Source organism: Chenopodium album, chromosome 11, assembly GCF_948465745.1.
Source record: "Chenopodium album chromosome 11, dcCheAlbu1.1, whole genome shotgun sequence".
NCBI classification, from domain to species: Eukaryota; Viridiplantae; Streptophyta; class Magnoliopsida; order Caryophyllales; family Amaranthaceae; genus Chenopodium; species Chenopodium album.
The window spans coordinates 37,971,891-38,043,979 of NC_137844.1; the positions used below are offsets into that span (position 1 = coordinate 37,971,891).

A 72,089-nucleotide genomic window follows, 5' to 3' on the forward strand; every position below is an offset into this window, starting at 1 on the left:
GAGTATTAAAGTACTACCTCCGCTTCGGATTACTCGCAACAAAGGACAATGTTGCGAACTCCTAGGTAAAAGATTGAAATCATGATTATTGAAACATAAGGGTATATGCTTAACTATTAATCGAACAAAAAAAAAAACAAATTCAACCTTAATTAAATTAAATAACCCACGACCACCCACACCACCAAGTAGCACCGAAACAAACCACCACCACCACCCAACATCACCGAAACCACCCACCACCACCCAGCATCGAACCCAGCACCACCGACGCACCCAACACCACCCAGCTGCAGCAACCCACCGTACCTAACACAATCAAAACCCCAAAACCTGGATAGGAAATGGAAAAGAGATCCAAAATACTTTGATTTATTACACTTAATGAAAGTATATCTTAAGGTACAAGATCTGTACCCCGTAATAACCCACTGTACATAGCACAATTAAAACCCCAAAACCAAACCCACGAACCCTCCATCAAAACCTAGATTCAGCAATCAAACCCAGAACTCTCCATCAAAACCCACGAACCCTCCATCAAAACCAAACACATGAACCTAACAACCATGAACAACCCTTCGACGAACCCACACACCCTTCTCTATCTAGATCTAGAGTTTTGATGGTTAAATTCGACAATAAAACCTTTGAATTTGGGTTTCATCGCCAATGAGGGAAAAAAAAGCAAAGGAAGAGAGAGAAAACGAGGCGGCGATGTAGGTGGTGGTTGCCATTGAAGATGGTGGTGGTGGTGGTCGGTGGTAGTGGCGGTGGTGATGGTGATGGTGGTGGTTACCATTGAAGGTGTGGTTGCCATTGAAGGTGGTGGATTATGAAGGAAGAGAGAGAAACTTATGAAGGAAGATGTTGAATGTAGATGGAGGAGGGGAATGAATTAGGATGAATGTGGTGGTGTGGTAAAATTAATTAACCATAGGGATTAATGTAATAAGATTAGATTTATAATTTAATTAAGATGTTTTAAAAAAAAGTAAGGGTAAAATTGTCATTTTGTAGTCAAAAACTTACTAAATAAGGAAAGTAAAATATTTATTACGAGTAATGTGAAGCGGCTATTTTAGGGAATTGTTGCGAGTAATATGAAGCGGAGGTAGTATAATTTTCCTATTAAAAAAAAAAGTTTTAAGGGGGCGTTTGGTTCAAACAATGGTATGAGTTTAAAATGAGGAATGAAACCTGGGTGGTATGAGGTTGGAATTTGATATTTGATTTCATGGGTTTGGTTTTTATCTAGGAATGACAGATTCCTTTTTAATTTTAAACCTAAAGGTATGGGTATGAGGCATACCCATCTCCCCCCTTGGGTTTCAAAAACCCTTATATTGGGGATTTCAGGTGTGGGTTTGAAAAATGAAATTTCTAAAAACAAACAAAAGTATGAGTTTTGATCGTTACAATGCTTGAACCAAACACCCCCTAAAAAGACTTGTTTGCGTGTGCTGACAAGGCGAAGAAGAGGGTGTTCTTAACTCTTAAGCACGATCTGATCTGGTCGACGCGACTCACGGCCGTGGCCAGTGCTTCATTTCACGGACATTGGGTTTGCACTTTGCACCTTCACAAAATCAATTCATAGTTCATACCATCATCAATTACATTTGTGAATTGTGATTCCAATTCTTAGGAGAGAGACAAAAATGGCGGATCCTGCTAACACAACGCTTGGTAAGATGTTAATGGACCACATAACTCCCGTTGTTATGGTGCTTTCTACTCCTCTTGTTGAAGATTCTTGTCACAAGAATGGTCTTAGCTTTGTTGATCTGCTCTCCCCTTTCTCTTCTTTCGACAACGTCGACGGTACATCTTTTTTCTCTTGAATTTTTCATTGAATCGTTGATTTGGTTAGTGGGATGTTGTTTTAGCTTGAGTGATTTTCTGGGACTGGTTTGGATTTTGCTGTTTGTGATTTGAAATGCCGTTGCGAATGGGTGTGTAATGTTTGGTTCGAGTATTTTGATTGCGCGATTGTGATGTTTTAACTTTTAATTGATCTTGTGCAACTAAATTATTTGTTGGGGGTTTAATATTTTTGAACAATCTTAACTGTAACTGAGATGGTGGATTATTGTGAATTAAGTGAATGCTGGAAGTGTAGACTGAGTGTTGCTTGATTCTCCAATACATGATTGCCGGGTATTAATTAGGCCCAATTGTACTACATTCGTGTATTAATTCATCGTCTATGGTTTGCGGGGATCAGGTGATTATGCCAACATCGACGACATGTATTTATCTTTCTAGCATTTGTGAAATCGTTCGGCGAATTCCGGTTTTCTTATATTTGTTTTTAGTTTTTCCACAAGATACAGGGAGCAGTGTGTAAAAAGTCTCTTGCTTTGGGCGACATCTTGAGAGGAACCTTATGGATAGTGGGTTTAGATGAATTGTTGTAGATTGGGTTGGCAGTGGTTTTGGATAACCATACACTGTTTGTAATCTGTATGCAATTGAAGGAAACGTGGGTCTTGTCTATTACACGTTTCAGCTGTTTGTTAGATTTTAAAACTTGTGGTTCGCTTGCCTATCCAATGTTTCCGGATGAATTGCTGCAATGCACTCACCATATGTGGGTTAGAGCAGTGATCTTTAGTGGTGTAGGGATGGCAACGGGTCGGAGTCGGAGCGGATTATGCTAAATCTGACTCCGACCCGACAGGAAGTCGGAGGCTAAATCCGACTCCGAGACTTTGACTCCTACTCCGACTCCGACTTCAATATCCGATCTCCGACTCCAACTCCGATCCGACCCGAGTTTTTTTTCGTTATTCAATATAGTTTGAGAAATTGGGCTATTTGGGCCTTTACAACCCACACCCAATGCCACCATGACCCACACAAAAATCCACTATCTACTGGAGTCGGAGTCGGATAATCCGTTAGAATCGGACATTTGTCGGAGTCGGATTTTTTGTAGGATCCGACTCCGACCCTCCTCGGAGTCGGATTATTATAACGGAGTCGAAGTCGGATTACTTTTTTCTCGGACTCAGAGCAGATTTTTTTACCTCGGATCGGGGCGGAGTAGGGTCGGATCCGGATTGGATTGCCATCACTACAGTGGTCACAAACCTGAAAATTCTTAAGATTTTTCAGCAGAAATAATTAGTTGATACCTCATACCCGGTGAATCTAGGTACTTTTGTTGTCTTACTTCCAATAGTCTGATCCACAGTTAGGTGTTACTCTTGTTAGTCAATCACATGTGGTATGAGTTGAGTGTTAATGAGGATGCTTAAGGTTGTGAATGGTTTTGTACTCAAGTGGGTCTTATGGGTGATATGAGTGATGGAGAACCTCTCCAATCATCAAATAAAATTCAATTCAATTCAGAGTATTGTAATTGACACAAAATAAAGTGAATGATTATAATTATATGGCTACATGTAAATTGTATTAGAATTATTGTGGCCTAACGTCATGGCTTCAGGTGTTTTAATGTGATGTTCCTGTGGAAAAAATGAAGGATATTATGATAAGTTAAAAATGTGATGTATGTTGTATCAGTTTCAACCCCACCAGACCCGGGTATGGACACAGAAGGTAGGATGGGGGCCTGGGGGGAAATCGGACGTAGCTATCAATCATCAAGATTAATCAGATTGGCCTTTTCTTCCTTTTTCCCAAAAAAGTCTCAAAGACCTACTAGGTTGACTGAAAGTGTAGGGCTTCCAGTCATTGTAGTGAGATGATTCCCTTGCTTGCACTTATGTCATTGGTAGCTGCCAGCATTAATCTGCATGTTATTGTGGGAAAGAGACGGAGTTGAGGGAGGTGGACTATTGGTCAATCTGTCCATTTTTTAACTTTCACGTGCGTCTGTTCTTACCTCTCTGTTTTGCCCCTTGGATGCAACTATCTTTTTTTTTTTTTATTATTTTTTTCCGGGTCTTTTTCTTTTGTATTTAAGATGAATCCATTGCCATTATATGCTTCCTATGTTCTTTTAGTTATCTATATCTTTTATACTCCCTCCGTCCCTTATTAATAGTCCCTTATGGACAATTTTCACGGGAATTAATAAACATAAATAAGTCGTAAAGTACATGGAAAGGTAAATTTACAGTGGATATGCAAAGAAATAGAGAGAGAAAGTAATAAAAGTATATGGAAAAGTAAAATTTACATGGGAAAGTTAAATTTGCACAAATATTGTTGCAAATTGGAGCAAATTTTGGTAAAAAATTAATATTAATGGTACTTGAAAAAAGCAAATGAGACTATCATTTTGGATTTAAAATTAGCCATAAAGGACTATCAATAAGGGATGGAGGGAGTATTTTTTATAACTTGTGGCAATTGCCTTTTTTTTTTTTATTTTTTTTTTTATAGAATTTAGGACACTTGCATGATTTTTTGATTTTCCCTATTCTTGTATGATTTTAGATTATAAGAGATAGAATACCTTGTAATTCGGGAAAGAAGAATTCTATGTCTCAAAACAAGGGGTTGCGGGTCATTAACTCCTCTACAATGGTGACGATTCAGTTAGAGACTTATGACATTCTTAGAAAGCTTGTTAACATTTATGAGAAAAAGGGTTTATATGACGCAATCTAGACAGGTTGTGATGGTAGAGTGATTTTGTTGATGGCACTAATTGCATAGGAAATTAGGAATCTAAAGATTTTTCCTCTACTTGTTAGTGAGGGGTTTTTCGAGTATATTGTTTGTGTTCCATTTAAATCTTGTTTCTTGACTTAGATCTTTCCTATTTGTGCTCGCCCTTAGCAAGCATGACAATTACCACTATAGAGATAAAAAGTACCTCCTTTGTTTCTCATTGCCTTTGACTTTTATGGTATTTATGATGCTAATTTAAACCATGTTATTACTAATATGTAAAGACAAATTTAATTTTAATTGCTGTTGGGCTAAGCTTAAAGTATGTCTTTCAGATAGTTCAATAACTTCTCTACGCACAATCTTTAGTTGATAAGTTGTTGATATAATTAAAAGGTTTTTAATAGAAAAGTGAATGTGATTGGAGAAAGTGGCTATTATTTCATTGAAAAAGGGAATGGGATAGAATATAGTGGGTTTTTTTTTTTTTTTAATTATATGTGAGCAAGAGTGGGGTCCTAATACAAAACTTTTTACTTATATTTTTTTTTTATGTTGTGTTTTACTGTGCTGCAGTGCCTGTACGGACAGCAAGTGACCAGCCTTACAGGATTAGGAAGTTCAGATTGCGATTATTCTATGCTTCTGATATTCGAAAACCAGAAGTTGAGGTATATTTTCATTTTAGTCTACGGGTTTACTGAATGGAAATTTCAAAGATGGAGAAAAGTTAACTTTTATGTTGTGGGACAACTTTATCTTATATATTGTTTTGCAATTTCTGTTGGAACACTTATTCGTTCTATTTAATTTTAATAACTATGAAACATTTTCTGCAATGAAACATTTTCTGCAAAAACAAGAAATGATTAGGGTCTTTAGGAGGATTTATGTCTTGTGTTTTCATTGCACTTTCAATATAAATTGTCTAAATGCCTATTAATTTCCTCTTTTCATTGGAGAGCATCAATGCAAAGAAATTGGAAAAAGGTTTCGTTGCTTAAATTTAAATTTTCAAAAGAGGGGGTAACTTATTTGGTTTCATGGGCATGAATGCTTAATTTGTTGTTGTTCATCTAGACAGCAAAAGCGTGGTTGAAGAAAGTTGTTACTGACGCTGGGGAAAAGGATAATTATCACGAATCTTCAGTGCTACATAGGAATGAAAGTATCCTCCCACGTGAGTGTACTTCTCGTATCTATTAATTAGTTATCTGATTTATAAAGATAAGGCTGTCACCTGTGTATTCTGCTGATCCTGATTGTGAAGGCAAGCAGCATGTTCTTTATCTTTCTGTAACATGCAGTGTGTGTGTGTGCTCTTGATTGGGAAATCTGGCTGGAGAATAATTCTTCTGCTTGTATTTCCTGTTGCGCAGTCAATGGCATTATTACATACTATCTATGAAAGTTTGAGTTGACCTTCAATATTTTTGTATGCCATGCATGGGGGCTAGGGTTGAGCAAGAGAATATTCTTTTCTGCTTGTTGTATATCCTATTTTGCACTTTATGGTCCCATTGCTTGTCTTTCTATGATTTTGAATTTTTGATGATCCATAATCTTTGGCATTAAATTTACAGTTGTTTAATGAAGGCAATTGGAATCTGGGTCTTAAAAACTAATATCTTTCTGCAATATTTGCAGTTCCGGAGTCAAAGGCATTGCCATCTTGGTTCCAGATTTTCAACCAAGAGCTAATACAAACCTCATCGTTTTCTGATCATGAAGCATTTGACCATCCTGTTGCTTGTGAGTATCTTGTTAAAATTTCTCCTGTGCAGGTCCCAGATGGGCACTTGTCTGTTTGTGCATCCTTTTAAGCACTTGCTAATTAGTATTTAGTATCATACTATCATACTTTTTACAGACTGAAGAATTGTGAGAAAAGAAATGGAAAGCATTTTCTAAAGTGACGCTTTAACTCCTGTTTAAATCTTGTGCAGGCCTTTTGGTTGTTTCATCGAAGGATGAAAAACCAATAAATAAATTTGTTGACCTTTTCAACAATACCAAGTTGCCCTCTCTTCTGAATGATGGTGCAATGGATCCTAAAATTCTAAAACACTATATTGTTTTGCATGACAATCTAGATGGTCCTCTGGAAAAGTGAGTAGTATTTCCTTAAGGCATGTTTCTCTGATGTGAGCAATTTGTTAATTTATTTAAATATATGGTTGAAGATGTGCCTCTTAGTCAGGATGACATGCTGAGTTTGCTAATTTGTTTCTTGTTGTCATAGGTTAAATCCATGGTTAAGTTAACAGTTGCTTACCAATTCCATGCCAAAGTCATCTCAAACAAAACAAAAATCCATCTAATCCTGGTAAATTATGGAATTAAAACACGGCCAAGTCAAGCGCATAACTTCTGTTTTGTAATGGATTGTGGAGTTGCTGTTTGGCGAAACCTTTTCATAAAAAACCACACCTTTTCATTGAGTCGTCCGTTATGTAACGGTGACTCGCTGTGTTAGAGCTTCTTTTTTTCCCTACACGTCTATTATTTTGTCAAAACTGGCTAAAATATATGTATGTAGCTAATGAAACTTATTTATCTCAGCAATCATTCATTTACCATATATATAACCCACTTATATGATGATAGGTTTGGTAATATTATGTAAAAAGAATGCGTTTAGACTAAAAAATGTGAATGAGGTTATAATGCATTTATGTGAATCTTTTGAAAAATATATCTATTATTGCAAGCAACAATGCGACCTATATGTAATCTCTTAAGGGAAGCCCACAATTCATCATGGAAGCCAAACAAACTCCACCGATCTAACTTGCTACTCCGATGTGTAAAGAGACGTGTGAACAAGACTCAGTGCTAGCAAAGCAAGCAGAAATTCGGTGACATAAACAAACCCGGCCTTCACACTGAGCAATATTAATTTCTGTTAAACTACTTTTAACCTGTAATCCTGTAACCACCTCATATATCTGCTACATGGTAAGAAGCTAAGGATGTTCTTGAAACTTTCTAAGACAGTAGCCAAAAATAAATTAGTGTTAACCATACTTCTTCCTAACATTCTCCGACGTCAACTATACAACTGAAAATAAAAGGAAAGAGAAAGTGCCTTGCTGTAATCCTTGAGATGATGAAAAAACACTCTTTTGGGGCACACCACAACTAGAAAATTAAGCATTAGACAAACATCCGCAAATTCAATGCCTCCACCCATCGCCAAATCCATTACTCTTAAATACACGAAAGTTCCAACTCATCCTTTCATGAGCCCTCTCAAAGTCCAGCTTAAAGACGATCCCCTTGTCTGACTTTCAATGTGCCTCATCTATTGCTTTATGAGCCACTAAAGCCGTATCCAAGATCTGTCTTTCTTCCTCAGAAGTAGTACATTGAGACTGAGCGATGTTTTAGACAAAATTTCTCCCAACCAGTTTGTGTTAACACCTTGTCACAATATTATAGGCACTAATAAGGAGACTGATGGGATGGTAATCAATCACCTTGATTGATTGGTCTTTTTAAAGAATTAGAGTATTGGACAATAAAGGTGGAATTTATTCTTTTTCCAATAATTTCTTAATCACAAAACTCTAAATAGTAAAGGAAGAAGTAAGAAACTCTTCTTCGATCACATCCCAACAATCCTGGAAAAAAGCCATTGTGAACCCATTTGTTCCCTATACGGCTATACCTTGTCTCCATTGCAAACACCGCTCTTTTAGTTTATTTCTTCCATATACTAATATGTACCATGATTAGGGAGCTCTATTAATCAATTTCCTGTATTATTTCCTCCAAATTGCATCTTACATCATTATTAATTAAGTACTTCTCTATCTGGATTTCTGAGAGGTATATTTGTAACTGTGGCATCACTTACAGTAACACTTTTAGGTCGCTGATCATGAATTTCTCTTTCCTAAGATGCACTTGTATTGTTATGTTTATCTTGAACTCTTGAAGTGTGACATTGAATACTAATTGTGTGCCACCATTTTCTGTTTTAGGGCATCAAAGATCTTGTCAGAGATGAAAAACACATATGGATCAAATGATTGTCAATTGTTGTGCATCAATTCTTCACAGGGTGGATCAGTAGATAGTCAGGCGAACCCTTGGTCTTCTTGTGTAAGTTTATGTGAAATGTCCTGAATGATCTTTCACTTTCTATGTATATTAATACTCTATGCTTTATATCTACATCTAATCTTTCACTTGAGACTTTCTTAGTGATAAAAATACTCATCATGGACTGGAACAGAGTGTGTCTCACCTTGTATTGGTATATATGCATATGTACTTCGTCCTTGGTTTGTATATCCATGCATGGTTTAGATTAAGTCATAGGTACAAAGTGATGTTTATCTATTTTTTAATTTTTTCTGCTTTTTGGTTCTTCATTTTTTCTTTTTTTGCATTCTGGTTGCAGAAACAAATCAAGGAACATTTTCTCGACACTGATAATATTGATCAGGTGATTCTCCGTCATTTTTTACGTCCTTTGATTTAGATCCGTCAGCCTTCTTTTAATATATTTTTGTTGAACTGAGCAGATTAAGGTCCTCATGCAAGACCTAACGACCAAACACGTAATTCCACACATGGAGCAAAAGATACGGGCCTTAAATCAGCAGGTTTCTTTTGTTGTTCTTTGTGTCTATTCTTCTCTCTTGCCTCTCTCTCTCTCTTTCTCTGAATAATTTTTTCTCTTTTCTTTTTTCCATTTTTTTGGCATCTTTTCCTGTAAATAGTCCTGATATTTTCGTTAAATTTTAGCCCTGTTAATTGCCTCTTTGGGTATGTGAATTTGCATCTCTGTGTGTACTTAGGTTTCTGCTACAAGGAAAGGTTTCAAGAACCAAATAAAAAATTTGTGGTGGAGAAAAGGGAAGGAAGATACACAAGATACCCCTGATGGCCCAGCGTATGCTAATCTGTATTCTTTGCTTACTTGCATATATTTATTTATCTTAAATTTTAATCATGCTGTTCTTTTCTCCTTTATTAAAGGTATACTTTCAGCTCCACTGAATCACAAATTAGAGTGTTGGGTGATTATGCCTTCATGCTAAGAGACTATGATCTTGCTTTATCAAATTACCGACTTATTTCCATGGACTATAAGCTTGACAAATCCTGGAAACGTTATGCTGGTGTTCAGGTATCTTTCATTTTCATATATTGCTGTCATTTATAGGGGTCTTTATAATAATTTTCTTACCAGTCATTTGAGCTTCTTGATGTCTATATTAAGGAGGCTCTGACATTAGTCCCAAATTGTAGCCTTTATGTCAAGTATGATCCTTCTCCATTTTACAGCAAAACTTGTTTGATGTTACTGTTGAGTTGTTTGGTTGACAACATAAAATGAGGGAAGTGGAAATTCATGGGAATTGATAAGTTAGATTGTTTTTTGATTGACACAAAAAAACACAATGGGGAAATTTAATTTCCCACAAAACAGGAAAGTAAGTTACCAAGGCCCCCCTTGGTCAATCAAAATTCATGGGAATTTTAAATTCCCATGTTGCCATCCAAACAAATTAAGGAAATCTAATTAATTAGGGAAAAAACTTCTCATGGGAATCTAATCCTCGTGTTAACCAAACAATCACTGTGTTTTTGTGAATCCTCCTTTGTGTATCCATCATTTTTTTCTCTTCTTCCCAGTCCCTTCTTTGTGAAATATTACTAAAGAAGAATTCTGTACACTCTGGACAGCTGTGGCTATAAATGTCTGATACCTTGTCCAATTTTCTTAAACATTAAACATAAAGCAGCAACTATTCCAACAACATTCTAATATGTATCTTGCTATTAGGGCTTGAATAGCTTCATATATGTTAGCTTTACCTGTAACTGGACAAAACTGGTTCGGTATGCCAGGCTACTGTTTGGGTCTTCTGGCTTCAGTGGATTATATATTCTCTTCTATAGATGCATACTGCTTAGGGTGTATTTTTTGTGGGATAGAGGTGTTTACCTAGTTTCCTTTTGGTGCAACTCTCTGGGTTTTCCAGGCCTTAGCTAATTTTATGCATGGATGCACACAGTCTGCTATTTTAATTATGTTCTGAATGTTTACTACTCTGATTTTGTAATGGATTTTTTCTTGGAACTGGTCAAAATCAAGTCTAGTACAGAATAGAGAGGCTGTTACAATTGTCTGAAATTGTTTAAACATGCAGTATAATTATATTCATGATAGGCAATCAAGCTAGCATTGTATTTTTGCTTTTAAGTTTCTTCTTGTGGTTTATATTCAATCTATTGGTTGCAGGAAATGATGGCATTGACATACTTTATGATGGATCAAGCAAGCAAGGAAGCAGAGAGCTGCTTGGATAGTGCCTTCACTACATACTTAGTATGCATCTTTCTTCTCCCTTGCAGCTGTTTTTAGCTTATTATAGTTGAATTTAGATTAAGAAAATCTTACTTCAATGTAAAAGTCTGTTACTGGGTTTATGAAGATGATTTTGTCTATGGATGATGGTGCTGTAGCTAAAGATGGGCACGGGCCGTGCCGGCACGGCACGGCGGCCCACCTGTGGGCCGTGGGCTGTGCCGTGAACAAAAATCTGGAAATTGGCACGGGCACGGCACGAGGCACGGTGGGCGGCACGGTGGCCGGCCCGTGGGTCGGCACGCTGGCACGGCCGGGCACGGCACTCATAATTTCCTTTTTTTTTATTATATGTATTGTTGTTTTTTTGCTAAATTAATAGAATTATTTATATAAATTTAAACATAATTAGATAAATAATTTATATAACCTTGATTAAAATAAAGTTGTTCAAAACAAAATATATTAACATTAACATAAACATAAATTAATAACATTATTTATATAAAATTAAGTTGTACTAAAATATATATATATATATATATATATATATATATATATATATATATATATATATATATATATATATCGTTTTTTATTTACTTTTTTTATAAAAAAAAAAGAAAAAGAAAAGTGGCACAGTCTGGCCCGCGGCCCGGCCCGGCAGGCACGTGGGCCGTGCCGTGCCGTGGGCTGGGGTGTGCCAAATTTAGGCACGGAACGGCACAGCCCGCCGCGGAGCCGGCACGGCACGCCCACCACCGCGGCATGGCCAGGCACGGCCCGCGGCGGCACGGCACGGCCCGTTGCCCATCTTTTCATTTGTGTGACAATGATTCTAAAATGCTGCAGAAACTTGGGCTGCGAGGCCAGCAAAATGCTGTTCGTTGTGGGCTATGGTGGGCTGAGATGTTGAAGGCAAGGGATCAGTATAAAGAGGCAGCCAGTGTTTACTTCCGTGTTTCTGGTGAGGTAATGCTCCTTTTTCACCAACTTGTCTTGTGAACATGGCTTCAAAGTCTTACATTCACCAACTTCTTCAGGAACCATTGCAGTCAGCAGTAATGCTTGAGCAAGCATCTTACTGTTTCTTATTTTCAGTGCCACAAATGTTACGAAAGTATGGATTTCACCTCATTCTTTCGGGTGATTCTTATAAAAAATGTGATCAGGTACATTTACTGAACAACAAGGGCCTTCAAGGTTTCTTATTACTATGTAATTCTTTTTTTTTTTTCCTTTCTTTCTCCCTTTTTCTTTTAAATTTTTTTTTTTTTAATTTTTTTATTTTAAATTTGTATTTATATTTTTTGTTGTTGTTGTTTTGTAAATTTAATGTTAATCATGCGCATCAGATGAAGCACGCTATTCGTACATACAAAACTGCTCTTTCTGTATTCAGTGGGACTTCCTGGGGTCTAATCAAAGATCACATACATTTCCAACTTGGCAAGTAAGATGAATGATATACATGAATTGGTGCACCTTAAATTTGACTTGTTAAAAACTCTTAGTCTTCACATTTTTTCTGGGTCATCAGGTGGTTTGCTTTACTTGGAATGTTTGATGTGGCAATTGAGCATATGCTAGAAATTCTGGCCTGTACCCATCAATCCAAGGCAGCACAGGAGTTATTTCTTGGGGATTTTCTTGAACTTGTTCAGGTAGGTCACTAAAGTAATGATGATTTGTTAAAGTTTGTCCTCATTGTGCTTCATGTACTGTTTCAGTAGTTCAGCAGCCTTCAGCTTTGTCGTCTCCTGATAGTCTACCTTACAAAGACCTGGATTTTAAAATGTTATTGGAACTGTCTCCTAGTCTGGAATTTTTTGTGCACAAATTTCCTTCTGGTTCCACATTAACAAATTGGCTTTCTTCTTGAAGTGGTTGAGGCACTTAAAACTTTAAAGTTAGGGTCGCAGGTTAAATATTGTATGGCTTTGTTGACATTCTGTTTGATACTCTACAGAAAACAGGGAAAACATTTGAAGTTTGCAGACTTCGTTTGCCTGTTGTCAAGCTCCCTTCACTTAGAGTCGTCTTTGAAGATCATCGAACATATGCTTCACCTGCTGCTGTGAGTTAAATTGCTTCTGCAATGAAACCTATGTTCCATATGCTATTTGTTTCCTAAATGTCTCTGATTTAAATAGTTTTTTTTTTGCCTGTTCGGCTGTTTGTCTTGAGAGAAGACAATCCTAACCTAATCGTGTACCTTTGTCTCTCAAAATAAAAATGCAAAAAAAAGAAAGAAAAGAAAAGATAGAACCAAGGGTTTGACAAACCTGTGTTGTTATAATCTAGGTTGGTGTAAGAGAAAGCATGTGGAAGTCATTGGAGGAAGACATGATTCCATCATTATCAAATGCCAAATCTAACTGGTTGGAATTACACACGAAGCTTGTGCCGAAGAAATGTAAGCAATCAAGCATCTGCATTGCTGGAGGTATGAGGATTTCAGATTTTCAGGGTAGTAGAATAGCTGGTGTAATTGCTTCCATCTTTTATATCAAATAGTGATATGTTGAGGATTAGGGGCAGCATATTAGAACTACTTTTTGCAATTTTATGTGGCATTTCTTAACTGACCTAACCAGAAAAGTTGAATGATAGTCTTTGTTGAATTATATTTTAGTTCTGCTTAATTACCACATCCAAACACTATCTTAATTGCAAATATTTATCAATCAGGTATTTCTATAGTCAGCTGCTTTTCTACCTCATTACTCTATGATGTTGAAAATCAATTGTTATATTTCAAAAATTGTGAAAAAAGGTGTTTGAACTCTTGTACCTGGATAAATAAAGTAAGTGACTACATGGTAGGCTGCAGATCAAAAGGCTGGATATTGCTCTTCCTTTAGTTTGCGGGTCTTGTTTAAGAAAAATGGGAGACTAGAATTCCTTTATTCCTAATCTGTGGAATTGCTGCATCTATGTGAATAATTCCTTAATTTCCTTTGGCCTGAGATTTGGTTGGCGGGGGGGGGGGGGGGGGGGGGGGGGGGGGTGTTGGGGTAGGGAAGTAATGTGAAATGGTCTAATGATGACCTTTTTATGTGAACCGTTCTACCTTTGGGAGAGAAAACTTTGATAATTGTTTGACAATGTATCAGTAATATTGTCTAATGATGACCTTTTTCATTTAAATTATGCTACATTTGAGAGAGAAGAACTTGAAAATTGTATGACAGTATGTAGTGAAATTGTCTAATGATGAACATTTTCATGTTAAGTATGCTAGTTTCGAGAGAGAAAAATTTGAATATTGTTTGACAAAGTATTTAATGAAATTGTCTAACAATGAGCTTTTTCATGTAAAGTATGCTAGTTTTGAGAGGGAAAAGCTTGAAAGTTGTTAGACAAAGTATATATCCCACTGGAGTTTGGTGTTTGGGGTTGAAGGGGAACATTTACTTATTATAGGAGTAAGAAGATGGCTCTGAATTATGCTTTGGACATCTGGTATACAGTAATGTTTATAAATTATACCTTCCCTTGGCAAGGTGTAAAGCTGCTGGTATTGAGGATATGGTTTGATTTTGGGAGTTATCCTTGCATCATTTTTTAACCTTGGCTAAGAGGTGCAGTGTTATTGTGATTTTTCATTTAGGGCATGCCTGGCATTCATCAACTTATTAAGGGGGTAAAAATTAAATGTGGTAGATTATATCGGAGGATTATATGAGAGGTTGGTGGGTAAGTTTTTTATATTATTTCTTATATGTTATGTCCATTGTTAGTGCCACTACCACCAAACGAAAAGTTTCATATTAGGTAGTTAAATAAAAAAAAAACATTTATTTATTTACAAGATGTATGTCATAATAAGTTCACAAATTTCCCTTTCATTTGTTGTTATGTACCTCTAAGTCTAATATAGTTCACAATGTTAAGTGGCATATGTTGAACTTCTTATGGTAAATTGTGATTATTTTTTGTAAGGTTAAGAGCTTACCACATACTCCCTCCGTCCCCAAAAGATCGACCGTTATGGACAAATTTCATGGGTATTAAGAAAGTTAAATAAGTAGTAAAATTACATTGGAAAGGTAAGTTTACATGGGGTTTGCAAAAAAGTAGAGAGAGAAAGTAATAAAAGTACATGGAAATGCAAAAACCTACATGGGAAAGCTAATTTTGCACAAATATTGTTGCAAATTGGAGGGTATTTTAATGCAAGTGGGATGATCATTTCTGGGACTAAATTTTGGCCATAAGGGTCGAACTTTTGGGGACGGAGGGAGTAATTTATTGGTGTAAATGGGTATGATGTGAAGTTCTGGGGTACAAGGATGAAGTCATCCCAAGTACATTGTTGAAGTTCAGGGCTATTTTATTAAAATTTCCTAAAGAAATTGATGTCATAAGTGAAAGATAGGTAGTCAACGGAAAATCTAAAGGAGTTGGTTGCTGGAGGACTGAAAGTAAAATGGATAGGCTAGTATTCTAGAAGTGCTCTAGGTAGGCCTGTAAGTATAGTTGGGAAGAATTTCAAAACTTAACTCTGCTGTAATACGCCAAGTTTTTCTCCTGGCAACGGGATCACATGCCTTATTGCTTTTGGCTTTTATGGGAGGTTGTGGCTATGACATAGCTATGCTTCCATCCTACATTAGGGAAGTGCAGGTTAATTTGGTTGTTGTTGTTGGTGCTAAATTAATAGAACGAAAACAGGAGGCTTCAGGGTCATTATTTTTGCTTGTGCTAGAGGTGAATTCTAGTTCTCTTATATTCTCTTTTGTATCCTGCAGAAGCAATAAAGATTGATATAGGGTTTTCAAACCCACTTCAAATCCCAATTCTAATCTCAAATGTTTCTCTGATGTGCAAGTACTTCATTACAAGTGACGAAATGGAAAGAGGTCAGTGTTATACTTCTGATCTTGTGCACATCTACCCTTTATTGTTTATCACAACTTTTTGTATTGCCACAGATGATATTGGGTCTTCCACAAATTTACAAAATGATGAACAGCTGAGGGAGTTAATTGCTGGAGGGTATACTTTCTGAGACTTATTACATAATATTGATTAATGATATTCCTACAAAGATGTCTAGCATTGACTTATCTCTGAATTAACATTTGCTTTCTGTTGCTTTATGGATGCAGTGGTGGAAATGCAGACAAAGATACATTTACATTGTCTGAAGTTGAATTTTCTCTCAATGGGGGTGAAACACTACTTGTAAGCTCTACTCTATAAATAATTTAATACTGTTCTGATGAGCTCTAATAAGGAAGTCTTGTTATTCTCTGTTGGTTAAAGTGTAGCAAGCTACTTGGCAAGGCCTGATTTTGGGATGGATGTGAATTTTGAACTTGGCTTACTCGGTTGTTTGAATTGATGGTGCTGAATTATATTGTATTTTCAACAGATAAATCAAATGTATTGGGGCTGTTGTTGTGTATGCATGTAATAAGGCCATTGATCCCTACATTCAAAATGTTTCATTTCATTTGCATGCATGCTTTCAGGTACATTTAACTGTTACCCCCAAAGTAGAAGGGATACTGAAAGTGGTTGGAGTGAGGTGGAAATTATCAGGCTCAGTTGTCGGATTTCAAATTTTTGAGTCTGATCAAGTAAAGAGGAAAAATGCACATAAGAGGAAATCTAAACAATCTAATGGAAATGAACTGACATTCTTGGTTATAAAGGTGCTTCCTATTGCTACTGTCTTATCTTTCTTTACATTTGTGTGCTTATTGATCTTTTTCATTATGCTTAATTTTCTTTCTTTTTTTTTTTTTCCCCGTTTTTAGTCTTTACCAAGGCTTGAAGGTTCCATCCGATCCTTGCCTAAAAAATCATATCTTGGTGAGGTGCATCGTCTTGTTTTGGAGCTGAAAAACCACTCCAAGGTGCCCATAAAGGTATGTATATACTAGATTTACTGGTGAATTTAATTGGTATATATACTTCTTGCATATTTCCTTTGAAAATCATGCAATATGGAGAGATTTCTTATTTTACATTTTATGATGTTCTTCTATTAATCTCATTTTTTGCTGTGATTGCAATTTAATATGGTGGATAATGTAGAGATGGGATCTGAGTTCCTGGATGATTAGAATTTTTGTGATGTAAAGAGAGTTTTGTTGACTGAAAGTTGTGATAGTCAAATTGTACTTTTAACTGCTATGTTATTAATTAGTTCAATATTGTGTTATTCACAGTATTACTATACCTTTCATATTCTTTGCGGGTTCGTATCCTCAGCATGAGTTTAGCTTTATGATGTGTTCTGAAGCCCTCAACCAAACATATTTCATATAGAGCCGACAAGGAATTCCTTTAATACCATTTTGAATCTGTGGAGCAGCTTGATGAATTCAGGAGATCCTTTTAGGAGGCCCAATGACCATAGATAAACCTATCCAAATTTTTACAATGTGATGGCTGGCTGTAAACTGACTCGCTGTATCTGCTCCTATCTTTTTTTGTGGTCAATATCCACAATGCAGTGTATTACAGACTGTTTGTTCTGAATTACTGATGCATAAAAGATTGTAGTAATGGGAGAGGTTAGATTACTATTAAGACGCATTTGATTCAGTGTGTCCTAGAATGCGTTTGGGGAACAATTATGAGAATAGAGCCCAGGGATCAGTTTTTTTCATGGAATGCAGATTGCTAAGTTAATTTATCGACTTCATATATATGTAAATCCAAATTTTCTGGTGTAATCTACTATCTTCGTCTTGGTATCATATCTCAGCCGCATCACCATATCACGGCTGCATTTTAATGGATTTTGGGATTACTGCAGCCAAAATTTTAGGTCACAACAGCCACATACCACCCGCATTGCCTGCAAAAATGGTATAGTCACTGTTCATGCGATCGTGACTGCATCTCAGATTTCAAACCATGAATTTCATGCGTGTGGTCCTGTACTACAACCACAGCAAAATCAACAAAGCATTGGTCTCAAAATGAATTTGGTAATAAGTAACCATCCATGAAATGTGGAAGGAAAGCAGAGAGATGAGTTAAAGAAATAAAGTAGAGAAAAGTGAGAGTGAAAAAGTGGAAGTAATCGATAGAAAACATATGGAGCAAGTATACGAGGGTGGTGTAAAGCAGAAACCCAAAGGAGGGACGTTTTATCAAAGAGGCTAAGAAGATATGCAAATTGAGGGAAATTAAAATAAAATATCTTATATACTCTTTTTTTCTTAAAAAAAAAAAAAAATTTAAATGAGAAGATCCTTAAAATGAGAACGATGAAAATAATTTTATTTGCATTTTTTTGAATTGAATGTGCATATTTTTTTTAATTGAATTTGCAACTTTTTTTTGACTCAAGTTTAATGTGATTACTTTTCATCCTTCCAGAAATTTGAAAAAGTCACCATCTTGAAAATCAAAATATGCACATTCAGTTGAAAATATAGACACATTCAATGAATATTTTTTTTGCACATTAATCCTTCTCATTGGATCCCAACCATAATATATGAGATGATTCTTTAATTGAGAAGGGTTTAATGGTTAACTTTGCAACTTTTTTGTATTAAATAAAACTCAAATTATTGTAACTTAATGTGCATATATTCAATGTCCTGATGTAAAAATATGCACATTTTGTTTAATGTTCAAATAAATTGCACATGCTCAAAAAGTTGCATAGTTAGTTTAATAAATATGCCCATTTAGTTATGAAAATATGCACAAAAGTGTATTGCATATATTTCATCGTGGTTGTTGATTACAAATGAATGGTTATGATTCCTTCTTAACCTTCACACACTCAAGCACACCGAACAATTTTATGCACATGGCTAGTATAGGCAGCGAGTCAAACCAGCTCAAATAACTAGCTTATAGCTGACCTCTTATTCCTATTTTCCAAATAGGGCTTATATATCTCTCCTTATCTGTTCCCAACTCGTACTTTGTTTAACTATTATATTTTTCCACTCACGTCTCTTGCTTTTGAATAAACTTTTAAGCCACGTTCACTTTTTCATAATATTTAATCCTCCAATAAACCTTTTATGCAATATTTTTGCTCCATTCAACTATCTTCCCTAGCGTACTCATATCACTCTCAATCACCCTCCAAGTTTTCTTAGGTTATTCTCTAACCTTCACAATACATCACTTCGCTACTCTTCAAGCCTCCTAGCCAATGTATCATGCAAGCTCCATCTTACATGGCCAAACCACCTTAATAAATTCTTCTCATCTTATATTCAATAGGTGTACACCCAACGTTCTTCCTAATCATTATGGAATTATTGACACTATATGCCCTTTCCTGTCTGATGAACTGTTCATAAACTATTATAACTCGATTAGATTTAATAAGGTACCTTTCGTTGTAGATTGATCGGATCTAAAATTTGGGTTAATTGATCTTAATTGGGTTTTGCTACTAGAGAATTTGCAACGGTGGTTAAATACAGTGAGGAAAGTCTATATATTTTCGTTGCAAAGAGTTGTAAATTTTACAGTATATGGCTTAATGCCCCACTAAGCTAGAAAATTTCCATTGCGCTTTTTTTTTTTTTTTTCCACTGTTTCAAGGTGTTTCATATTTTAGGAATTGTTTTCTGACAGGAAGCAATTCTAACATTTAGCCAGCCCAGTATCATTCTTCATGATTGACCTTTATTATTGCTGATTTGTTTCTCCAATTGAACATCAATAAGAAAAAAGGATAAGCTGAATTTTGTATGTTTATAGTTATAAACATTTTGCCTATATTTGTGAGCTTTATTTGAGGCGGATGCCTTGCAGAATCTGAAGGTGAGAATCAGTCATCCTAGATTCCTGGCTTTTGGAAGTCGAGAAGCTTTGAATTTGGAGTTTCCTGCTAGTCTTCGAATGGATAATAATGAAAAACTTGGTCATGCTGTTCAGAGTGATGAAACGGCTTCCCTTTTCCAATTTCCTGAGGTCTGTAAAAGCAGTTCTGTATAAGGTAATGCTTGATCAGTAGTTGCTGTGCATTACATTTATTACATGTTGATTGTTTTCCAGGATTTTGTGATTCAAGGAGAAGAACCAGTCTTGTGGCCTATATGGTTTAGAGCTGCTTTACCAGGAATGATTTCTTTGTATTTAACAATTTATTATGAGGTGGGAGATGTATCAAGCGTCATGAGATATCGTACCCTTCGTATGTGTCATATTTGTGAGGTAAACCACTCCCTTCTCTCATGCTGTGTTATGTAGATCTTCTCTAACTAGTGTACTCTTGCTACTTGTAAGAAACTAATGATACTTTTCCATTTTACCAAAATTTGGGAAGTTTAGGCTCAGCTGTCTTTTCTTTTAAGTAAGGCTGTTAATAAAGTGTCATATTTGTTTGGTTAACACATGAGCACCTGTGCCTGGTAACAAATTAGCCAACTAAAAAATCTTTGTACAATAGGTTTTGCCGTCGCTGGATGTGTCTTTCCATGTCAGCCGTTGCCCATCAAGATTGCAGGAATTTCTTGTACACATGGATCTTGTAAACAAAACTAGTTCACAGAGTTTTGAAATTCATCAGTTGTCATGTTTAGGAGACCAGTGGGACATCACAATGCTCCAACCTGTGAACATCCCATCTCCTATAATGGCAGGCCAAGCATTATCTTGCTTTTTCAAGCTGCAGGTCAGTTAAATAGTTTCTGGTACATGCTATGAGATGTCATTGTGACTCTTGTTTCAAAGAGAAAACGTACACCACTCCCCACCCGACCCCAAAAAATAAAAATTATTAACTCCCCTTATCCACCCATGGATTCCACACATCAGAAAATGTAATTATTAGTGGAAGAAAAGTTGAAGGAGGGAAGAAAATACCTAATCATTCGATTTCCTTAAACTGTTTCTTTTCCTTGGTTTTAGAATGGCAGGAAAGCAACTGTCAAAGAAGATGAAACTTCTCATTTTGAAAGCAGAGGAAGCCATGTAAGATTAGGTGCTAAGGCTCACAATGAAGATTTGTTTGATGTATCTGCCTCACCTTTTGCTGATTTCCATAAGCATGAAAGATTTCATGAAGAAAAAGTTGAGCAGGTTAATTTTCTCTCCTTTGGCTCCTTAACAAATTAAACTTGTATGATCCACGTATCTATCTGCGAAAAGGCTGCATCAATGACGATCAACGTGAGCCAATATTTACTGGCTTAACACAATTTTTTTGACTCATACTTAGTTACCTTCTCAATTGTGTGAACTATCTAAGAGGAAACTAACTTGGTTATCGCTGATAACTATTTCTTAAGGCCTTGAGGGTAGTTAGGAACAGCCGAACAAGCATCTGGAGTCTTTAAAAGCTATAGGGAAAAAGAAACTTGGCTATATTATTGGTGGAGTACTTAGCGTATCTAGACATAAAATAGCATCATCTTTTCTTTCAGAGAAACTTAATGATGGCTTTTTTCTGCACAAGAACAAACATCATGGGATAAAAACCTCAAGCCTTCTGAACGTTTTTAGTTTATGTAGTTTTCTCCCTTGTATTCTTTTCTAGGAGCAATGCCATGAAAGTCTTGTTAGATTTAGTGTCTCTTTTAAATTTTGTTGTACCCCCTCAAAGGACATTTTGATTGTAGCTTATTACTAGAGCTGCAGTAGAGGGGAAAGTTTTTGCTTAAGATTCTTAAGAGGAGCTTTAGTCCCATCAGATGGTGCAGTCTTTGCAAACATGAGAAAGAATCACTTAATCACCTCCTACCTTAATGTCCTGTGGCATCTAAGATTATCTTTTTTAGCATTTGTTTTGTTCAATCTGACAATATCAAAGATTTGTTTAAATCGGAACTTAGTTATTAGAGCTACATAAGTGAGTAAAACTTTGGAAAATTGACTTTTTTCATAAGTACTTGGAAAATGAAATAAATTATGGAAATTTTCTTTTATAGCTATGTATCTTTAGTTTTTTATAAGTTTATTAAATGCTGTATACATTAAAAATAAAAAAAAATAAAAAAAACGTGCAAGGAAATATAGAAACCAAGGTAAATATATAGGTCAACAGGTATGTTCCTTTTTAATTGTTTGGTCTGCCTTCAGCGTGACTTGCATGAACCATTGTACAGAGTGCTTGTTATTTCACCATTTCTTGCCTAACACCATTGATGGATAACCCATGCTACAGGCCACTCCAGTAATCTATGATTCTATGTAAGTAATTTGCACCCAAATTCACCATCTTTTGTATATTCTTTTCTACAACTCCAACCCATCAAACCTAGTATGGCTGTATTTTTATGCATTTTCAAATCTTGGCTACAGGTTTGTATGGCTTTTGCCTTGCAAAATTTACCATTATAATTGACTTTTGTACACTAATAGATGTCACCACATGTGATCTGTCACATGTTGAAAATAAATTTGACTAAATTTTAGCTTCACTAGCTCAGTATAACATCTAGGAGATAGTGTCGTTGCCTTAAAAATAAGGATGCATACATCTAGCTTTTGTTGCCCCCTGAGGGCCCTTGCCCTCCTAGATGCAATTTTGTTACTGGTATTGAGGTAATCAAGTTAAATGACCATTGGTCGAACAGGTGCTGAAAACTGACAAGTATTTTTCATCTGCAGAAGTTACCAAACTTGTTAGAATCACTGCATTTGTCAAGTTAAATTGATTATCTTTAAATAAGTAAATTTGGGTCAATCTAGAAGAAAATTTCGTAGATATTGCTCGACTATCACTTTAGTATATTATGCTGTAACATTGCCGTATCATGAACTCGTGACTGTGCTTTGTTGTTAATGTATTGATCTACAAAATAGATATTGGGTTAAGATTTAGAGATTTAGATAAGAACTAAGGATCTTGGAATTTTGTTGCTGTATATGATTTGACTTAGTTTACTTTTGGCTCATCAGCGGAGATATGCTGAAACAGTGGATTTCATCTTAATGTCTCATCCTCATAATATAAGCACTGAGTCTGCAGATCATTCTCGGCTTTTTTCTCATCACATTTGTCTTTCCAGGTTAGATCTGTGTCAAGATTAATTATCCGTTTCGTATAGTATATACTTTTCAATCTTTTGCCTATTGAAACCACTTCCTCCTTTTTCTGGTGCTAACTGCTTCCTTCTTTGTAGTGTTGCAAGTAATGGCCCTCTTTGTTGGATGATGGATGGGCCCAGAATGATTCACCATAATTTTGGTACCTCTTTATGTGAAATAAATTTAAGGATTAGAATCCACAACTCTCTTGACGCTGCAGTGTCTGTGCACATTGATCTGAACGAATCTGGCTCTAGCACCAGCCAGTCAAATAATTCTAGTGCATTCTCTTCTGAAAACCGAGCTGGATGGCATGAAGTTTCCTTGGCTTCTGAAGGTAAGATCACCTCAGATACCCTTGGAAAGACTCGACATGACCAGCAAATGTCTGGAGAGAATGCATCCCCATTTATATGGTGTGGATCAAGCTCTACCAGAGTCAAAGTGGCACCATTGTCCACAACCGAAGTACCAATTCAAATTTGTGTATTTGCACCGGGCACTTATGATATATCTAATTACCAATTGCACTGGGAATTGTTGCAATCGGAAGGTGATGGTTGTGATGCAGACTCTAAGCAGTCTTCTGGGATCTTTCTAGGCCAATCCTTTTATCTCACTGTGCTGCAGTCCACATAATTGAATATGCTGGAACTTGGTTCTGCATCACATTTATGTGTTGTTCTAAGTACTTGGGTTTCCACCAAAAATCAGAAGTTACTCTTTGGCTTGTATATTATTTATAATCATTGATATCAATTTTGGAAATAGAAAATGTTGAAAGGTTCAAGCATTTTTGTTATGTATGGTTGGAAGTTGGAAGATAGTTTCACCTCCTTTTTAGGTGATCCAGTGTTCTAGTCTTAAGTTGGATGTTTAGGTTAGTAGAGTCGCCAACAGTTTATTTGGATTGGCGGCTTATTTGTACAATTTAATAGAGCTATTGTTAGGACAACTTTGATTGATCAGATGTAATTCATTGCTTGTATTTGGTGCACAATAAGAATATCATCCACCCGTACATAAGCTACCCCCTCAATTGAATCGGGTTTTTGGTCAAAGATAGTTTTCGGTCAGAGCTAAAAAAAAAAAAAAAAGATTAGATTTTAATCCAGATTGGATTGAAAACCCAGAATTGCACTTTTCCTAGGACTGGGGATTGATCTTGAATGGATTGATCTAGTCCGGTTTGGTTCCATATATGCACACCCCTAGTTGCTGCAACTTCAAGTGCAATTGTCTCACTCTTCTTCCATCCTTCAATGCCTTAAATCCATCTATTTTGTACACCTTATATGGAATCTATAGTTGTAAGGTCCTGTTCTTAGGGCAGGGCAGAGCAGGGTACGACAGAGCAGGGCAAAGCAGTGCAGATTTCAGCAGAGCAAGTAAGGCATGTCTTCCACACACTGCAGAGCAGGGTAGAGCAGATTTCAGCAGAACACAACATATTTCAGCAGGACACAGCAGAGCAGCTCAAAAGAACAGGGCCTAAGCCAGTTTATCACTCTTATTAAGAACTTAGAAAATGCACCATTGGCACCACGAAGTACAATATGTAGTATCCATGGCAATGCAGGTGTTTTGGGTAAAATTACCCCGCCACGTGGCGCAATGAAAGCAGGACACGTGTCCACCCAGTATTGGTCCAAATTGGGCCACTAACAAGATGACATGCGAAATCCACTGTCAGGAAAAGGAATGGCGGCCTTCAAAGGCCCAATTCCCCAAAAAGCCGCCAAAACGGGGACAGCCCACCAAATCTAAGTCACATGACCTACGTAAGGGCACAATTCCCAATGACCCTATAAATAGGGAGATATTCCCCCATTTTGGGGACACATTCAATCATTTATTACACCTACCCTACATTCTGTCACATAAGAGAAATCTCCTGATCTCGGAATCCGAGAAGATCTCACTTTTACCTTTTCCGCACTTTTTACTTTCTCCAGCACGTTCTAACTTGATCGTCGGAGGCGGAGCTCCAAATCCCCGGAGTCTCCGTTGTTTTGCAGGTACAGGCGCGGTCGGATCAATCCTTGAGCTGTAACTCTCCCGAGGGAACACCCAAAACATTTGGCGCCGTCTATGGGGAGAGTACCTCAAAGATGGTTCAAGAGTTTGTACCGCCTCCTGACCCTAAGGCTAATCAGCTGGAGGTCTTTACAGACCATGAGGATGATGGTCCTCAGGTCGAAACATACATTGCCAAGGATGGCTCTCTCATCAGAAAGCGCATCCGTCCCAGAGGCACTCTGGAACGAGGTGAAAGCCAGACGGGTACAAGTAGGCCCCCTGGTCAGCCGGAAGGAGAAACCCAATCGGCAAGAGGTCAGGCTCCAGTCACCAGGGACGAGCTCATGAAATTCATGACGAGTTTCAAGGGTGAGATTAAGGACTTGATCAAAAAGAAAACGGCTGGCTCTAACAAGGGTCAGCCGACCAAGAACTCTCCTCGAAGTGCGAGGGAGAAGTCAGTGAGAGACAGGCAGCCAACTTCGCATCCAAAGGACAAGGCAGCCGCAACCCTTGACTGGTCCAAGATCATTCTGCCCCAGAAGGGTCCAAGAAAGCCCAGCCGGGAGCAACAACTGGTGGGTAACAAAAATTCTACCCTTAACGCTTGACAAATCATCGAGCGCAGGAGAAGTCAGCAGTTGTCTGATTCAGCCTCTATTTCGAGCTTTCCAGACAGTTTCAAAAACACATCTACAGGGAATATTCAATCCTTGCATGAGAGCCATACAGGTGGTAATATCGTCCATTATGGCCCTCAGATGATCGGGAATGCACCGTACGTACCCCCATAGTCTACGGTCCATATTCTCCTCACTTTATGCAGCCGACCCTCTTTGGGGGTCAGGCGGCATACAATGTCTAACCTTTGGACTGTCAGCTCCGTCTGCGCAAACTTGGTGAACAAACTTCTGCGTTCACCAAGGAGATAACCGAGGCTGTATAGCCGGCCAAGGTTAAGAATGTGTTGGTGGGTGCTTATGACGGTACCACCAACTCGGAGGACCACCTCATGGCCTACTCCAACCTCATGCACATGCAGGGGTTGGAGGATGCTCTGTGGTGCCGGTGCTTCCCGGCTACATTGAAGGGCATTGCCCAACAATGGTTGGACAACTTGCCAGCCGGATGCATTGACAGCTTCAGGAAGCTTGCTTTCCTGTTTGCCTCCAACTTCTCAATGAACATCCCCGTCAAGAAAACAAGTCTCGATTTGAACACCATCCGACAGGGAGATAAAGAGGGACTTCGCTCCTATGTCAGGCGGTTCAACCTGGTGAGAATTCAAATCCAGGGGCTGTCTGACGAGGTAGCTTATACAGACTTCTTCAAGGGTCTGAAGGATGGGTTGACCTTTAAGTTCGACCTTCTCCGAAAGAGGGTTTTCACCCTTCAAGAGGCGTTGATAGAGGCAGAGAGCTTTATTCAAGCTACCGACCTCTACTCGTCCAGCCATCAGTCGGACTCCAGGAAGTCCGACAAGAAAAAAAAGGGTCGGTCTGCTCAGCCGGATCAGAAAGCTGAAGAGAGCAAAAAGAGAAAAGTTTGGGTGGTTGAAGAACTTGACTAGCCATCCAAGAAGAAGAAGAAAGAATTCAAACCGTATGTCTCACGGTATGAATTCAATAGACTGTTACACCATCTTTACAGAGGTGAAGGACCGGCTGACCATTGAGAAGCCGAATCCTATGAAGAGTTCCGTTCAGTCGCGGAACAAGAATAAATTCTGTCACTTCCATCAGGAAGTGGGCCATGAAACCAACAACTGTTATAGTTTCAAGCGGACGTTGGACCGTCTGGCTGACAAGGGCTTGCTGAAATCCTATGTCTTAAAGTCCAAAGCGGCTTCCAAGACGAATCCGGGGCAGTCGTCAAAAACTGTCCAGCCTACTAGTATCTCGGATACCGACAAGGACCCGGTCTACACTATAGCAGGAAGATTCGCATGCGGTGGCCCGACCATTCGGGGCACCAAGGATCATCTGAAGAGGATGATCCATTCAGTGGATGATGGACAGGCGTCCTCTAGTGGAACATTTCCAGACGTCCTCATCACTGAGAAGGACCGAGACAAAGTGCGCCGACCGCATGACGACCTAGTCGTCATTGAATGCAAGGTCGCCAACCAGCTGGTTGGCCGAATCCTAATAGACACGGGTAGCTCCTCTGATCTCATCAGCTACAAGTGTTTGTCCAGGCTTAATTACAAGCTGGACAATCTGCGCGACGTCTCCCATCCATTAGTTGGCTTTGGTGGAGGGGTCGTGCACCCAGTCGAACAGATTGATATACCCATTCGGCTGGGGGAGAAAAGGAAAGGGCGACACATGGTCGTCTGTTTCCTGGTGGTTAAAGAACTGACCGCCTACAACATTATTCTTGGCCGACCCACTCTGAACGAGTGCAAGGCCGTCATCATGTAACTTTCCTGATTGGGTGGCGAATGTTGTGCTTGTAAATAAGCCGAATGGAACATGGCGCATGTGTGTTGATTACACAGATCTCAACAAGGCATGTCCAAAGGACACTTATCCGTTCCCAAAGATCGATAGTGTTGTCGACTCTATAGCCGGCCATGCCTTGATGAGTTTTATGGATGCTTATTTTGGCTTCCATCAGATACCCTTGTGGAAAAAAGATCAAGAGAAGACAGCCTTCGTCACTGATCAAGGGTTATTCTGCTATACTGTGATGCCGTTTGGTTTGAAGAATGCGCCTGCTACTTTCTAACGAATGCTTAATACAATCTTCATTAATCAAATCGGAAGGAACGTAGAGGCGTACATTAATGATATGATAGTCAAATCCAAACTCCAGACGGATCATCTTGCTGATCTCCGAGAAACCTTCGCCACACTTAGGCGGCATAAGGTTATGTTAAATCCCAATAAATGCGTCTTTAGTGTTGAGTCTGGGAAGTTTCTCGGATTCCTGATTGATCAAAGGGGGATAGAGGTTAACCCCGAGAAGATATAGGCGGTAATTGACATGAATTCACCCCACACTGTCAAGGAAGTTTAGAAGCTAACTGATTGCCTGGCGGCATTGGGAAGATTTCTCAGCCGGTCAGGTGACAAATGTCTTTACTTCTTCCAAGCAATCAGGAAGAAGACTAGATTTGAATGGGGGGATGATGCTGAGGCGACCTTTCAAAAATTAAAAGAACACTTGCACTCTTTGCTAAGGCTAGTTAGCCCTCTTCCCAAAGAGACGTTATTCATGTACTTAGCCGTCTCAGACCATGCCCTCAGTGCCGTTCTCCTTGCTGAAAGAGACGACATCCAGCTCCCGGTTTATTTCATTAGCCATGTTCTCAGAAATGCTGAGCTCCGATACCCCATGGTTGAAAAATTTGGCCTCGCCCTTTACATGGCAGTCAAGAAGTTGAAACCATAATTCTTGGCGCATCCGCTTGTGATATACACAGATCAACCTCTCAAGTGGCCTATGTCAACTTTGGAGTCATCCGGTAGGATGCTTAAATGGGCTATTGAAATTTTAAGTCTAGAAATCACTTACGAACCAAGAAAGGCAGTGAAGGGTCAGGCGTTCGCCGACTTCATTCAAAATGACAAGACCGATTCCACCGGACAATACTGATCTGGTTTGGAAAGTGTATGTGGACGGGAGCTCCACTATGAACGGCTGTGGTGCAGGAATTATTTATGAGTTCCCTAAGGGGGGACAAATTTGATTATGCACTGCGATTTAAGTTCCAAGCCTCAAACAATGAGGCGGAATATGAAACCCTGCTAGCCGGCATCCGTATGTGTAAGGCGGCAGGGGCAACCAAAATTGACGCCTACTCTGATTCGCAATTGGTCGTTAGCCAGTACCAAGGTGAGTATGAAGCCACCCATCCAGCTATGATCAAATATCTTCAGGCGGTCAAGGAAGAGACTAGAACACTCGAAGAATTCCATCTAAATCAGGTGCCCAAATTTGAGAACAGTCAGGCGGATGCGTTGTCCAAACTGGCATCCTCCGCCTGCTGTGATACGCCTTGGTCAGTCTTTTGGGAAGTTCTGGAAAAAAGAAGTATACATGAGGAGCCCATTGGAATTCTTGACCGAAGCTCCACCTGGATGGATGACATTTGGGCATATTTGACAGACGACACGCTTCCTGATTCACCACAGGAGGCAGCCGTCATGAAGCGAGCTGCAAACTTTGAGATGAGAAACGGAGAACTCTTCAAAGCAGGTTTCTTGAAGCCTCTATTGAAGTGTGTCACCCCCGAGAAAGGGAGGGAAGTTCTTGAAGATTTGCATATGGGATACTGCGCCTCTCACGCAGGCGGCAGATCCTTAGTCGTCAGAGCCAGGCGGCATTACTTCTAACCTACACTGGAGTCAGACATCATGGAGATGGTTAAAAAATGCGACAAGTGTCAAAAATTTGGCAAGCTAATCCATCGTCCGGTTACTGACCTGACGGCAATCCACAGCCCAGTCCCGTTTGCTAAATGGGGAATGGACATTATGGGACCTTACACGCCTGCTCCAGGCGGAAAGCGCTATATCTTAGTGGTTGTGGATTACTTCACCAAGTGGGTGGAGGCTGAGGCGGTCAAAAACATCAAGACCAAGGATGTCATTTCTTTCATATGGAAGAACATTATCACCCTGTTTGGGGTACCTATGTCTATGGTATTTGATAACGGCCCTCAGTTTGAGACGCCTTAGCTCAAATCTTGGTTGGGAGATTAAGGGATCTCAAATTATTTTGCATCAGTCGGCCGACCCCAAGCAAACGGCCAAGTTGAAGTCTTCAACAAACTTATCTCAGATGGCATTAAAAAGAAAATTGAAAGAGCTGGAGGTTTATTGGCTGAAGAATTAATTCATGTCCTATGGGCCATCCGGACAACTGCAAAGGGGGCAACCGGTGAAACCCCATTTCTCATGGTTTACGGTGCTGAAGCCGTCTTGTCCATCGAGCATTACGAGCCAACTCTACGAGTCATGTTATATGATGAAGAGGCAAAATGGGAGGCCATGCGGCTAGCATTAGACTCACTCCCGGAGCGCAGGGGCAATGTCGGCTTACGTCATGAGATTTATCGTCTGAGAATGACTCGTGCCTACAACAAGAAAGTACACAAGCGCCCTTTGAAAGTTGGGGACTTTGTGTTACGCAAAATGGAGGTAACCGGTAGGGCAAATGAGATTGGAAAGTTGACTCCTAATTGGGAAGGCCCCTACCAGATCCATGAGCAAGTCAGAGATGGCACCTACCGCCTGGAGACACCAGACAGTAGACGGCTTCCCAGAACTTGGAATGTAGACAATCTCAAAAAGTACTGCTTCTAAGTGTTATAATTTTTTGTAAATAGAAAGTTTATCAATGAAAAAGCTGATTTCTGTTTCCAAATTATGTTATCTATTCCTCTATATACATGTGTCCTATCATATGCACCGCCTGTTTGATATATAGACGGTACACCTCCGCCTAATAAATTAAGATTAAAATTGGAAGTTAAACACTAACGTCCAAATAGCGTGAGGCCAATGGCCAGATAATAAACTAAGCACAAAAAGGTTTAGTGGCTATATAACCGTCTTTTGAAAGAGACATGAGGCCAGTGGCCGGATGGTTAGACATTTTATAAATTCGCCTGCTCCAATGTGAAATATGGCGTCCGGCGACGCTCCTCCGGGTGTTATCGTCGCAGAGGGCATTCTATCGTTTGCTCTACCATCACATACAGACGGCAAAAATTGAACGACCTGATTGGCCAACTCATAACCGTCTGACCAGGGTAATCTAAAGATTGACCAAGACAACGAAAGCCGGATGTTCAACACATCAGCCGACAATCGACTGAAGTTCTAACTTAGATTACTTGTCGAAGTTATTCAAGTCTTCCCAACAGGGGCAAACGAACATTGAGTATATTTGGATAATTAAATTATGGCCATCAACCTACACAGACAGTCAATTTTAAAATTGGCCCAAATAGGATAACTAAGCCTCAGAAACCCATTTCAAATGGGGAAGGCACATAAGGCCGCCTGGAAAATATAGGACCGTCTGTTATTGTAATAAAAGAATAGCAGGCGTACCAATGCAAACTTTACATTCTAGTTTATGCAACTTGTAATATTTGTAGCATGAACAATCATCCTATTGTGACAAAGAGGTCAAATGACCGCTTGCATTCGACACCGGTTGCTCAAGTGGCCGGCTGTGCGCTTGGCTTGGGGCAATCACCTTAGTGATTGATTGACTTAGAAATCAGTCATACCCTTTTTAGGTATCACAAAATTTCCAAAGTCAATCAATCAACTTGTAAACCCAAGCGCATAGCCGCCCAGGGGCAAGAACATCCGGTATACCATTCAAAGCTCAAATTTCAAATCTAAAAAATACAAGTATTAAAAACCAACCTAATGGCCGGATGATTCATCATTAAAAACTTGGTCAGGTAAAATTAAAGTTAAATTGTTAACCGGCTAAACAGCTGGTGAGAGAAAGAAAGAAAATTGTTGATTAACCCGATCCACAGTCGGTAAAGTAAAAAGAGATACTCGGCACGCAGGCCGGAAATGTATTAAAAAAGGCCATCCGACCACAGAAAAACTTAAGCTTAATCAGCATTGGGGGAGGACTGTGCTTCAATCTCATCCGCCATATCTTCGTCATTGGTCGGATGGTTCTCAGCCGGTTCATTGTCCTGGCCCCCAGTCTCGTCACCCAAGGCCCCTTCATCCGCCTCCTGCTGCTGATCCAAGGCTTCAGTCGCCTGCTCATAACGATACTCCCAAATGGACTAGTCGTCATTAGGAAAGAGAGCTTTCCATGCCATCTTCATTTGAGTGACACAGTCGTTCTCATTCTCCTGAATGACCTGGCACTTCTCTTCATCAGCACGCGCCTGGTACTTGGACCTTAGCTGCTGCTCTTGGTTAGCAAGCTTTTTCTGTAATTTCTCAACCTGTCGACAGAGACTGTCTGTGTCCCTGTCGATGTCTTGTAGCTTTCCAAGCTCCGCCTGGGTTGTCTGCAGTTTCCCCTTTAGCTCAGTCACCTTTTTCTGGGCCGCCTCCAAATCTTTCTTGACTTGTAAGTTGGCAGCCGCCTGCGAATACAGGATGTCGTGAGTTAGTAAATCAGTTTTATTAACATCATACAGCGCCCGGTCAAAATTGGAAGCGGCCCTAAGGTTGGCAGCCCTTACCTCCTTGGTCTTCTCGTTGAAAGGCTTTTTAAGCCCATTTACTCGCAGCATAGCCTGCATCCGGTCAGAAGAGATGAGGCCGTTAGTCAACAGACGGTCGGGACACAAAATATCAAAAGTTCTAAGTTCTAACTTAGAAATATTTCCACCTCAGCGAGAAGAGCCAGTATGGTATCGAAGTTCATGGTGCTAACCCCCTTTATGGAGTCCCGTTGCTCAACGGTGACGTTCCGGATCATGTATTTGGCAATTTGCCGAAGATCCGGAACTTAGGGGGATTCTGCGTAATGAATAAATTTGGGTGTTAGTGAATACACATCCGGAATCAATGAGTCCAAACCTCTTAAGATATTGGGAGGCCGCATGGAATTTGACCAAGTATCAGATACTTGAGATGACAACCAGGTCCTGGACCTGTTTGTCGCGGGGCTTGCCAGGAGAGTCGGTCCCAACAGCAGGCGTCTCCTTTGAAGACTTGGAATCAACCGCCTGCTTTAGTGCAGCCATAGCAGCCGGCGATTTTCCGCCTGTTGAAGGGTGAGACTCGGAGTTGCTGGCGGATGGCTTGAGCGCAAGAGTCTTCCGGGGCCGCTTAGGCGGGATCTGCCCCTCTTCACCAAGAGGCCGCTTGGGGGGCTTCAGATTTAACCCAGAAAGGATTTGGGGCTTGATTGAACCCTCCTACAAGAAAATCAAACGCTTAGTAAAATGTGTGTTTCAAATTCAAAGGAAAGGAGCCGGATGTATGAGACTTACATGCTCAAGCTGGTCTTTCTTAAAGATTTGACTTTTCTTATTTATCATTTGGCTGTAGATGGAGGCGGAGCCGCCTGGTTTCTTGGTTGGGTTAAGTTGAGACATTGTTTCTTCTCCAAAAGGCCGAATGGGTGGTTAGAAAAGCATGAATAAAAACACTGCACAACAAGGCACTCATCCGGCTACCCACCTCGACCTTTCTCTACGCTAAGGCCACAGGCGGCTAAATAAGTTGGGTCCATAAGCCATTCGTAATTGGGGATATAACTGTTAAAGGTTATCTCTTTCTCGGCACTCCCCTTTATGGTCTTAGTCTCCACCTTAAATAAATCAGGCTTCAGAATCTGATCCCAACCCTCGTCAGATATAGGCGGGAGCATTGCTTTCTGGCCCAGAAGATAGGGATTTTGATTTCAGGAGTTGAACTTTGTGTTCTGGCTGGTATTTGGAGAAGATATTATGTAGAATATGTTTCTCCAGTCTTTCCACCTGGACTCTTTTCCAAGAGTCATCATATACCCCTTATTGCTTGTAAGGGTATACCAGCCGGGACCGGCTGTCTTGGGAGCCTTGCTCAAATAGTTCATGGAGGCAAACGCCTCAAAACTTGGTTCGACGCCTTGCATCCTGCAGCCGGCCACGAACCCCAAAATATTAACCCAAAAATTGGGGGTGAGTTGCCATACCCCCAGGCGATATCCGTCCAAGATCGCCTCAACAGCCGAATCCAAGGGAAATCGCAGGCCCGCTTGTATCACGGCCGCATAACAGCTAAAGCCAGAGTCTTTGTAGCTTTGGTTAAGAGGCCAGACTAATGCGTCCCCTAAAATTGGGACATTGACTTCATATCCGACCCCCATCACATATGAGTCCCGAGAGTCATCCAGACCCTTCTGCATAAGTTTTTGGGTGGAAAATGAGATGTGTGTGAAATAGGGGGTGTACTTGTCCTGAACAGAGGAGGATGCCTTTCCCTGACCTCTCTCAGGAGAGGCGGACTCTTCGTCAGACTCAGCAGGCGACTCTTGTTCAGTTTCGGAGCCGCCTGAAGAAGCGCCTGAATGGGAGGATCCTTGTACTTATTCGGACCCCCCATCGCCCGAATCATCCGACTCCCTTAGAATGGAGTCGCCTGGGGTACTCGGGGCACCAGGTGCATCATATTGAATTTCGCTCCTAGGCACTCTTAGGGAACCCTCATCCTCCTCATCACTAAGCGGCCGTGCTATTCTTTTCGTCCTGGCCATAGTGTCCTGCACAGACACATAGACGGTCGGATTGGGGGACGAAGGAATGGAGCAGACGGCACCCCTAGTCCTAGATTCAGCCGTCCCAGGTGACCGGCTGACAACTATTATAGGCCGTGCCGTGTGTGTTTGTGAAACCATTTATGAAAGTAATGAAAAACAAACACAGGCGGAGATGTAAAGCTTTAAGGAGAAGAGAGTCACGTGGTTACCTTACAGAAGGTACTGGTTGAAGTAAATTGAGTCGGTTGAAGCAGTCGGACTGTAGCAAGCTGTAGATAACACTTTGCAAATTCTCTCAAATTTTCTCAAACTTTTTTCGTAAATATGCGAAAAATGAGGGGTAAACTTTATATTTATAGAGGGGTAATCCTAGGGACACCTTGGTAATTTCCCCAGAAGGTGAACAGTAAAACTGTTCCACCAACTGATGAGTGACAAGTGTCACAGATGTCACGTGACACGCCACATCACATCTGTGATGGGCAAATGTTTTGGGTAAAATTACCTCGCCACGTGGCGCAATGAAAGCAGGATACGTCTCCACCCAGTATTGGTCCAAATTGGGCCACTAACAAGATAACACGTGGAATCCACTGTCAGGAAAAGGAATGGCGGCCTTCAAAGGCCCAATTCCCCAAAAAGCCGCAAAAACGGGGGCAGCCCACCAAATCTAGGTCACATGACCTACGTAAGGGCACAATTCCCAACGACCCTATAAACAGAGAGATATTCCCCCATTTTGGGGACACATTCAATCATTTATTACACCTACCCTACATTCTCTCACATCAGAGAAATCTCCTAATCTCGAAATCCGAGAAGATCTCACTTTTACCTTTTCCGCACTTTTTACTTTCTCCAACACGTTCTAACTTGATCGTCGGAGGCGGAGCTCCAAATACCCGGAGTCTCCGTTGTTTTGCAGGTACAGGCGCAGTCGGATTAGTCCTTGAGCTGTAACTCTCCCGAGGGACAAAAACACCCAAAACAGCAGGTTGTGTTGGTTTTGCTGCGAAGTGGTGGTGGTGGTGGTGTTGGAAGTAAGGTAATTAAATTTAGTGATGGTGAAGTCAGGAGATTCAATTTAGGAGATGAAGGAGAAAGAGTAGAAGATTGAGGACAAGCTAGCTTGATGACTTAACCATAATCAAGTAAAACAAAGATACATATAAAGGGGAGTGTTTTCCTGATTTTATAGATAGCCACGTAGGAGTTAAATTTCTTAGTGCGCCATGTAGGATTATAAATTTTAGTGTTAGCCAATTAAATGAGAGATTATATATTAATTTCTTTTAGAATTATATAATTCAAATGCCACGTAAGCAACATTGGCGAATGAGATTTTTAAGCTTAAATTAATTAAATATAAAATATTATTTTTTGATATTAGGAAAATTATCTAAATATATAAAAATTGTAGCACATAAATAAATAAAAATTGTATTAAAAATTCAAACAAGCCATGCATTGCACGGGTTTCATCTAGTTTAACTAATAAATTCATCATTAATGTCTTGTTTAAGAAACTTTGTAAGGTTCTTTCTTTTTTTTTCATTTTTTTTATTTTATTATTTTTACGAGACTTTATAAGTCCAAAGATACTCATTGAATAAAAATTGGTTATTAAAGAAAATGGTCTAAGGTAAAGGGCTAACAATGAGAATTATTCCAAAAAAAAAAAAAGGAAGCACTAAAGCCATGTTCTTTTCACCGGATACCAATAATATTCAATAAAAGTACTTCGTAAGTTTAGACAAGCAAATATCAATTCTGTTTAGTAAAAATAAAGTTTTAAATTTTTAATTAGTATAAACATTGATAGATTTAATGAACAAATACAATAGAAAATAAGAAAAATTAACTTTTAATTAGTATAAAATTTCAATTACTAATTCACATCACCTTATTCCAACAATTTTTTAATAATTTAAGTTTAGTAAAAAATAATTCAGTTCCACGAAAGTAAGTGCAGTTCAGTATAAATAAGTTGGAATCCTGAAAAAAAGTTCTTCAAGGGATTTAATAGAGAATTGGTAATATGGATCTTGCTAACGAACAACTTGATACATTTAATGACCATTTTAAAATTTCCTTAAAATGGTATTAGTTTGGGAATGTATACCAAATCACATGTGGATCGTATAATTAATGTTCATTTCAATTAAATATTTAAGATTATCTTATCCAATGCGCTTTGGGAAGTTCATTAGCTTTTGAATAGTAATAATAATGCATGGAAAAAAATACTACATTCCTTATGTAAAAAGTGCAACAATTTGACTTTGCATTATTCAAATGTTTACCTTGACTATACTCCCTAGTCCCTCCATCCCCATTTGGTTGTCACTTTTGATAGAAATCACAGGAATTAAGGAGAAATTAAGGAAGTACATAGAAACTAAAACCCAATCATTAAAAAAGAAAGAAAGAGAGAGAGAGAGAGAGAGAGAGAGAGAGAGAGAGAGAGAGAGAGAGAGAGAGAGAGAGAGAGAGAGAGAGAGAGAGAGTAATCCATGTGATTTATTAAACAACCAATGAAAATCAAGGACCACATTTATAATCCATGTGATTTATTTTTAACCAATAACATTACAAGAAATAATTACATCATCCAATAAAATTACATTACACATGTTGATGACTAGAGGAAGTACTAATGTAGTGTTATGCATTTGCAAATGCATAACAAATAACAAAATATTAAAAATCACATGTGTTTAGGGTAAAAATACCCCATATACGTAGTCCAATCCCATAGAGACACGTGGCTTAAAATAAAAAGCAACACGTGTCCCTATAGGAAGATGACACGTGTAAAACTATTACATGAGCACCTGAAAAAGAGAATAAAGGACCTCCTTACATCAAGAGGCCTAAATCCCGAGAAAGCCACAAAATGACGCCCCCTAGGACACGTGTCCTCTTCTGATTGCGCCGCCAATCAAAGTGCAGAATATTAGGGCAGCAACCCTAAGGGACACAATCCCCCACCCCTATAAATACCCTAATCATTTATGATGGGAGGGGTGGATTGTGACATAACATTCAATAGAGCATTGAAACAACTCCAACTTCTCTCTACTTTCTCTCTCTAGCTTTTCCAATTTTCGATTACTAACTTGACCGTCGGAGGCGAATATTCTGGCAACGGGATATTCGAGTTTTGCAGGTGTCCGGGCCATCTATCCGAAGAGCGTGACCAGTGTCCCAGGGGAAATTAAAAAAAAACACCCGAAACATTTGGCGCTGTCTGTGAGAATACTCGTCCGTTATGGCATTAGATGGTCAGACACCTAATACTGGTCCGGGTCCTGGTGAGGACGGACATGTAGAGAATCTGATTGCAACAATTAACTCTAATGATCCTCTGACTGCGCTCATTCCATGAGGCCGAGGATCCTCCGGTGACTGCTAGTTCTTTCTAGGTCGCCTTGAGCAAGCTCCGAAGAGAGCTTGAGAACAAGATGACTTCTTCTTCTAAGCCACCGCCCAGAAGAGGAGGAGAGGGCACTCAGAAGAAAGCTCAAAGAAAGGCGACCAATGCTGTGGATGCCGGGAATACTCCTTTCCGTCGACACAAACGTTCACCGAGGGTGCCACGGACGAACCTATCCAGGCTCCTCGAGAAAACGCAGTCGGCTGGGGGGAAGATTAGGCAGCCTCATACGGAGGCAGTTGAGTCGTCTCGACGCTATAAGGATGCAAGGGAGTACATTCAGCATAAGCAGCGTGAACGAATAGCCTATTCGGACACGGCCTCCACTCCAACTATGCCGGATGATTTCTCAAACAACACCCTCTCCAATTCCAGTTTAACCACTTCAGTATCAAGTGCCCCAAAATTTCAATGCAATTTTGCCGCCTAATCCCCCATGTCTTCGGGCAGTACGGGCATTATGGCCTGCTGTTCCACCAGGCTACTTACCTGGTCGGACCGGCCGCACAACCTTAGCCCATTGATTGGCAAATGCGTCTGTTAAATCTTAGTGACAAGCCGCCTCCGTTTTCTCAGGAAATTCTCAACTCTCCCCAACCAGCAAAGGTGAAGAGTGTACTTATGGGTGCCTATGATGGTACGAGCAACCTAGAAGAGTATGTCACCCCGTACAGGAACTTAATGTATCTTTAAAGCGTGGATGATGCCATATGGTATCGACGCTTCCCGGCCACCCTTAAGGGCGTGGCGTAGGATTGGTTTAACAGCCTTCCGGCCGGGTGCATCAACTGCTTCACTACTCTCAATCTGTTGTTTGGGGGAACTTTTCATACAACATACCTCCTCATAAAACCAGTCTTAACCTGTCAACGATCGTCCAGGGAAAGAACGAAGGATTGCGTTTGTATGTGCGAAGATTTAACTAAGAAAAAGCCTAAATTCATAATCTGCCGAATGAAATGGCATACTCTGAATTTCTCCAGGTATTAAGGAATAATTGTTTTAAGTTTGATCTAGTCAGAAAAAAGGTTCGGATGTACGCAGCCGTGTTGCGGGAGGCCGAAGCTTACATTAAAGCAACTGATTTTTGTTCGCTCACCAAAGCGGAACAACCTGCAAAGGGGGGCTAAGAAGAAGCAACCTTCTCAACAAGACTCGGCCGAGAAGAAAAAAGAAGGAAATAACAAGCGAAAGGAAGGCTGGGTGGCCGACATCCAGCAGACAAATTCAAAGAAGGCCAAGACGTACGAACCACAGTATGAGTTCAACAAGGATTGTTACTCAATCCTAATGGAAATCAAAGAAAAATTTGAATTCGAGAAGCCCTAACCCTTGAGAGGCTTGGCCTAATATCGCGTCATTACCACAAGGACGTGGGGAATGACACGAATGAATGCAACCATTTGAAAAGATTACTGGATAAACTGTTCGAGAAGGGCATGCTGAATTCGTACTTCCTGAAGTCCAAATTACGTAGACTCGGACAGACAACAAATCTGAGAAGAAGATGAATGACCAAGAAAAAGATGATGGAAATAGTACTGACTCAGGGTTCGTGGCCGTAATATCAGGTGGCTTTGCCGCAGGCGGCCCGACCATGAAGGGAATCAAGTAAGTTGCTTGGAAGATGGGGAATGTGATGCATGCCGAGGGGGTGAAGGACTAGCCCTTCTCAGAAATGACGGTTTGTGATAAAAGCCCCCCATAATGACCCTATGGTTTTTATCATGAAAGTTACTAACCTGAAGGTCGGCCGGGTGCTGGTAGATACTAATAGCTCGTCCGACATAATTAGCCTAGGATGTTTGAACAATCTAAAGTTTCCAGAAGACGCCCTCCGGGATATTTCTCATCCGCTCGTAGGATTTGGTGGGAGTATCATCCACCCACCAGGGCGAATAGACTTGCCCGGCTCGTTCGGCTTTGGCCGTCCAACATTAATAGCAGCCAAGGCAGTAATTGTCCCTCATTTGATGCTGATAAAATTCGAGAGGACGGATGGGAAGATTGGAGCCATTCATGGCAATCAGAAGATGGCGAATGAGTGTAATCAGCTGGCCGTGAAGCCAACAACTCGAGGACGACCAAGATCATTCGATCCAAACTCATATGAAGGGTCACTCCAAGCACTTCAAATCGGCCTGAAGCGCCGATCGATAAAAAAAGAGCAGGCATAACAGCTAATGGTCGTCAACCAGCTAGAAGAGTTAAGGCCGCAGCCGGCTGGCGATCATACGGACATAGTCCTTAACCCATACCAACCTGATCGAACGGTCAAGGTGGGTACTAAGGCTATGGGCCTGCTTGGGGATGACCTAGCAAAGTTACTGAGAGAATTTAAGGATGTTTTTGCATTTGAAGTACACGAGATGTCGGGTATAGATCCAACTCTGGCCATCCACAAGTTGGCGGTGAATTTGATGATGAAGCCTGTCCGTCAGAAAAAAATAAAAAGGAATCACGGATGAGAAGAAAGGAATCTGGCGGCCGCAGCAGAAATAAAGAAGCTGCTGGAAGCTGGTTTCATTCGGAAATGTTAATACCTTGATTGGGTAGCGAATGTAGTCTTGGTAAAGAAGCTGAATGGAACATAAAGAATGTGAGTGGACTACACTGACCTCAACAAGGCGTGTCCCAAGGATAGCTTTCCCTTGCCTAAAATCGACCTGTTGGTCGATTCAACAACTGGACACGCCCTTATGAGCTTTATGGACGCATGAAGAAGATCAAGAAAAAACAGCATTTATGATCAAGCAAGGGCTATATTGCTACAAAGTTATGCCGTTCGGCTTGAAGAATGCCCCTGTTACATTTCAGAGACTTGTCAACACTGTCTTTAGAGATCAGATTGGCCGGAATATGGAGGCGTACATTGATGACATGATTGTCAAGTTAAAACAGCCATGTATCTTGCTTGGCTCGTCAGTTCGCTCAAAGATGAAAAGCTATACATGTATCTTGCAATTTCAGGTCACTCTTTAAGTGTCGTCCTCCTTACTGAGAGGGACGGCCATCAAATCCCCGTGTATTTCATAAGCCACGTTCTGCACAATGTCGAGCTGAGATACCCACCCATCGAAAAATTTGGGCTGGCATTGTTCATGGCATCAAAAAAAGCTAAGGTCATACTTCCTTTTTCATTCAATAGTGGTCTACACGGACCAGCAGCTGAAGAAGTCGTTCACAACATTGGAGACTAGTTAAATGGGCCTTGGAGTTAAGAGGTTTTGATATCACGTTCGAGCCCATGAAAGCAATCAAGGGGCAGGCCTTTGCTAATTTTCTAACTGAAAGGACAAGGTCGGACTTACAGCCTTCAAAGAATTAAATTTGGAAAGTTATTGTGGATGGAAGTGCTACAGCGACTGGATGTGGTGCTGGTATCATTTGTCAGTCTCCCGAGGGAGATAAGTTTGAATATGCTATGAGATTCCAGTTTCAAGCCTCTAATAACGAGGCCGAGTATGAAGCCCTTCTGAGCAGCCTTAGAATGTGTAAGGTGGTCGGGGCAACAAAAATTGATGCTAGTTCAGACTCCCAACTGATAGTCAGCTAGGTTAATGGCAACTATGAGGCCAGGGAGCCGGCCATGATGAAATACCTTCAGATGGTGAAAGATGAGTCCGAGGACCTATAGCATTTCACCCTGGAACAAGTTCCCCGTTCGAAAAATCATTAAGTGGATGCGTTCTCCAAGTTAGCATCCTCGGCATCATGCGATACTCCCAGATCAGTATTTTGGGAAGTAAAATAAAAGAGGAGTATTGATGCCGAGCCCATGCAGGTTATTGACAGAAGCTCCACTTGGATGGACGGAGTGATCTCCTATCTAAGGGATGGAACACTCTAGGACGATCTCAAAGAGAGCTGGCTGATGAATAGGAGGGCGGCTTGGTTCGAAATGAAGAATGGGAATTATTCAAAAAAGCATTTGTTAAGCCATATTTGAAGTGCATCACCCTAGTGAAGGGGCATGATGTGATGGATGACCTTCATCTAGGACAATGCGGATCGCACATAGGCGGACGAGCCTTAGCAGAAAAGGTTACCCACCTGGGGTGCTACTGGGCGAGCATGAATTCGAACGCCATGAAAATGGTGAAAAAATGTGACAAGTACCAGAGATTCGCTACCCTTATTCACCGCTCGACAAATAGCTTGTCGGTCATAAGCAGTCCGCTTCCCTTTGCAAAATGGGGCATGGACATCTTGGGGCCGTATACTCCAGCGTCAGGGCAAAGACGGTATGTGTTAGTAGCAGTAGACTACTTCACCAAATGGGTTGAAGCTGAGGCCATCCGAAGAATCAAATGGACATATGTGTCCACCTTTAACTGGAAGAATGTCATCACACGTGATGTGTAGGAGTTTATAGGTACTATAAAGTGGAAAAACATGAATCATATTCATAAAGCACCTAATCCCAAGATCGCATGCATAACACACAAGACACATAATCATACCTTTGAAGCGTGAATTCTACATAGCAATTCGACAGGCAAATTAGGGAGAGAATAGAGCCCTTAGCGTTGCTCCTCTACTTAGTCCACGAGCTTCGAACGAGCCGTCCACCAATACTATATTGGTCGAGTGAAAGAGGAAAACCGCGATCACCACCTTTAATGGACTGAATCGGCCACCACGAACCACCACAACCACGAACCACCACACTGGCGCCGAGGAGGAGAGAGAGAGAGAGAGAGAAAGAGAGAGAAGTTTGAGAGGGGTTGGTTGATAAGTCTATTTTATATATATTTTTATCCCCCGTCCCACGGTCATATTTGTGCTAATTTGAGCTCTGCGGAGCTATTTTTATTACTAATATACATTTTCTAGTGTTTTTGTAGAGTTGGTATTATTTTGTAGGAATTTGCAAAATTATGATAATTCCCGAGCTTATTGAGCCACTACAAAGATATTGGAGTTGGATCGTATTTTTATGACCGAATATTTTAGCCCAAGGTCGAGTTAGAGAAATTCGATTCGGTAATTTAAGGGCTCAATTTGGTGAAGAGCTAGTACTGCAAGTTACGAACTAATTAAAAGTCCAAATGAAGTACATCGGACCGAACTAGAGGCCAAGGCAAGTAAAAGAAGCCCATAAGATCTGATCACTCTTATTGGACCTCTCTCACAGTCGGGCCCGACCGGGCTGAGCATGCTAAGCTGAACGCACTTTTCTCTTTGGGCCATCTGCATTGGGCTTCGTTTGCTGATATTTAAGTCGGTCTTCAAATGTTAGCAGGGACAAAATTATCTTCTTGATTTAGCTTTTAGGATAGGTTTTGGCAGCTTTTGTTTGTTTTATAATAATTTTAGTATGAGTAGGATTGGGTGGATTTGCCTTTTCTTATATAAGGGAGGTAGTAGTAGACTAGTAGTTACGTAGGTAAGTTTTAGATTAGGTAGTTTTAGTTTTCTTTTAGTTTAGTTTTATTTTATTAATTAGTTTTAGTTTTAGTTATTAACTAGGTTAAATCCCGTGCAATGCACGGTTGTTAAATATTTTTGACAATTTTATTATAAATTTTTTGATATAATAACTTGAGTATTAGAAATTATATAGAGTATATTAAAAATAAAAGCATGTAAGAGAAAACATTTAAAATACATGTAATAATTATAATTAAACTGGATAGTTTAATCTTTTAGGAAAAGATTTATATTTTATGCTAAGTATAAAACAAATTATGTCACATTTAGATATAATTTATTTTTCCTTACATAACAATAATTTTTTTAGAAGGTACTTTTGGCGGGAAATTATTTAATAATATATTGACAAGTGTGTCTTTAGATTCGCCTTTAGTAGTATTTAATTGATTTAGTTTTCTTTTCTCTTTCTCTCTCTAACTTTTCTCTCTCTCCTCTTAATTAAACTCTTAGTATTATTTTCTCTCTTGTTTCTCTCTCTACAACTCTTGGTTTAATTTCAGTTATTTATTTTCTTTCTTCTATCATGTCTTCTTTTATTGCTTTGATTAGTTTAGATTTAATTATGCTTGAGTAGTTCTCTTTCTAGGGTTTGTGGGGATCCATGAATAATATGAAGGGGTAATTTATTGTTGTTAATTATCAATGCTTAATTGATTTCCTATTGATTAATTTAATGCTCTGTGACTAGATTAGGCCTGATCTTTTATGCATGAGTTTGACAATATTGATTCGAGATTCGAGAGATGAGAATTGATGTTTAGGTCTAGTTTTAATAGGCAGGTTAATCTATAAATGGTTAAGTCGAGATTCGAGAGATGAGATTTAATACCGGTAAATTAATTCTGTGATTGTAATACGTAGCGAAAGCCCTTTATAATCTGGTTAATTGATGCATTGATGATTGATTATTATGTTTTACCCTGGAATATTGTTTATTGGTGAACCTATGCCCTAGACCTTTTAATATTTAATTTCTCCCTACTTTATTTTCCCTACTCATATTCTCCGTAGTATAGTATTTAATTACAACAACATTGGTTACCTTAATAATTTAGATTAAATTAATTAATTAGGAGTAGAAAGACCAGTTTCCCTGTGGATTCGACCCTACTTCCCTATCTACTTTAGTTAGAGGACTTAGGTAATTACTTTTGATTAGGGGATACGACTTTACCCTGTCAAAATTTGGCGCCGTTGCCGGGGAAACGGTTTTATTTTTATTTCTAGTTGTTATTAGAGTCTAAATTATTTTTTTCCCCCCTTATATTCCTTATGAGTTGAAAATATCCATGCTTATGTCATTACAAGAATTATATGATTTTTATGCAGCACCTGACTACTGTTGTTGTCAACGTCTTTGTCATGAAAATCCTGAATGCCCTTATAGTGAGTTTTTTGTACGTGCTCCTGATGATTTTAGAGTCTTTCCATTAACATATGATCATATTCGAAAACGATTAGTTGCTAATGAAAGTTATTGGAAGGCTCTTGATGAAAAAGTCTATGGACACTATAATAATACGAATGTTATTGAGGATGAAGAACCCGTTATAGACTTGGTGGTTGAAAATTCACTGGTTGACGAATTGGTGATTGAAAAATCATTAGTTGTAGAAACGGTGGTTGAAAATTCCTTTGTTGATGATGAGGTTATTCATGAGGGTAAAATATTCAAATCATTATTGGATGATAAAGACAATGACTACCTCCATGTTTGTTCTATTAATTTTAAATTTTTAGCGGAGGAAGTAGAAGGTTGTGATGTATTTTCATCTCTCTCTTTTGATTTTTCTTTTTATCTTGAGTTCTCTTTATGTGCTCCTAACCTTTTCTTTGTAGGGATTAATGTGCTTGCAATTAAGCCCTATCTAGTGCCCAATGAAATGTTTGCAGAAGCGTTTGATAAGTTACTCAAGGCGTTGAATTCTTCCAATTGAGAGAAATAGTATGGTCGAGCGGGACCTTGATAAACTAGCACTTTGCGGGAGGCAACCCGCATTTTATTGTTTTTTTTTTTAGTTTAGTCTTTTCTTTTTGTTGTGTGTTTTCGTTTTCTGTTTTGGAGAGGTAAGGAGAGTGTATCTTATGCTTGTGGGAGTTTATTTTTGTGTAGATTTTGATCTAGAAGGCTGATTTAAAAGGAGAAGAATAAGCTGAATTGCACTCGTATTCGATCGGGCTGAGCTCGCCCGATCGGGCGCGCGTACGTGTCAGCAAAAGTCGTCAACTTCGACAGGCCATAACTTTTGCGTTTCTTATCCGATTTTGGCGTGTGACCTATAGTTGGAAAGATCTTCAAGTTTACTTTCCAATGCAATTGGAATCACTGTAATATGATTTATAGATAAAAAGTTATGATCAGAATAGTGCACCTGACTCAAATTTAGACTTTTTCCCACTAACACTTTGTTTCATTCTTGCCCAAATTTGTTCCAAAGAGATGCATTGCAATCCTCGAGGCTTTGGTGACATTGATGTGGTAATGATGATGAGTAGTCACCTTGACCACTAGCTTCCCTTTAAGACAATGAGGACATTGTCCAATTTAGCTTGGGGGGAGGTTCTCGTGTTCACATGGTATATCTTTCACTCTCTCTTTTTATTTATTTATTTATTTTTGTTTTCTTTCGGTGTGCTTAGTATAGATTTTATTGCTTTCTTAGGATAGTTTTTTTTTTCAATGAATGAGTGAATCATACTTCCCTGTGCCCCTTGATTAAAATTTTTCGAAATTGTTTTGATTCTTGGTTATTGATGATAAATATTGTGGATTAGTTGATCATGATTTGATATTTGATTGCCTTGAAACCTTAACATGCGTCAATTTTGTCCAACTACTTGTGAATATAGTGCTTGACTAGTTGATTTGGTTAGGAATGTGTGTTTAGTTCCTGGTATGTCAATGAATTTGAGTATTGATTTGCAACGATGAGTAGTGTTTCATAACTCATTATTATGCACATGAGGAGGACGAAGGCATTTGTTCTTTTAGGTAGCCTTCAGATTTATTTAGATACATTTGTTCCCTTCTTGCTACCCATATTGTTGCCTTGACTTTTTATTGTTTTTAGCCACATTACAAGCCATGTTTGCCCCATTGGTTACTAGTCCCAAGCTTGGCTTGGGGGAGCTATTAGTGAGTGAGGTGAGGGAGTTTGTAGTGTGCACATTATTTGCACAATTTGGGTGGGTTTTGAGAAGTTATTTGTTTTTTATCATATTTTTGTTTTGATGGGTTTTATTGTGTATATATTTGAGAAAAAATAAAAGTGTGATGGAAAAAAAAGGAAAAGAAAAGAGAAGTTCAAGAAAAAGAAAAGTGAGAAAATAAAAAAAAAAGAAAGTGAACTTCTAATGAAAAAAAAAGAAAAAAAAAATGAAAAAAAGAGCAAAAAGAAAAAAAGTGTTTCATGTTCAAATTATCTAAGTGAAGGTTTATCAAAAGAAAAGAAAGAAAAAATTGAGTTTCATTGTAAATAATTGAGCTTGAGTTTAGAGTTTGTTTATTCACTCTAGTTTATATTATTATATTTTTTATGAGTGAAATTTTGTAAGTATTGGGTTGGTTTATATTGTTTGGAGTATATTTGGTGGTTTGTGTTGGAGTTAGTTTTGTTGGAGATGATTATGATCATTGTTGGTCATGGGTTTATTAGGATATGACTCCCTTTTTGCAAAGCTTTTCTCTCACATATTTCCCTAAGTTTATCCTACCCTTTACCCTAGCCTTACATTACAAGCTTAAAAGACCTTTTGACCTTGTGCATAGAGTTGTGTAAATGTGAAAGTGTTGTTTATCAATGCAAGTTATGACTTGACATATTCCGAGTCGACTATTAGGTTGAGTGTATGTCTTTTTAAACACACGAGTGTTGTGAGTTTGGGAGGGCATTGTTCACATAAAGGGGTTGGTTGGAGTGCGATCGAGTACATCTTTTACTCGCCACATAAATGAGAGTTGAGTGTGTGAGCACTAGTCTTGAATTCTATATGCTCTTGTGGTTTGCTCTATTTGACAATTGTTAGGGAAGATTAGTAGTTGGATGGATTTGATTGGTTGACTTTGGTACATATTTATCGGATTTGCCTTGAATTATATTTTTTGGTTTTAAATTGTATTTGGGGTGAAGTATTGATTTAATTATTCATTGCTTTGCTTAGGGACAAGCAAAGGTTTGGCTTGGGGGAGTTTGATAAGTCTATTTTATATATATTTTTATCCCCCGTCCCACGGTCATATTTGTGCTAATTTGAGCTCTGCGGAGCTATTTTTATTACTAATATACATTTTCTAGTGTTTTTGTAGAGTTGGTATTATTTTGTAGGAATTTGCAAAATTATGATAATTCCCGAGCTTATTGAGCCACTACAAAGATATTGGAGTTGGATCGTATTTTTATGACCGAATATTTTAGCCCAAGGTCGAGTTAGAGAAATTCGATTCGGTAATTTAAGGGCTCAATTTGGTGAAGAGCTAGTACTGCAAGTTACGAACTAATTAAAAGTCCAAATGAAGTACATCGGACCGAACTAGAGGCCAAGGCAAGTAAAAGAAGCCCATAAGATCTGATCACTCTTATTGGACCTCTCTCACAGTCGGGCCCGACCGGGCTGAGCATGCTAAGCTGAACGCACTTTTCTCTTTGGGCCATCTGCATTGGGCTTCGTTTGCTGATATTTAAGTCGGTCTTCAAATGTTAGCAGGGACAAAATTATCTTCTTGATTTAGCTTTTAGGATAGGTTTTGGCAGCTTTTGTTTGTTTTATAATAATTTTAGTATGAGTAGGATTGGGTGGATTTGCCTTTTCTTATATAAGGGAGGTAGTAGTAGACTAGTAGTTACGTAGGTAAGTTTTAGATTAGGTAGTTTTAGTTTTCTTTTAGTTTAGTTTTATTTTATTAATTAGTTTTAGTTTTAGTTATTAATTTAGTTTTCTTTTCTCTTTCTCTCTCTAACTTTTCTCTCTCTCCTCTTAATTAAACTCTTAGTATTATTTTCTCTCTTGTTTCTCTCTCTACAACTCTTGGTTTAATTTCAGTTATTTATTTTCTTTCTTCTATCATGTCTTCTTTTATTGCTTTGATTAGTTTAGATTTAATTATGCTTGAGTAGTTCTCTTTCTAGGGTTTGTGGGGATCCATGAATAATATGAAGGGGTAATTTATTGTTGTTAATTATCAATGCTTAATTGATTTCCTATTGATTAATTTAATGCTCTGTGACTAGATTAGGCCTGATCTTTTATGCATGAGTTTGACAATATTGATTCGAGATTCGAGAGATGAGAATTGATGTTTAGGTCTAGTTTTAATAGGCAGGTTAATCTATAAATGGTTAAGTCGAGATTCGAGAGATGAGATTTAATACCGGTAAATTAATTCTGTGATTGTAATACGTAGCGAAAGCCCTTTATAATCTGGTTAATTGATGCATTGATGATTGATTATTATGTTTTACCCTGGAATATTGTTTATTGGTGAACCTATGCCCTAGACCTTTTAATATTTAATTTCTCCCTACTTTATTTTCCCTACTCATATTCTCCGTAGTATAGTATTTAATTACAACAACATTGGTTACCTTAATAATTTAGATTAAATTAATTAATTAGGAGTAGAAAGACCAGTTTCCCTGTGGATTCGACCCTACTTCCCTATCTACTTTAGTTAGAGGACTTAGGTAATTACTTTTGATTAGGGGATACGACTTTACCCTGTCATTGGTCTCGTGTTTGCTAATTAGGGTTTGATCAAACTGATCAGTGAATTGCTCTGTTGAAAAGCCTAGGCACTTAGTCTGTTTATAATCCTATTATAATTAGACTAAGTCACGAAGCCCAAAACCCTCCTTATTCCTCCATATGGCCGGCCATGCTAGGGGATGAGGCTCATCATGGGCCTCGTCCTCTCGTGCTCGATCTAGGCCCTTTGTGTGACCTTATAAGATCCGTCCAATCGGGATTTGGCCTATTTTACTATCCCAAAGATCGTTAATACCTCTAGCTATGATATAATGACGACCCAAATGTACGAACTTAATTATCTCCATAATTTGATCCATTTATATATCTAGTAATTGCACATGACAAAGACATAAATCCTTCAATCTCCCACTTGTCTTAGACATGTGTGCAATATTCAAATTCCTTAAGTCAATGTGTGTCGATTTGATAATATGATTGCATCACATGTCGAGATCAAATTAATCCACAAATCGTTTCTTGAAATTTGACTTCAAATTACAAAATCAAATGATTACTGAGTAATGCATTTGAACACGGCCAAGTATTTTTCTGAATTCTCCCTCTTCAAGCGGCCATGACACATTCCCTAATTTAATAGGTAGACTCAATCCAATCTTGTAGCAACAAAGATCCACTTAACTTTTGAAGTAACCAGGAAACATCCTTTATAATGTACCACAGTTAAATCAATCATTGAGTAGAATCACTGTCCCACTCATGTAAAAGGAATCCACTAATATATTTGGAAGCTCTATACTTGAACTTCAAAGTAGATCAATAGTTCGATCATGCATCATTCATGCATATCCAAGTGATTGACCGAGCATCACTATGCCCCTATAGCCCATGAAGCTGTGCTATCCAATCAATCTTACATGCTAGTCCATTTATTGAAATCATTTATGTCCACTTTATTGATTTCGAACTAGAAACTTAAATAATATATGAATTTTGTTCACCTGTTGGGTTTCATTCACCAGGTCATCAACCTAATTCATAATTATTTTGGACATTTTATTTAATTACCAAAACCATAATAAAATAAGAGAAATAAAAATTTCTTGTTAAACATAATTCTGCAAATATATGCATTCCTTATGTAATATGTTTTCTCAAAACATACTCAACTTGAATTACATAACTTGCTACAATCCAAGACTTTAATATGACTCTCATATTTTAGTCTATGGAAGGGGTTTAATGAATGATATTCTCATTCATAATAAAACTCTGCAGATCACCACATCCCGCTTGTCATTAATCTCATAAATGAGGTGATATCTCATATCTGTTTGTTTGGATTTGTGATGTGACCTTGGCTCCTTTGTTTTGGCAAAGGTGTCCTTTTAGTCACAAGACAATTTGATCCAAACTTCCTTCTTAACTACTCTTACTGTAGCTAAAACACATATTGTGACATTAAGTATGCAACAGTGTAGTGCTTTGAACTCTTCAAGCTCACTGTCCCTCTCCATTTAGACACAAAATGTACCTAGATCACCATCTAAAATCATCTTGCATGTTTGGAAAACTTCCATCCGTATAACCTTTTGACAACTTGTTCACTCTTGCCACTATAAACTAGAGACATTCCTTTAGTGCTTCTCAAATACTAAAGGATTTGTTCTTGGTAACTTTCAGTATCTTATCTTGAATTTTCTTGAAACCTGCTACACATGCACAAGTCATATGTAACATCTTGCTTATACATATCATGGCACATATAGTAGACCCTTTTGCAGAAGCATAAGGCACACTATCCATACGACTCAACTCTACTAGCTTTTGAAGGCACTGAGTTTACTGAGCATAATACCATGAGACATGGAAAGACAACCTCTCTTAGAGTCTTGCTTCATGAACTTGTCAAGAGCCTTATCAACATAAGTCTCTCGATGTTTTCCAATCATTCTTCAAAATTCATTTCGTGGATCTTGATTCCTAATATGTACTCAACATCTCCTAAGTCTTTCATACAGAACAACTCCTTAACCACTGCTTGACTTATTCAAGCATTGATATGTTATTTCATATGAACTGCATGTCATATACATACAAGACTAAGAAGACCAATTGCTCCCACTAAACTTCTTGCCTCAGAATTTCAACAAATTATTTGTTTTGATCCTAAGTAACCTACAATAGGTATAAGCAACAATAGAATTATTCTCTTCAACTCTTTGAAGCCTTTCGTTCAAGTGGGACTATAGAAGCCTCACTAGTTGAATTAGCTTGCTTCGACATATGATATATCAAATTAGCTGATTTCATACGCCCTCGTCTCTGATGTAGTGTTATCCACATCCATTTGTTGCTCGTCTCGAATCTCATCGAGATCTAACTTTACTTCCACTTGGCTTTGTATGAAGAGATTTCTTTCTATAAAGACATTATCGCGAGCAACAAACACTTTGTTATCTACGCGATTGTAGGAATAATACCTCTTAGTTTCCGTGACAAAACCCACGAAGAACTATTTACTTGATTTAGGGTGCATTATGTCATCTTTGTAAACATTTTACATCGATTTCATAATTCTTAATCCTATTTGGAAAAGACAATGACAGGCTTTAGTCGTATCACCTAATAAAAAATAATTCCTAAGTCCACTAACTATGCAGATAGGGAAGAAGGGTCGAACCACAGGGAAACAAGTCAATTTATTCCTAATTAATTAAGAGTAATCTAAATTATCAAGTAACCAAAATTGTTGTTAATTAAAGGAATTATACTATGAAGAATAAAAGTAGGGAGAAATAAAAATAGGAGGAAATCAATGAATAAAAGACCAAGGGCATAGGTTCACCAATAAACAATATTTCAGGGTAAAACATAACAATCAATCATCAATGCATCAATTATTCAGATCATAAAGGGCTTTCGCTACGTATTACAATCACAGAGTTACTTTATCGGTATTAAATCTCATCTCTCGAATCTCGACTTAACCATTTATAAATTAGTCCGCCTATTGAAACTAAGCCTAAACATCAATTCTCATCTCTCGAATCTCGAATCAATATTGCTAAACTCATACATAAAAGACTTGCGCAAGTTTAGTTGCATAGCATTAAATCAATCAATAGGAAATTAATTAAGTATTGACAATCAACAACAATAAGTTACCCCCTCATATTATTTATGGATCCCCACAAACCCTAGAAAGAAAACTACTCACGCATAATTAAATCTAAACTAATAAAATCAATTAAACAAGACATGATGAATTAAAGAAATAAAATTACTGAAATTAATAGAAAAGAAATCGTTATCAAAGTTAACGGAAATAATGAGTTGAACCAAGAACAAAGTGTAAAGTTGTAGAGAGAGAAAATAAGAGAGGAAATAAAACTAAGTAGAGAGAGAAAGTCTAAGAGAATAGGTCACTTGTACCAAAAACACTAAATCGTACTTATACAAAGTTCCTAACAAATCCTAATTAGAAACTAAGTAAATCGCCGAAAACGCCCTCTCAGAAACACGCGCCCGATCGGGCGAAAGGCTTTTTCCTTGCCCTATGATTCTGGGCAACAGCCCGATCGAGCCAAAGGTTGCCTGATCGGGCCCGGCTTTTCTTGGACTTTGATTGGGCTTCACTTCTTAGCCCACTCTGGATTTCCACTTTGGGGCTTGAATACTCGGTGTCCAATGCTCGATATTTCATATGTCGAGCCCTTAATCACCGATTCGATGACTTTAACCGGCCTTGGGCTATGAAAAGTGGTCGTGCTCCTCCAATGGTCGTAGTTGCTCCATAAAATCCCGGGGAAATGGTCCAAAAGTGCAATTCCCTACAAAACTCAACTAAAACTACGAAAACACTATAAAACACCAATTAGTAATAAAAGTTGCTCTAAAGAGCCAAAAACACTACCAATTATGACTAAAGGACGGGGGTAAAATACTATATAAAATAGACATATCAGACAACTTTTGGAACATTTCCAATTCATAACTCTTATGACGTCTTCTCAATTGCTTTGGTTTTGTTTTTGTTTAGTATATTCGCAATTGTTGTTCTAATGCATATCCTCAAAACGATATTTGTAAAAAGTTAATCTAAGATTGAACCATGGCAAGCAAAGTTTGATTCCTTCTTGCTAACACACATTTTAATTGTAGTGTTCTTGGAATGTGAATTAATTCAACAATTCCCTTTGGATGATCATTTAATTTTGAGTTAAATACTTATCACAACAATCATACTGTGGTGTTAAATTGTTTATCTCAAACTTATTTTATATTTCATTCTGGAATTCTTGAACTTTTCAATAATTCCAAGCCTTACTTCATTAAGTAATTATCAACATGTTTACTTAAATCGTTAGTAAAAGCAATGAACTAGTTAAATCTCTTGCTAATTTTAAACTTATTGGTCAACACACATCATATGTTTGAGTTCCAAAAAGGTCATTAGCTCCTTCACCCTTTCAACTAAAAGGCGACTTGGTCATCTTACCTTATCAAGCATGACTTTTAATTCTAAAGTGATTCTTAATCAAATAAGAATAAGAGTCATCCAATTGTAATCTTTGGATGTGCAAATGGTTTATGTGACCTAATCTTACTTTATTATAAGTAAGTTTATCTTTAAATCATCTAATTTTGCTTTTGTGATCTACTTATATTCAACGTCATAAAACAAAATTAACTCGTATCTAAGAAAAAATGAAAACAATTTATTACTTTGGTCATGGATCAACATTTGTCCATGCCAAGTAAAACCAAATCAGTATCCAAACAAGAAATCGAAATATTGTCTCATCAAAACTGGAAATATGTCTAAATCATCATAAAAATTCTGAAATAAAACTATGAAGTTTTCTCTGCCCACTCGAACACTTCTAGTGCACCTTCAAGCTTCATTTCCTTGCTAGCTTCACTTCTTTGCAGCTTCTGCACAACATTAATAATGTTAAACACTACAACTTGGTATCACATACCTAATTGAAAGTTAAAATGTTTATAACAAGAATATTAGGTAAATTTTACCTGTCACTTCATCATAGTGAGGACATCCTTGTTCAAGCAATGGCTTATTCTCCTTTTAGGTAATTCTCTGCATGATTCTTGAGTAAATTAACTAGCTTGACCGCAGAATCCTCATCATCTTGAGAAAGTTTCTCGTGGTCAAAACCATTATGTAGAGAATGCAGAATTATGTCACGAACCTCATTGTTCTTGAATGGCCTCCCTAACATACTCATGTGGTTGAATAGTTGAACCATCATAGCCACATGAATTTGTACTAACTGTCCTGGCAAGAGTTTTCTATTGATTATCTCACCAGTAATCCTGTAGGTTTCAAACCTAATATTTCCAGTCCAGGAGTCGTCATTCTTGGGAACCATGTTAATGATTTCCTCGACGTTTTCATCCATTTCCCCATCAACATGGGAATTCAGTAATCCATTGCAAACATCACGTAAGCATTTAAATAAGAGGTAAGGTTCATAGTCCATGAATCTTCTAGCCCAATCCTCTAGAATGCATGACAACATGACATACGTGACTCTCTTAGATTCTTCTGAAACATTTCTCAAATGCTTCTCAAGGATCATGCCTGGACTAAATCTGCCCTCGATTGGTAAGTCTAAACGAAATTCGAGCTTTTCATTCCTTAGAACACTTCTAAGTTCGCTTTCCCTATCGTTAAAGTTGAGAAAATTAAGCCTTGTTTTCATTGTTGGTGGTAAAGTATTATTGTCATCATTGTTACGGCTACCCATCTATGTCAAAATAAGGTAAAGTTTAATAATTATGTTTAATAAAAATTAAAGTACCATAAACGTATTAAATTGGTAACTTTAAAAGCACTTTATTCAATATTAAATGATCCCAATTGAATTTAGTATTAAATGATCACGTAAGCCTTGGCTAGCCACGGTGGCTGGCTGCTTTGCAACAGCCACTGCCGCGCAAGGCAGCAGCTGTGCAACTCTTGCACGCTGCTGTCACAACCACCCGGATCTCCGCCCTCTCCTCCCCTCTATCTTGGACTACCAACTGGTCGCCAGCCGCCGTGGCTACGCTACCCTGCCGCGGCTGCCAGCCTTAAATTTTTTTTCTAATTTAATTAAAATAAATTTTATTAAAATTAAATTAAATCAGTCCACAAATTAAAATTAAATCCCATTCAACTTTAAAATTAGGGTTCATCATAAAATTAATCTCAATTTAATTCTAACTTTTAAAATTAAATCGATGATCATACACAAAACATTTTTATGCATAAATCAATCCAATTAAAATTATGAAACATAAACAAATCAAATAAAATCAAAATCAAGCATAAAAATCATATTTTAGGGCTTGGAATTTTCGAAAATCCGAAAATTAGGGTTTAGGGTTCGAAATTTTCGAATGCTCTAGGGCTTAATTCGAATCACTTCATGGCTATTTTGAGCATAATTAAATCACATTTAATCAATTCCAAAAGTTTAATCACATTAAAAATAATAATTCAACCATAATTAAATTAATTTCTCCCTCTTAATTGATTATAAAATTAAGAACATGGACTTTAAATAATCGTATTATTATCATCAAGTGTGTTCATGCAAGAGGCTAACTGATACCACTGTAGGAGTTTAAAGGTACTATAAAGCGGAAAAACATGAATCATATTCATAAAGCACCTAATCCCAAGATCGTATGCATAACACACAAGACACATAATCATACCTTTGAATCGTGAATTCCACGTAACAATTCGACAGGCAAATCAGGGAGAGAATCGAGCCCCTAATGTTGCTCCTCTACTTAGTCCACGTGCTTCGAACGAGCCGTCCACCAATACTAGATTGGTCGAGGAAAGAGGAAAATCGCGATCACCACCTTTAATGGACTGAATCAGCCACCACGAACCACCACAACCACGAACCACCACACTGGCGTCGAGGAGGAGAGAGAGTGCCGTGAGAGAGAGAGAGCAAAGTTTGAGAGGGGTTGGTCTCGTGTTTGCTAATTAGGGTTTGATCAAACTGATCAGTGAATTGCTCTATTGAAAACCCTAGGCACTTAGTCTATTTATAATCCTATTATAATTACACTAAGTCACGAAGCCCAAAACCCTCCTTATTCCTCCATATGGCCGGCCATGCTAGGGGATGAGGCTCATCATGGGCCTCGTCCTCTCGTGCTCGATCTAGGCCCTTTGTGTGACCTTATAGGATCCGTCTAATTGGGCTTTGGCCTATTTTACTAGCCCAAAGATCGTTAGTTTCTCTAGCTATGATATAACGACGACCCAAATGTACGAACTTAATTATCTCCATAATTTGATCCATTTATATATCTAGTAATTGCACATGACAAAGACATAAATCCTTCATTATGGTGTGCCGCAGTAAGAATGGAAGAAAGTCAGTAAAAGAAAGATTGAAAAATAAACTAAGTGCTGAGTGGGAAAGTGTCAATACCTCCACGCAGCTGTTGATCATAGGGCCGAGGTGCCCATCATGGATGCCCCGGTATTTGTCATGAGCCTCGGCCAGGACGGCCTTCTAAATTGCATACCAGACAGCTTTCTCGACCCTCGTTAAAGAAGAGCCAGGGAGTCGAGCGTCCTCTTCCTCAGAAAAGTCTACAAAAGAAAAACTCAAGTCAGAAAGATGGAACATGAAAGTTAAGTTTATGAGTTCTGAAAATAAAGATCGTATCAGTACCTTCTGAGAAAGAGGCTGGTGCTCGCGGACTGTAAGAAATTTATGGACCTAAATACAATAATAATGTATGTGGACTATAGGGTGATGATTGTCTTTATACGCTGTCATGTAGTTTAGCCCAAAATTCAAGTGATCCATGTAAGTAACTATTATTATCGGGCTTGTTACGTCTTTTATAGAGTATGGGTTTAGCTTTATGTGTAGAGACCGTTTGACCTTTTCTAATGCATGATGGGCGGATTAGGAAAGAGGGTCTATATATAAATAGACATCTAGGGTTATGGTCCCTAGTAGTACACATAATAGACTCTCAGTTATATCTCATCAATAGAGAGAAACTCTAGAGTGTGTATCTGCTAGAAGACACATAATCAAGAAGGGGTTCGATTAATTGACATGGAATCAGGTATGCTTCTGCAATTATGTTTTTACCGATTAATTTGATATGAAAGATTAAATATATTGTAGGAATTAATCCTAACAAGTGGTATCAAGAGCCTCCTTCATATTAGATTAGTCGGTTAATTTATAGTTTTGATTTAATCGTATGATGTTATGCGATTTATATTGAAATCTGTTGCAACTTGTTTAACTATTAAATTCATGTCGCATGTTATCTTATTCTTGAATTTTTGAAGTATGATAATTGAATATGGTTTCGTTTCGGTTAATTCGTCCTATATGAAATATGATTTTGATGAATGATGGCTGATCGTAATAATTGATTATGCGATCTTTGGTTTTCCAGCTATTTTGTCTCATATGCTGATTGATTTCGTTTGAAAGAGTAATTGTTAGTGTTTATTTTCTTACACTTACATTATTCATCAAAGCTTTTATAATCATGTATGTTTTACAAGCTCCTGCTTCCATGACTTGTCATATATATTGTAGTATCAAATTGTATTCTTAAATTGAATGCTAGTACTTGTCGCAACTTTCTTGCTTTCGATATTGATCATGAGTTAATCAAGAATATCAATATAATTGCATGATTAATATGTATTGAGGTTAAATTTGATTATAATATTTGACAATAAGGTAATAAAAATAATAATGTGTCTCATATTTTGGGTTTATTAATTGAAACAATATGTTACCAAAGTAACCTCTTTTGTGTAGATTAATTTATTTGAAATATTGAGATATGTGTGTGTTTGATTTTCATGCGATTAATGGTCGGCCTAAAGGAAGGCTATTATTTGGCCGGAAATTAAACATGCTTGTGGTAATAAATATGTAACAATTATAAGGTTTTCCATGTGAATGTTGAGTCGGTCCAAAGAAAGGCTTAATGTTTGACAGGATTTTATTGTTAATATTTGATTACTACACTAAGAGGACCACTTACAAGTTAATTTTTCTGTCCAAAGACTAAAACATTAATGTTGTGCTAGGTCTCTTGTGATGGGATATGTTGTCAATATTTTAATCTGATTATTAAAGTTGAATTTTGGAATCAATTGTGAGCTTGTTTGGTTTGTTTGTGTTCTTTTCAGTGAATACTTCTGCTAATGTGATATCTGCCAACATTAATACTATACCTATACTTGATGGGACAAACTTTAAGAGTTGGAAAGAGAACGTTATGATCGTTCTTGGTTGCATGGATCTAGACCTTGCTCTTCGGGTTGAGCGTCCCGCTGCTCTTACGGATTCTAGTTCCTCTATAAAAAAGGGGAATATGGAGAAGTGGGAACGCTCAAATCGCATGAGTCTTATGATCATGAAACATGCAATTCCGGAATCATTCAGGGGCACTATGTCCGAAGAGGATAATGCCAAATCGTTCCTTACAGAACTTGAAAAACATTTTGCTAAAAACGAAAAGGCGGAAATAAGCACTCTCTTGAGTAGTCTTGTTTCCCAAAAGTATAAAGAAACAGGGAACATAAGGGAGTACATTATGGAAATGTCTCATATTGCTTCAAAATTAAAGGCACTAAAGTTAGAGCTGTCTGATGACTTGCTTGTGCATTTGGTTTTGATATCTCTTCCTAAAAAGTTCAGTCAGTTTAAAGCCAGTTATAACTGTCAAAAGGAGAAATGGACTCTAAATGAGCTCATTTCTCATTGTGTTCAAGAGGAAGAGAGATTGAAGCCAGAAAAGACAGAAAGTGCTCACTTGGCATCTTCCTCTAAGGATGACAAGAAAAGGAAGAAGGGTAAGGATGCGGTTTCGCAACCACAAAAGAAGCAACATAAGGAAGAGAAGGCTGAATCAAAAGCATCTGGATGCTTCTTCTGTGGTGGGATGACTCACAAGAAGAAACAATGCACTAAGTACCACGCATGGCGTGCGAAAAAGGGTATGTTTCTTTCTTTTGTCTGTTTAGAGGTTAATTTAATTTCGGTACCTAAACACACTTGGTGGCTAGATTCTGGTGCTACTACTCACATAAGTGTGTCCGTGCAGGGTTGCCTGAATTGCCGAAAACCGAGTGATGGTGAAAGATACATCTATGTAGGTGATGGCAAGGCAATTGAAGTTGAAGCTATATGCACTTTTAAGTTGTCATTAAAGACTGGATATTATTTGGATTTAAAAGAGACTTTTGTTGTACTGTCTTTTAGGCGGAATTTAATTTCTGTTTCTACATTGGACAAATCTGGTTATTTTTGTTCTTTTGGAAACAATAAAGTTAGTCTTTTTTATAATTCAAAGTTAGTTGGATCTGGTTCTTTATCTGGATTTGACAACCTATATTTGTTGGATACTATTGCTTCATCTAATGAAAGTTTGCATGTCAGTTCTAGTGGTACCAAAAGAAAATTAGCAAATGAGAATTATTCATCACTTTCGCACAAACGTTTAGGACATATTTCTAAACAAAGAATTCAAAGACTTGTGTCAGATGGAATTCTTGATTCCCTTGATTTTTCAGATTTTGATGTATGCATTAATTGTATCAAAGGGAAACAAACAGACAAAAGGAAAATAGGAGCTGAACGAGCTTTAGATGTCTTAGAACTAATACATACAGACATTTGTGGACCATTTCCTACAGCTTATTAGAATGGTCAACAATACTTTATTACATTCATAGACGATTATTCTCGTTATGGCCACCTATATTTGATTCATGAAAAACCCCAAGCATTGGATGTGTTCAAATCTTATAAAGCTGAAGTTGAAAATCAACTTGGGAAAACAATTAAGAAAGTCAGATCTGACCGTGGTGGTGAATACTATGGCAGAAATGACGGATCTGATGAACAACGTCCAGGGCCATTTGCCAAATTCCTAGAGGAATGTGGAATTGTCCCTCAATACACCATGCTAGGATCACCTCAAATGAATGGTGTAGCTGAGAGGTGCAATAAAACATTACAGGAGATGGTAAGGAGTATGGTTAGTCACTCTACCTTACCAGAATCCCTCTGGGGAGAGGCAATTAAGACCGCAACTTATATTCTCAATAGAGTACCAACTAAGGCAGCTTCTAAAACCCCTTATGAACTATGGACTGGTAAGAAACCCGGTATAAAACATCTACACATTTGGGGTTGTCCAGCTGAGGCAAGACCTTATAGGCCAAATGAAAAGAAACTGGACTTTAGAACTGTCAGTTGTTACTTTGTTGGGTATCCTGAAAGGTCTAAGGGGTATAAATTTTATGATCTCACAACTAGATCAATTTTTGAGACGGGAAATGCTAGATTTTTTGAAGATGTTCAGTTTGGAGGGGAAGATAAGGTTAAAGAGTTTATTTTCGAAGAGGAACAAGTTTCTCTTCCTTCAGTTGTTATCAATCGTGATCAGACATTAATTCCTGGCATGATTGAAGGTACAACTCAAGAAACTCAAAATGATTCCCCCATTCAGAATCAACAGGAAATTCATGATGAACAAACTCAACAACTTCAAGAACCAGTGCCATTAAGGAGATCCACTAGAGAAAGAAGAAGTGCAATTTCAGAGGACTACATTGTTTTTCTCCAAGAACAGGAGGATAACAATGAAATTAGCAAAGAATTTGTTGCACTACTTCAAGAACAAGAGTTGGATAATGAAATGGTGGATGATGATCCAATCACCGTTAGCCAAGCCATTGAAGGCCCTAACTCTCAAGAGTGGATTGATGCCATGAATGAGGAAATTAAGTCCATGATGGACAATGACGTTTGGGACCTTGTTTCATTGCCAGAAGGTGTGAAACCCATTGGTTGTAAATGGATTTTTAAGACCAAAAGGGATTCAAATGGCAATGTGATAAAGCGTAAGGCTCGTCTTGTCGTTAAGGGCTATACTCAAAAGGAAGGCATTGATTATAAGGAGACTTATTCACCAGTTTCTTCTAAAGACTCCTTTAGGATTATGATGGCACTTGTAGCATATTATGATCTTGAGTTACATCAGATGGATGTTAAGACAACATTTCTCAATGGTGACATTGAGGAAACCATCTATATGCAGCAACCAGAAATCTTTGTTTCGGGAGATTCAAAGAAAATGGTTTGCAAATTAAAGAAATCCATCTATGGACTCAAACAAGCTTCTCGTCAATGGTACTTTAAGTTTCATCAAGTCGTTATGTCTCATGGTTTTGAGACAAATGCAGTTGATGATTGTGTGTACCATAAGTTTAGTGGGAGTAAGCATGTTTTCCTGGTTTTATATGTTGATGACATATTGCTTGCCAGCAACGATATAGGCTATTTGCACGAAACCAAGAGATTTCTATCAAATCACTTTGAGATGAAAGATCTTGGGGATGCCTCTTTTGTGTTATGGATACAAATCCATCGAGATAGTCATCTAGGCACTCTTGGATTGTCACAAAAGGGCTATATCGAAAAAGTTTTGAAAAGGTTTGGCATGCAAGACTGTAAACCAGGTGATACCCCTGTGGCCAAGGGAGACAAGTTTAGTCTCACTCAATGCCCAAAGAATGACTTTGAGAATAAAGAAATGAAGAAGATCCCTTATGCATTAGCTGTAGGGAGCCTTATGTATGCTCAAGTTTGTACCCATCCAGATATTGCATACATTGTTGGAATGTTGTGCAGATACCTAAGCAATCCAGGACTTGATCATTGGAAAGCAGTAAAGAGGGTTATGCGGTATTTGCAGAGCACAAAGGATCACATGCTCACTTACAAAAGGTCAGATCAACTTGAGATCGTTGGATACACTGATTCTGACTTTGCTGGATGTCAAGATAGCCTGAAATCCACATCTGGCTACATCTTTGTTATAGCTAGAGGAGTTGTCTCTTGGAAAAGTGTCAAACAAACTCTTACAGCTACTTTCACCATGGAAGCAGAATTCATAGCTTGTTATGAGGCATCCAACCATGCATATGGTTAAGGAATTTTGTCACAGGTCTACGCATAGTGAATGGTATTGATAGACCACTCAAATTGCTATGTGACAACAGGTCAGCAATATTGTATGCCAACAATAACAAAAGCTTGTCAAAATCAAAGCGTATTGATGTCAAGTTTAGAGTTGTGAAGGAAAGAGTGGAGAGTAAACAATTGTCCTTAGAGCATATTAGCACACTCCATGATTGTGGATCCGCTTACTAAGGGTTTACCACCCAAAGTATTTCATGAGCACACAACTCATATGGGTGTCATGCCACCTAAGGATATATAGTTTCGGTGGGAGTTTGTTACCTTGTTGCTTGTATGACATAAACACGTTTTGAATATTGTGGTTTTAAGTATTTCTACAGAAATAAAGTATTCAGTTTGGCTTACTCTCCTATTAGATCATATCGTGATCTTGCTAAAGTTTAAAGTGGACCAGTTGGAAATAGACATTTTGGATCACATTTATGTTATTTCCATGCAACACACCTATGCTTGATTCATGTCGTTGATTGTGTTAACATTTTGGCCATTGATGGGTCTAATTACGTTAATTGTAGCTTAGATTGCTTTGACTCTATGTTAATATAATTGATGGACCGAATTGTTTAAAGACGTTTGGAAATGATAGTATTCTGAGCTCATAAAGTTTTAAAGTATAATGCAATCATCAAGAATCACAAACATGTAATTGTATTTGGTCCAAGTGGGAGATTGTAAGAAATTTATGGACCTAAATACAATAATAATGTATGTGGACTATATGGTGATGATTGTCTTTATACGTTGTCATGTAGTTTAGCCCAAAATTCAAGTGATCCATGTAAGTAACTATTATTATCGGGCTTGTTACGTCTTTTATAGAGTATGGGTTTAACTTTATGTGTAGAGACCGTTGGACCTTTTCTAATGCATGATGGGCGGATTAGGGAAGGGGGTCTATATATAAGTAGACATCTAGGGTTATGGTCCCTAGTAGTACACATAATAGACTCTCAGTTATATTCCATCAATAGAGAGAAACCCTAGAGTGTGTATCTTCTAGAAGACACATAATCAAGAAGGGGTTCGATCAATTGACATGGAATCAGGTATGCTTCCGCAATTATGTTTTACCGATTAATTTAATATGAAAGATTAAGTATATTGTAGGAATTAATCCTAACACGAACACCTCTTTGGGGTTAGAGTAGGCGTAGGCTGCTGCTCATCCGCCTTGGGTGGGGACAGTTAAACAGCTGCCCTTCCTCTGCTTGGGGGTCCGTTGGTCGAAGCCCCAAGAACTCAACATGCGGAGTCGAGTTATCACCGACCGTTTGGTCCAGGGACGGCTCTCCCTCTTCGTCCTTTCGGGCGGACTTGTCTCGGGCCATGTTGGACGATTGTGGCTCCGAGGGCTTGGATCCCCCACTAGGCGTTAGCTGTGATTGTTCTCCTTTAGGCTCCTCCTTAGCAGCCCGCGACCTTGACCTGGCCTCCTGTGCCCCTAAGGGGGTCTTAGACGCAGAGATTTTGCAAGACTTGGATGACCCCTCGTCCTTTGAAGCCGATGTCGTCCGCTTCCTCGCTGGCTTTGGGTGGCCGACTGAGAAAAGAAAAACAAAAGGTAGTTTTACCTGCCGAGTAATAAATCACTGAACCACCCTGAAATGCAAGATGGTTTGGTCAGAAGAAGTTGGATTATCATGTCCGGGTAGAATTGAAGGGAAAGCCCCTCCAAAATTCATCCACTCAGCCAGACTAAAGTATGATAACGTTGTCCGGATGAAAATGAAAAGCAGTCTAGCCAAAGTATAGCAGATCAAACGCAATAAATAAATAAATAAATAAATATATCTTACCCCCTTAGCCGCCTCGTACTCCTGCCTCAAGAGCCAGTAGCGCTCCATTCGTTCATGTCAATCTCTCCCTTCTGTGCTAGGTCAAGATGAGACATGGCTCGTTCTGCCAAAAAGAAAACACAAGTGTTAGAAAGCATTTCATGACAAATTATGTTCGGATAGGCAAGACACAAAATTCCACCTGGAGTATAGTTTCGGAGCAGGCCGAATGAGGACATAAAGGCCAGATCCCTCAGCCAGTCTACTTAGGGAATCCATTTGGGAAGGATGAATACTCGCCGACCTCCCCGATACTATTTCTTGACTTTGAAATAGTCAAGCTGATGCGCATGGTCCGGATGTACTGGGGGGCGGTACGACCGATGGTCCCCTCGTCCAAGCTGAACAGGAGAAGAGTTAAAATAGTTCATCTTCCTGTTAAAGTTCCGATCTTTGCATCGGACGAGGTAGAACCTTTGCTTCCAGTCTCGCCATTTCAAAGGCTTGTGCAGGACGACCATGTACTCAGGACGGGTGTTCAAGATGAACCATCCGTCCACTTCTGCTTTCAACTTCACCATGTTGTGCACGGCACAGAAGACTGGGAAATTAGGGGTGAAGGCCATCCTAAGGCATGTCACCAAATACCCAAAAATATTTGCCTAGCTGTTCAGCCCCAGCTAGAACAAAGCACTTTGATATTCGTCCAACAACTTCTGGACTAATGGACGAAGAGGAAAACGAAGGATGACCTCCAACGCGACCCTATATACATTGAAACCCCAAAGAGTAACGGTTGGGTCATCCGAATCGGCCACCGAATTAAAAGTCCGTGGTGGTTGGATCCTGAAATCTTCCCCCGGCATGAGGAACCTCTCAAACGACTCAAACTTGTCGTTAAGGAAATTCAAGGTTGTTGCCCCTATCTCACAGCCGTATGGGCTGTCAATCTCCTCCTCCGCGGCCGGGGCGTCATGGTTTTCATCTCCCTACTCGGCCAGTTGAGGTTTGGGTGCCCTCACCGAACCAAAATCAATAGACAGAACTTTGTCCAACTTGGCCGCCTCGGCCGAGCTTCCTCCAACCGAGCCCTGCCCTAGCTCGGCCATCACCACACTTTCAAGCACTAAGGGGTCCTTGCCCTTGTCTTTAGTTTTGCCCCCAGAACCGTGACTTCCAAATGGAACGTTACAGTGGCGGTCGGTCAGCTTAGCAATATGAATGCTAGTTCGAGGCCTAACCGACCCAGAATGTGGTGGAGGGGGTGGTGGTAAAATCTATTCGGACGCCACACGAGACTGTGGCCGATTTTGGACAGATTGAACAGCGTCCAATCAAGATGAAGAACGAGGCCTCCCAGAATAATGTCTCTCGAACGATCTTACGTCTGAGCTGATATGTTGTGCTGGGGGTGATTTGGGTTTGGTCCGGACGCTAACCCGGAAGAAAAAGTGTTTGGCTGATTTGCAGCTAGGGTCCGTTCGAATGTAAAAGTGCCTCGCTGATTTTGGCACTCCTCAAAGGAAGTAGTCACCTCAATCACCGAGCATGCACTGCCACTAGCAGTGGTAGAGGTGTTTTTGTCTGTGTCTGTATTGGTTGTCTCCACGTCCGTATTATTCGAATCATAAGAGGCCAAGGGTTGGATTATGCTGCCGTCCGGGTTTCTTACGGCATAACGGTCGTACGTCTGCCTCGTACGCGCCATGTTCGACTGCATGGACATAGAAGAATAGGTGGGGTTGAATTAGTACGCAATGGAAATAGACCCACTCCATAAAGACGAGGACTCATCCTCGTCCACTCTAGAATCCTCAGTCCCAAGCGAACAGACGGACTCATTAGGAGAAACGGACAAGGTCGAGTGTTAAGTCAGTGTGTTTGGAAATAAAACAAGTATAAAAAGAAAAGGGAAAAAGGAAAGAGAAAAGAAATTATTCGGTTACCTCTGTCCGAGTAGAAAACTTGAAGACTTTGAGGATCTTGTTGAAGATTGACCTGAGAACTCAACCTTTTGACCGGAAAACTCCAAATGCACGGTGAAAATCTCAAAGATTCAAAGAAAACCCAACTTTCTCTCTTTAGAAGCTCTGACTTCTTTCTAGAAAGTGAAATAAACCTGAATAACAAAATTAGGTCAAACCCCCGCTATTTATAGGCAAAAATTTACAGGGGCAGGATGGTAAAATCACCTTTCCCACCTAAAGAAGTCCAACAGTTAAACTCTTTGAAAGTTTAACCTAGAAGTCAAACTGTTGAAAACCGTTCCGTCATTAAAGACGGGAATTCGGACGGGCATCATAAAGACCCGTCAAAGTTAACGTTCCTCTTGGAACTTGAACCATTTTTCCGGAAAATTCGGAAGGAAATTAATCGTTTCCCAAAGCCATTCGGCCAAAACCGTCCGCGTGATCCCAGAGAAGGTCCCTTGGGGAAATCAAGCGAACCGTACAAGGCTCTCAGCCCACAAACTCCCAGATAAACGGACGAATTCGTCCGACCTTTGCTAGAGTTCCAAGTTGCTCACAAAAGCCTAAGTCCTCAAGATAAGTGAGGTTCAGAGGAGGCAGCCTGTAGCGTACGAGTCACCCCCTCTGAGGGGCAAATGTTTAGGGTAAAAATACCCCATATACGTGGTCCAATCCCATAGAGACACGTGGCTCAAAATAAAAAGCAACACGTGTCCCTATAGGAAGATGACACGTGTAAAACTATTACATGAGCACCTGAAAAAGAGAATAAAGGGTCTCCTTACATCAGGAGGCCCAAATCCCGAGAAAGCCGTAAAACGGCGCCCCCTAGGACACGTGTCCTCTTATGATTGCGCCGCCAATCAAAGTGCAGAATATTAGGGAAGCAACCCTAAGGGGCACAATCCCCCACCCCTATAAATACCCTAATCATTTATGATAGGAGGGATGGATTGTGACATAACATTCAATAGAGCATTAAAATAGCTCCAACTTCTCTATACTTTCTCTCCCTAGCTTTTCCGATTTCCGGTTACTAACTTGACCGTCGGAGGCGAATATTCTGGCAACGGGATATTCGTGTTTTGCAGGTGTCCGGGCCGTCTATCCGAAGAGCGTGACCAGTGTCCCAGGGGAAATCACAAAAACACCCGAAACAACATGGAAAAGAGAGAAAGAAAGAAAGAGAAAGATGTGTGGGACCACTTCTAATTGTACCATTGAAAGTTTATTTAATACCATTAGTTATTTAGTGATACTATATATGCACGTGGTTAGTACCACTGAATGCATATATAGTACCGTTGAATGCATACATAGTACCACTGAAATATTCAATGGCACTATTTGATCACCCAATGATACTATTGATCACTCAATGGTACTACACTAAAATCAAGTACTAAATTACGTGCAATTACACTCTTACCCCTCGTTATTCAATTGTTCTTGCATAACGGGACTCCCTTTAAACAAGCTCTTATGACTAAGCTAAAAATGTTTAATAGAGAGAGAAAGTCATAGTTACAAATTCCAAAGGGGGACCAACAATTAAAGAGAGCAAAAAATATGAGGGTAAAATAGGAAGCCCTCATAATAAGGACAAAAAATTATGAGGTTAAAATTATAATTTAATGTGTACTATTTAATCTAAACATGTGAAACGTGACAAACATTTAGCGGCACCCAAAATAATAAAAGTGGCAATCAAATGGGGACGAAGGGAGTACCTTTTATCAATTTATAATAAACGTATGCTGCCATGTAAGATATTTTTGAATTAGTCTTTAGGTATATTTTCGTTATATTAACCTTTTATACTTCTTAATAATACTCCATAATAATAATATCAATGATTAAAAGTTGTGTATTGCCATATGTGTCAATTAAAATATTCCGATTATTATACTACCTCCGTTAATAGTTATGTGCAACTTTGAGAGGGTTTGCGGTTCACGAAACAAAATTTGATAATGGTGATTAATGTATTCTAGTGGTATGGAATCAAGGTGGAGAGAGAATGTTTGGATAATAGTCCTACCACCAAGACCTACCACCATGTAATAGTCTGGAAATTCCCTTTCTTTAAGATACCTTCTAATTCTAAATAAAACTCATTTTTAGGAAATATCCAAAGTATTACCGCCACCGTGATAAAGGGTAAAGCTATTTTCAAAGTCACACAACGGAAGTCTAACTTTCAAAAACTCAAATAAAATAAAGTTTGATAAAATCGAACTCAACTTTAAAACCAACTTACATTAAATCATTAACTTGGAATCTTTAAAGGCCCTTAAAAACCAAACTAAAATATCAAAACAATAATTAATGTTAATGACACAATTACATAAATAATCCAATACAATAAATAATGAATAAAGAAACATATAACCCTCTTCGCTGAATCTCATCATGCTTGATATACTCCTTCTACCTGTACTTCTCTTTATTTCAACCTCATTACTCGCCACATAAAATGGGTCATAGTAGGCCAATACAAAGAAAAGTCAACACACAAACAACAAAGTACGAATCAGCAAAAGCTGAGTACATATGCACCAATAGGAATAATCACACTAACATGAATATCCTAGAAATAGACAATACATAAATAAATAAATAAATGAATAAATAAATACATAAAACATACTTTCCATACAACACAAGTCAACTTACTTTTGACTCATGAATCTACTTTACTTTATTAATATGTAGCTTTGGATAATGCATCGAATGGATTTCCTTCCTTAAAACTAGCCCATTAAAAATTGAGCTTCCAATTAGGGAGACACCCCCAATTAGCACCTACTATATCACACCTTGGTGACGGAATTCCAGCGCATAAATAATAATAAAAGAAAGTACAACATCCTGTACCCCCTGTAGAAGCTATGGTTAAATATAAACCCCATAACTCCCCCCATATGTTCATACTCAAGGTATATACGTTCCAAGAGTTTTGGTGCGTATCCTCTTACACTGTACGTGATTTATCAATTTAACATGTGATGACTCCACCAATCAATCAAGAACAAACATAATAACAATCAACACATACTTCCAATTCATTCTTGAATTAATTAGTAAGCACATACTATTTATTTTAATTAAGGTTCCTTGCCTAATTTTGTGCACAAAATTGCACGATTACTACCTTGGTGCATAAAATGCTTTAATAACTTCCTTGACTTAATCTCAACTATGTGAGTGAGTATTAACTAACTTCTTGACTCGACCTCAACTTATGTGGGTGAGTAAATAAATAAACTATATTTCTTGACTCAACTCCAATAATAAATGGGTGAGGATAGAATCATGCTCAATAAATATAACTTTAGCTCTTTTCAATAAACATAAGCCTTGCTTATTAATTACATGCCCTCTTGATAATGAATAATAAATAATATAAAATGACTCAATTACTTTCAACTTGTATCAAGCTCATAATAATTATTCCAATATATTCACATGTTGACATATAAGACATGGATAACTGTAGACACCCAATTGTGTCTCCCCAAAAACCAAACCCAGTGATGAGTACTTTTCACGTCGCTTGTTTATCGAATAAGGTGAAAGTGTGAAAAGTCTTGTGATGAGGTTGTTTTAATAGAAATCTTTCCTTCTGTTTTCGAAAATCTTCTCTATTTATAAAAATAGCTTGTCCAATTTAGCTTGGTCCATGATAAGGGTCCAATAATAGTGTGATTGGGTCGAGCTCGCAAAGAGCTTTCCAATGATATATTATTAGCCCAATTCCGATGAATAATGAGGGAGTTATGGCCAAAATACTAAATGGGTCTGAAATGGTTTTATGGCCCAATGATCTAGTGGAGGGCCCATTAATTATTATTCCTAAATTATTAGGATTGATTCTAATTTTCTAGAGTAATCTAGAAGGTTATTTTGAGTTTTAATAGAGTTAGGATTGATAATTATATCTTTAGAGAATAACGAATTTGATTTGAAATAAAACAAGTGTTTTGTTTTGATAAAATCTGATTTAAAATTGATAAACACGGAGTTTAATTATTTAATTATATTAAGAAAAGGATTCCGTACAAAAGCGCGTTTTATCTTTTACTTAGCGCCAAACGACAAGTGTGTCGTCAAACGACAGAGCCTGTCGCCATGCATGATGCTTGTCGTTTCGCGCTGGGCTCTATCGCTGGCGACATGGCTCAGTTTTATTCCGATTCAAATTCTGATTCTTTTCTATCGTTTTCGGACTATTTTTTTTTATAAATAGGGTCGTATTTCCCCGTTTTCATTCACTCAGAATCATCAAGATTCACAATCATCAACAATCACCAATCATCTTCTATTCTCTCAAGCAATAACTTATTCTTCTCTCTCTTTCTAACCTTCCCTTTTAGAAAATTCCGCATTCACAAGTTCTAGACACACAAAGCCAAGTTCGAAGTTGCCTTCGCCGTAGATGTGAAAGGTTGATAATTTCTTAGGGTTAGGTCCCAAAACCCTATTTCAATTATTTAATTTAATTGTTTGATTTAATATTTTCCTTGAAATTACTAACGTGTTTATTGTTTTGATAGAAAGAGATACGAGGCATCGAAGTAAGTAATTCGATTATTTACTATTCTTTTATAGAAATCACGTTTATATTATTTGTATTCCTAGTATCATGTTAGGATGCTTTTATTGCTTTCTAGTATCAAGCTTAGGTTGCTTCCTATTTCTTCTATCATGTTAGTATCATATTAAGGATAAAGCTTTGATTTTCAATGTTTAGTGACATGCTAGGACTTATTATTAATCTTGTTAGTATCATGCCTAGGATCTTGCTATTATTATTAAGCTTTATTGATTGTTATTATGATGATGATTGTTTTCATGTTGCTTGATATGTTATTGTTATTGCTTGATCACACCCTGTCTTGCGAGATTAAAGGGAATTTGTACTTGTAATTGCGCTTAATAGGATAATTAATAATCTTGTTTAGGTTAATGTGATTATAATTCAAGTGATCGCCAATAATAGTTTTGTTTGTGCATTAATATTCAACCAACATAGATTAAACAGATTTAGGATTAATATATTGATTGTATGTTAGTCAGAAAGCGCACATGAATATGAGAAGAATAAAGTAGAGGCCTATTTTTAGGGCAGGTTCAATCTCTTTTAGGTTGGATTTGTACATTCATCCCCGAAAATCCAGTCATGATTCCAGACCACTATGGAGTTAGCGATCTCATGGATCGTGAAGGGGTGTAACCTTCACTCTGTGAACGGTTTACAATTTCCTAAAACTTGTTGGCGACTCTTTTGCTTTAGCTTCCTTCCCTTTGGACGTTACCATGCTTAAGTGTATGATCACAGTGGGGCTCAAGTGTGGGATGCTTGAAATATTCCCTATAATAACAAATCTATTAATTCAAGTATCACAACACAACTTAACATGATACTAGTCTCATACTTGATACCAATTTAACTTCCTAACATGGTACTACGCACAATTAAAATATCCTACGGGCATACGTACCTCAAATTGTCCTTCCAACTAGCAAAGATGCTAGAAATTACTCAACTTAAAGTCTCCTACAATACCAAGTATATAAACTTAATTTATCCCTTGATTACACAAATTTTCAACAATTTTTAAACATCTTAAAACCTCTCTAATAAGCTGAAATTTTGGTTTTAAACCTTTAAATCTCTTTCTTTAAGTGGGTAATTAAAACCACAAAGTAAAAACATAATTATAGTACGTATATAAAAATTCCAGCACCCTTTTTAAGGTCTAAACCCCTCAAATAAATCTGAAAATTTCATTAAAACCCATTAAAATATTCTCTACTTATGGGTAATCAACCCCTTTTTATTAAAACACAAAAGTAGTACTTTATAATAAAATTCCAGCAATTTATTTTTAATAAAAACTCATTAAAACTCCATAAAGGTACAATCTTTAAGCTTTATAAGCACTTATAACCAATGGGTATATAAAACCCCAAATCAATTGCAAGTTAGAACCTAAAAATCAACGCTTTAATAATTAAAACCTTAAATTTTTTTAATACTTTATAAAATCTAAAATTTAAAACACTTTATAACATAAAATTTACACTCTTTAATCATCAAACACAACTACAAACATAATAATAATAATTTAACTACCAAAACCAATACCCAAAAATATATAATTGTAGGAAATAATAATTAAAACAAGGAGGAGAGAGAAGATGATGGCTCACGGTGGTGGACGTGGTGGCTGATCGACGGCGCTCCGATGGACGACAGGTGGCAGTGGCAGGCGGTTGGACACGTGGCAGCAAGGTGGTAGGGTCAAGCCCTCACGCACCTCACGTACCACCCACCATCAAAATACAAAAAAAAAAAAAAAAAAAAAGAAAAGAAAGAATAAGAAAAAGGAGAAAGAGACAATAAGGAAAAAAAAAGGGAAAAAGAATAAGGGAAAAAAATAAAGTAAAGAAATGTTTACTCCCAATTTGATTTTTTTGAGTCTCTTTGTGTGGAAATTTTGGGGTTTTGAGAGGTATTTATAGAGTAGAGAATAGGGTTTAAATTTGGGTTCAATAAATAAATGAGCTTAAGCTATGGAATATTTGACACACAAGGGTTCAAATAAA

General features: G+C 38.3%; 2 protein-coding genes across 3 annotated transcripts; both read left to right on the plus strand.

Annotated features, from left to right (window-relative positions):
• The first annotated feature begins 1,451 nt into the window (after nt 1-1,451).
• LOC145567549 (uncharacterized) lies at nt 1,452-23,871 on the plus strand. 2 transcript variants are annotated; one of them, XM_081626853.1, is made up of 29 exons: nt 1,452-1,564; nt 1,649-1,824; nt 5,164-5,258; nt 5,668-5,767; nt 6,235-6,339; nt 6,534-6,696; nt 8,574-8,694; nt 8,996-9,040; nt 9,120-9,200; nt 9,396-9,490; nt 9,577-9,727; nt 10,847-10,933; nt 11,765-11,884; nt 11,956-12,084; nt 12,268-12,365; nt 12,453-12,576; nt 12,882-12,989; nt 13,217-13,358; nt 15,667-15,777; nt 15,850-15,913; nt 16,027-16,102; nt 16,393-16,575; nt 16,681-16,791; nt 19,664-19,822; nt 19,907-20,065; nt 20,301-20,525; nt 20,762-20,932; nt 22,754-22,863; nt 22,978-23,871. In XM_081626853.1, exons 2-29 carry the CDS (start codon nt 1,662-1,664, stop codon nt 23,519-23,521), a joined length of 3,840 nt encoding a protein of 1,279 aa, XP_081482979.1. In that variant the 5' UTR covers nt 1,452-1,564; nt 1,649-1,661; the 3' UTR covers nt 23,522-23,871. The 2 variants fall into 2 exon arrangements, with proteins under 2 accessions (XP_081482979.1, XP_081482978.1); XM_081626852.1 differs by having other exon boundaries at nt 1,462-1,824.
• A 32,896-nt stretch (nt 23,872-56,767) lies between these two features.
• On the plus strand, nt 56,768-58,470 carry LOC145566585 (uncharacterized). The gene is made up of 3 exons (XM_081625958.1): nt 56,768-56,777; nt 57,871-58,352; nt 58,456-58,470. The coding sequence occupies exons 1-3, from the start codon at nt 56,768-56,770 to the stop codon at nt 58,468-58,470; spliced, it is 507 nt and encodes a 168-aa protein (XP_081482084.1).
• The last annotated feature ends 13,619 nt before the right edge of the window (nt 58,471-72,089 follow it).

Excerpts from the sequence above, each read along its gene's own strand:
- LOC145567549 (XM_081626853.1), top strand. The coding sequence starts at position 1,662 with ATGGCGGATCCTGCTAACACAACGCTTGGTAAGATGTTAATGGACCAC. Across the intron at positions 5,259-5,667 it reads TTCGAAAACCAGAAGTTGAG|ACAGCAAAAGCGTGGTTGAA; the intron begins GTATATTTTCAT and ends TTGTTCATCTAG. Across the intron at positions 12,577-12,881 it reads ATTTTCTTGAACTTGTTCAG|AAAACAGGGAAAACATTTGA; the intron begins GTAGGTCACTAA and ends GATACTCTACAG.